This window comes from Aplidium turbinatum, chromosome 4 (assembly GCF_918807975.1).
Source record: "Aplidium turbinatum chromosome 4, kaAplTurb1.1, whole genome shotgun sequence".
Classification (NCBI taxonomy): domain Eukaryota; kingdom Metazoa; phylum Chordata; class Ascidiacea; order Aplousobranchia; family Polyclinidae; genus Aplidium; species Aplidium turbinatum.
Genome location: NC_137475.1, coordinates 40,367,803 through 40,439,891, shown reverse-complemented (window position 1 = coordinate 40,439,891; position 72,089 = coordinate 40,367,803). Strand labels below are relative to the sequence as shown.

Here is a 72,089-nt window from a genome sequence, read left to right as displayed (position 1 = left end):
TTACAAAGTCTACCAATCCTTTGTAAAAACATGAAAAGAACACAATAGTCAAATATAGAAAAAGAAATGAGGTCCACTTTTGAATGAAAAGTAGGAGGCGTCATTAATGATGATTGTGGCGCTTTTAGAAGAATGTCGTTCTCAGGTATTCTGCAAATACTCTGTTCAAAACCAAATATTGGAAGCGATGTGTATCAAAATGTTGATAGTTCAAATTAAAAAATTTTATGTCACAGATAGAAACATGTAACTCGTAGTATTTCTAGCAACACATAAAGCTCGACTAAAATAAATCTGTTTCAATCTGATTATGTCTTATGCAGTGTGCGTGAAGAATTCAATGAGTCATGTCATGACCTTCTTCTTTTTGCCATTAGTAAAACTAATATATTTTTGCGCATCGATTACCGTTGAGAGTAGTTTTTTTTTTCGATTCTTTCAAATTTGCGAGAGATCTTGTGTTTCAGAGTTTGTGATCGCTGATCGTCATTTGCAAATGAAAAATTGTTTGCAACATCATTCTTCAAGTCGTGCATGTCCCATGAGGAAATCGTTATAATAAATGTATATTATTTTCTTTGTAAAAACTTTCTTCCCTAGCCTAAGGGTCGGGGTCTGATTCTTTTCATCTTTGTAGCTTGGATTGAATGTCAAAGTAGGCTAAGTGTCGAACAGCTATTATGTTGTTCTGTCATAAAAATCACGGACTCTGTTTGGGGCAAAACAGATTACTGACAGCATCAACATTTGTGAGATTTGAGCTGATGTGTGTCAGGAGAACATAGTTTTCCGTAGGGATGGTGAGCAATAGGCTTTGGCAATCAATATTTGTTTTGGTCTTGATTCTGTAATTCCAAAGTTAGTCATTCGAGTATTTACATAAATTCACAATCCTTATATTGCCGCAAAACTATTTTTGACTGTCTTAATTCAACTAGTTTGTCGAAGTATATTGTTTTGGGTCACTGTGTTTACTGTTTCCGATGGTGAGCAGAACATGCAGCCATCATCGTCACAAACCTGATAAAATATGATCGTACCCTACACATGCAAAATAAGTTAGAATATTTTCCAATAGATTCATGGTTCAAATTCAATTGCTAGGAACGCTGCATTCAACTTCAATTAGCAAAAAAATACTTCAAATTATTCGTATTCCCAAGAAATCATATACTGTAATGCTGCAGTAAAATTTACTTTAAATAAAAAAAATAATAATTAAAAAAATGTGATGACGCAGCAAGTCAAATTTGATCGCAGATTCGAGCAAACTTAGGCCAAATTGATATCATACAATATAGTTATACTTTTGTAATAAAACTGCTATTGATGAACTTCAAGCTTAGGTTTAGGTGTGTTGTTCGAAATTTGTTTCGTTTTGATGTACCTGTTAACTAATTTGTCTTCATGTCATTTCAAAGCAGATTTCACATAAGAGAATTTTGTTTCACTAGCAAAGTTTGTTTGGAACACTCCTCATTTCTAAAACTATTAAGCTTCCCAGTTTCTACAATTGTTTACAAACGTACAGTAAATTTGAGTACTGCTTGAAACAAACTGATTTTTATGACATTCCAGTAAAAAAAAATTTTTTCATACAATAAAATTTGTTTCAAACATTTCTCGTAAATTTGTTATAGTTGAACTCGTTTGTTTGCTCCGACAATACTTTGGAAATAGTTTAGCAAACCCAAATTTCTCGAAATGAAAGAGCAGTGATTCAGCAGCTGTCGGAATACGTATTTGTGCATTGCGCGACATGAACAGCTGTCTCGTTAGCGGCCCCAAGCGGATGAAATAATTTACAGACAACAACACAATAAAAAGTGGCAAATTCATCCTTTTAACCCTGGTGACCAGTCCTGTCTTTGTGGTTGAAAATATTTGCAACTGTGAAATACTGCTAGGAAGGAATTTTCAACAACTTTTCTCACTCAGATAATAAGATTTTCAATAACATTATTGCTGTGTTTGTTTTTGCCAACAATTTGATTGGATATGATTATATTGCATGTCCACTAATTTTTCATTTTGATTTCTTTTAGAAAGTTCTTTCTCATTGAATCGTATTTCCAAAACGGTAATTTCAATAAACATACTTGGTTTTTTAAATATCAGTTCAATCCCAACTGCAAAGCAGTAAACAAGAACTAGTATTTTGTTCAAGCAGTGCAAAAAGCATTTGGTGTGGTATATGCCATTATTCATAGTGCTTTACCACTTAGCTATTGTTAACGCAATATTTTATGGGGTGACGTTCTGATTAGGACGTCGGAATGAAAAATACGTTAATATTGTTTGTACATCGTTTTCAACCTTTTGGAAAAAAATCCTTCTTTTTAAACCCATGTTCTAGCCCTCAAATCTTTTTTCATTGAATCAATGTAAATAGAACCAGTTTTGCTGGGTAGGCCTACTTTTGTTATTTGTATTAGCTTGAATTGTTAGTGGAACACAGTTAAACATAGAAAGTACGTCGCTAAATGAATGAATAGCCTATAAGGTCTCTCATACTCAAACTATGTTTCAAGGTAATTTTTTAATTTTTTTTCCTTTATTGTTTGGTATTAGCCTAATGTTTAGTGATATATTTCAATTCAAACTGCAGATTATGAAATTAAGCTTCTTTTCATTCAAAGAAATTCATTTCGAATACGCTTTAAGCTTATACGCTATAGCCTACACCAGCAATCTAAGCATTTCTAACAACACACATGTTGTGCCATAGACGCTACAAGTAGCCTATATAATCTTTAACCCACAGTTACCATATCTGTATTTATTCTTGGGTTAATGAGCTGGTTTAGTTTATTGCAGAAACATTGCACTGAATTAGGCTACAAAGCCAATTGAAAAAGCTTTTGCAACTATTTCAAATTAAACAGTGTAGAAATCTTCTCTTCCTATACCGCAAAGCTAGTATATGATGCTATAACGTTAATTATCTCTATTTTGAGATGTGAACAAATTTTAGATGGGTGGAACAACCCACCCTTTCATTCTTTCCACCCTTGCCGCGAGAAATAACCACCCTCAATAATTTCCAACTCAACCTTTCCACCCTCTTTGTTTACAGCGTGTGTATTTCCACAGTTTAGGGTGAATTGAATTCTAAACGGTGGAAATATCCACCATTCTTTTCGCTTTCCACCCTTGCCGCGAGAGATTTCCACCCATGGAAATTTCCACCCCAAGGTTTCCACCCTTTTGATTAACAGTGTACGGTATGCCTATTCTATTGATATAATGCTAAAATTCTCCTTTCCTAATACACTTTGCAGCATATCTTTCAGAAATTAGGATGATTGGTTGCAGATGGCTGGTTCTAAAGCACAACCAACTTACAGTTACAAAATGGTTTGTAGCCTATATTTCTGAAGTTTGAAAATATTTTAGGAGATTTGTTAATAACTGATGAGTGCAAGAGTTAATTGTTTCAAGATCTGCATAAATTAAAAGTAAAATGAATACTGTGGATAAACTTTTTGATAGGTCATTTTTGACACAATTTGACAGATTTTTATATTTGATTTGTTTTGGAAATGTTCTCAAAGCACACCAAATTGGAAGCGTTTTTCAAAATTTTCTGGGGGAGGCCCTCCAGACCCCCCGCTGGAAGTGTTGCCTTCGGTAACACGCCTTCGGGCTTCGCCCAACGGTTACGCCCTTCGTGCCTACTACTTTGCTGCAGCATATTTCCAAGTTGCTTTCCCAACGGTTTAAACCACCGAACGTCACTGTTCATAATAAACAACTAGTTGAATAATTGCACAAGGGTGAAAGGTATAATCACTTGACAGTAATGCCATTACACCAGAAAAACAATAGTCTAGCCGGAGAATTCTCCGCAATAGTCGATAAAAAGGTAAAGCAATAGACACAAAAAGGAAATTGAACAAAAGTATATTGTGCTGCGTCATGGGGGTTCCCCAATATCCTAGCAAGCAATATTGCGTTGAAAAATACTGCGAGTGATCAAATTAAATACGCACAGTTAAGGAGAGTTTCGAAAAATTAATTTCGCACTTAAGGGGTTAAGCTTATGTGAAACTTGTTTATGACTCATTCTTATTTGAATTTTCATGTATTCAGATTTTTTCATATTAGCAAGTTGTTAATTCTGTGTGTGGTTTGAATAAGTAGCAGAATGACATCTTCAAAAAAGTGTGAAACTGACCCTGATGTTCTTTGTTACATATGTGGCAGTTATAGGCTACTGTTCCTAACCAAAGGCAAACCATAACAAGTTTTGTGAAACAAGCGTATCTTACATACTTTAAAATTCTCCTGGGTGATCAGGACAAATCTTGGGCTCCACACATGCTGTATGTAAACCTTGTGTGGAAAACCCAAGACGATAGATCAATGGAAATCCTAAATCCACTCACAACATTCACAAAAATCATGCAAGCGAAAGTTTGTCCAGAGTAACGTTTCCCAAATGTGCATGTGAATTTCCTTTTTTCTGTAGAATTGAACCAATTTTAAGTGTCTATTCTATTCAATTTCTTCAATTTTATTTTTCTTAGCTGGCGCAAACATAATAGCGAATGACATTACAAACACACAACTGTATAGCACCAACAAAAGGAAAAGATGGCAAAACCAAAAGGTTTAAAATATGTATTGGGGATTTGCAAAGCCACCAAAACTACTTCTTAACACGAAAAAAATAACAATGTAGCCTACTCTTGTAAAAAAGTGACGTTGAACGTTTAGTGTTAGCAGATAAACTTTGAAGAATTAGGTTCAAGTTACCACACATCAATAAAATTAAAAATTAAAAAAAAAATGAAACAGGTCTTGAAATACCTCAATGTTTTCATTAATATTATGTTTGTATCTCTTCTATAGACTTTAGACTTTATCGTGATGAGTTTAGACTTTATCACAGACCTTGTTGACAAAAAAGAGTTCAAATTCCATGAAACGCTATGGTCTACCAATATAGATCAGGAGTCGATTTTACCCATTTTTACCAAAACAGCATTCAGATATCATAAAATCCTGATGTGATACAAAAAATCTGATGTGATTTTTGAATTCAGCTCCCAAAATATACCCTAGAATGACATTTACTATGCTGACACAAAAAGTGTGTTGGCTTGTGTAATCAGACCAAACTTGTAAAGTTGAATCAAACTCACAAAATTCAGGAATAGTTTGAGGTACCCGATTTTTGTTTTCAGCTTTGCCAGGAGTTTTGATGACTGACATTAACTCTTTCAGTTGTTCTTCATGATCACGTTCTTGCTGCTGCATTTGTTGTACCACTGTAAGTTTCTTGTCCAGACGTTCAGAATCCCATCCTCGTCGCCAAATAACTCTGTTGTGTTCTTAACTCATTTTCTACCAGAGTGGCAGAGTCATACTGGAGTTCTCTTTTATTATAAAATTGTACAACCAAGATATAGTGTGAAACCTACCAAGTAAGCCCAAAACGAGAAGCGCTAATTAACAAAAGCATGCAGAATGCAGATGAATACCAAGCAAATAAGAAGACACGAGGAAAACGAAAACAAAGTACATCGTTTCAATGCAAATAAACCAAAATACATAAAAGGTAGCGATGAGTGATGGTAGCGCCGCTCTTTTGGCATATTGTAGCTCTAACGATGCCGCTTTGATGGCATCATTGTTTGAAACCTGCAAGGCAGTTTGCTTAATGGTTCAATTAATTCACAAACAAAGGAAACAATTTTTGCATTGTATGTTTCCTTCGATTGTTTCATCTCGTAGCGGATTATATCGCCACAAACAAGTCATAATATACAAATTGATTGTCGAGGTGCAGGCTAGCCTGGGATTGAATAAATTGCTATAGTTTAAAAAGCTAAATTACACATGTCTTCTGCTTCGAAAAAAAGAAAAATCACAGACGAAAGGAGAGTTTTTCAAGATAACAAGTTTTTAAGGAGTTATATTTTGTCACCGCGGTCAGAGATATTAGATATTGCCTTATTTGCCAGCAAAAGATAGCTGTTATGAAGGAGTATAACATGCGTCGACACTTCGAAACAATGCACCGTGATAAATATGATGCTTACCAGGGCAAAGTAAGAAAAGAAAAAATTAAACAACTAAAATCAGCATTTTGCAAACAAAGAAGTTTCTTTGCCAATATTAATCAGTCCAACGAAGATTCTGTAAAAGCGAGTTTTGTTATCAGTGAAATGATAACAAAGTCATCACGGCCCTTTACCGAGGGTTTGTTCATAAAAGAATGCCTTGCAAAAGCAAGTGACATTTTATGTTCAGGTAAAACAAACCTGTTTGAAGGCATAAGCTTATCCCCAAATACAGTTGCAAGTAGGGTCACAGATTTAGCTGCAAATATGGAGAAACAATTAGTTGCGACGGTAAAGGACTTCGAAGCATTTTCGATTGCCCTTGATGAGAGCACAGATGTGTCAGACACTGCACAATGTGTTGTGTTTATCAGGGGTGTAGACTGCATTCTAAATCTGACGGAAGAGTTTCTGGAATTAATACCATTGAAGGGTACTACAACTGGACGTGATATATTTCAAGCCTTGGAAAAGTGCTTCGAGAAACATGGCTTGCCATGGGATAGGCTTGTATGTTTGGCCACAGACGGTGCACCGGCAATGCGTTCTAGCAATGTGGGTATAGTTGGATTTGTGAAAAACAAACTAAACAGTCTTGAAACAGAAAGAATCAACTTTGCTAGTGTACACTGCATTTTACACCAAGAAGCCCTTTGTAGTAAAAGTCTACAAATGAAGGAAGTGATGGATGTTGTAGTTAAAACAGTCAACTTTATACGATCTCGAGGGTTGAACCACAGGCAGTTTAAATCATTTCTTGCAGATATGGACTCTGAGTACGGTGAACTACTTTATCATACTGAAGTAAGATGGCTGAGTCGTGGAAATGTTTTGAAGCGTTTCTTTGCACTCAGAAATGAAATCGCTTCATTCATGGAAATGAAAAACAGGGCAGTTCCTTTGTTAGCTGATGCTACTTTCCAATGCAATCTTGCTTTCCTAACGTATATTACACATCATTTGAATGAATTGAACTTGAAGCTTCAAGGTAAAAAACAAATTATTACACAGATGTATGACGATGTGAAATCGTTCAAAGTCAAACTACGTTTATGGATGAAGCAGTTGGGTGAGGGGAATTCGGCTCATTTCTCAACTCTGAAGTCTTTCGGAAAAGTTAAAGCCGAATGCATGAAAGAATATACAAATTTGTTGTCTAATTTACTTCAGCAATTTGACGTGCGCTTTGCAGAATTTGAAGTATTAGAGCCGCAATTTCGACTTTTTTTAACACCATTTGCTGTAGAAATTGACAATGTAGCTGAGGAATTGCAGATGGAGCTAGTGGAACTTCAATGTGATACTATATCCTGAAGCAAAAGTATGCAGAGGTAGGGCTTCCAGAATTCTACACATTTCTTTCACGAGAAAGGTTTCCGAAGTTAGCCTACTCTCTGCTGCTGCAAGAATTATTGCAATGTTGGGAAGCACATTATGTATGTGACCAATTTTTTTCATCGATGAAGATTAACAAGACTGTGCTAAGGTCACGTATCACTGATGAACATCTGCAAGCAACTCTGAGATTGGTTTCTGCTGACAAGTTGAAGCCCAATATCGAGGTCCTTGTCCATGAAAAACGCTGCCAGTTAAGTAGCCATAACAAAAAATAACCGATGAGGACGCAAGTACGTGTCGAAAACGTTTGAGCTTATTTAATTTAATTATCGTCAGACTAATAAAATAATGGCGTAACTCACTTTTTGACGAAATTGAGATATTAGTGTTTTGTAGGTCCCTAAAATGTAGCGCATCTGCCACATAATTTTCTAAGACCTACGTTAACGGGAAAGTGGTATTTTCGTAAAAATGTCAAATGGCCTAAGTCAAACGCATGACTTAGGCCATTTTACAAATCTTTTTAATCGTTTGCTGGAAGTAAAGCTTTCCTCCAACAGAGCAGATGGTCAGAAGACGACGATCTAAATTGTACAGAAATAGAGCTTCCACTTTATCACAAGTCAAGACGATTAATTTAGCACAAAATAATTATGTTTTTTCTATTCTATGTATCGTAATCTTGGCCATTTTCAAGTAACCACCCTACTTAAATCTATCTGTTTTCTCTCTGTTCCTTTGAGAAGCTTCATTTTCCTAGCACTCTGGTAGTGCGACTTATCACCTCACACTGTGATACAGGTCAGATCTTCTCAATGCGCCGTTTTCTCGCACCCATGGCAGGTTTTTGTAGCAAGTCATTGTTGGATACGCTACCTAATTAATTCACAGCTTAATATCACACTTAGCGACTTCATAAGCTCGTTGCTGAGTTCTTCTCCATCATTCTTGTTTCACAGATGGGAGAAGGAGAACATAGGAAAACATAGATTTTAAAACGTTTGGATTGACTTTTATGTGTAGGTAGCTTAAATGTGCCAAAGTGGGAAAAGAGGAAAGTCACTTTTTGGCGAAATTTCTCAATGACTTGCCTACTGTAGATTCCCATTACTGTAGAAAGGTCACAATGTACAGAAAGAAGAAATTTTTGTACCCTGGAACTACACCATAACCCAACTTCATCGGCAATACAAAGAGCTTGCTTCTTCTCTTGTTTGACTTGTAGTAGCTTAGATTGGCAATGCCTCATCGTGCAGCCATGATACGGTAGTTGGGTCCAGTTGTCAAATACCAGTGATTCCACTTGGAGGCCGTAAGATGGAACATTCGTAAAGTATGTGTTGCATTGTTTGTTCTACCGCTCCGCAGACACATATTGGCGTATTATGCAACGCCCACCTAAGCAGATTAGCTCCAGTGCAGCCAACGTCACATCTGATCCTGTTCAATGTGACCCATGCCTTTCTTGCGAGGTCTGCTCCAGGAGGGATGGATAGTGCTGGTATAACTGAACACTGGGGAGGGATATGTGGCAGCTCGTTCCATTCCTGGGCCCATATCTCCATGCAGCTGAAGTTCTTATCCACAAGCTAAAGAGCTTGCTGAATCATCAGGAATACTACCATTGAGCACAGCCTTTTTAGGGAAGTATTTCATAATGAGAACTTCTCCGTTTTCATCGTCGGCTCCAGCTCGTGTCCGAGCATTGGTTGATCTTCAAATTGAGTTTGGATGGTGATGTCGTATGTGGCTTTGGAGGCCCAGTCTGTGATGGAAAAGACGTGGGCAAAAGGCACTGGAAGACGATCATCATATATCCGCCTCCAATATGTGAAACCAGGCTGGAGGCTTCCAACTCTACCAAGCCTGTCCCCGTTACCCGTGATATCATCGCCATTGGGCTTTGTTTGGTCCAGGTCCAAATTGAAACAATTTAGGCCATTTGCTTGTATGTTTATTTACGGTGGTCGTAACTACGCGAGGGCCACGCACACACTCTTGGCCAGCTCCATGTCCACTGCGGCCCAATAACATCGAAACGTGCAGCTTCAGGGGAACTGGTTGCAACGGGCTGCCGGGTGCTCTGTTCATACCACGTAAGGGTCAGTGTGACGTGTGTGTTTCATTCAAATACAGTATTATTACCAAGGAACAATACGATAACCATACCAAGTTGAAGATTGAAGCTTGAGATGAGAAGACGAAGACAAAGAGTCCGCTAGCACAGTAAAATCCGTATGGACAATGGATTTACAGGCTGTACTTCTGTGTCCTAAAACTAAGGCAAGCAGTAGCCTATTTATGTAGCCTACTATAAAACCAAGCTGCAGGTACACAATTTTACACTATTCAATCTTGAATCAAAAGATGCTTATTGCTCTATTTGGAATGAAACAGAAACTGATTTTTGCTGTGAAGTATTCGCTTTCTTGCAGTTTAATCATTTCGGATGGGTAATTTGTGGAAGCCCCGGTCTGGAGGGGTTAGTTATTTGGAGTGATGGGTGTGGATATCAAAATAGAAACTCTAATGTCTCTAGTGCCTACTGTGCCCTTGCATGGAAGCACGACATCACTATTACTCAGAAGGACCTCGTGGCTGGTCTCACTCAAATGGAGTGCGATAGCATGCACAGTATTATCGAGCGAAAATTGGTAAACAACATTTTTACGACAAGAGATTACGAAATTATCATCCAGAATGCCAGGATCAGACCGCATCCCAACAATGTACAGAGGATGCAACACAGTGATTTTATGAAAATCGATGGATGATGCTTGTTGAGTATTACGCCTGGAAAGAAAGCTGGAGATCCCACGGTTCATGATCTTAGAAGCCGAAATCATGAAAGCAGTGAAAAGGCATTGTACAAGGTCTCATTATGTGAGGCTGCACAATGGGAGGATCTGCCACAGCGGTCACAAACAAACTTAGGTGACACTACATGGATTCCTATTTTTTCAAGCCATCTTCCAATCAAATTGAGGAAATACAATGATCTTCAATCTATGAAACATGTTATGCAAACATTGTGCCACTCCTTTTTTGATAATTTGCCTCATTACTGATAATTTATTCAGCTTGTCTTGCCAACTGTGAACTGTTTTAGGGCGAAATATGCAGTCTAGCATGAAATATAACTCCTATCGTTAGATTGTAGTTGCTATTAGGGATTTTCCTGTTAATTCTAGTCGTATTATCACTGTTATTATGTCACCGTTAAAAAACTCATGTTAACAAAGTCAAAATATCAAATGGCCTAAGTCATGTCAGTGCATTCAGAAAATGGCCTATCATGCCAGCCCATTATGGGATGCAAAATGAAACAAATCAAAGTGTACATGCTCATTGTACTTGCATCGACATGCTATTTTCGTTTAACTGTGCAATAAATATGATAAAAACAACCGTGTAGACAGTTTTTTTCGATTATCTCAAAACAAGAAAAAATGAGTTACGCCATTATTTTATTAGTCTGACGTTATGTTATATTTTGTGTGAAACAAAGTATGCTAAACCCGCTAAAGTTACTATGTTTTATTTCTCTATGGTTCAACAAAGCAAACTCTCTACCAAAGCTTTAACAAAAGATAACTAGCCTAAATCATCAGCCTACTTGTGTTTATCTTTTATTGTGTTCTTATTATGTGTTCTTGTTGGTTGACGTGAATTGCGGCCCTTGGGAATTTTACACGTCCTCATTTGGCCCTCAGAGCAATTTGAGTTTGAGACCCTTGGTTTAGGGATTGGCTATATTTCTGATGGGCAAACATAGTCATAGAACGTTTCAATGAAATGAAAAATCCATCTTATGAGAATTCCATGCCAGGATTGTACATTGCTGCGATTGCATCAACTCCACGACCTTTTCCATCTTGAGAAGAAGTTTATTGTAAAAATTAAAACTTGTAGAAAGTAAAACTCCTAGGAACGAGAACTGAATACTCTACGCAGTGTCGGTCTTTGGGGTGTGCGAACCGTGCGATTGCACAAGGCCCGCAAATTAGGGGGGCCGCAATTTAATCAGAAAATGCAGTAATTTTTGTCATTTCCAATGGAAAAATTCAACAAGTGAATTTAACGAAGGAATTAGCAACAAGAAAACATAGAAAAACAACTTATTTCGTCCCTTGAACATTTCGTACCCTGAAAAGATCGAGAAAAAAAACAACTTTTAGCCGAAGCCGCTGATCAGAGTTGCCGCAAACATTTCAAAATTTCTCTCGATCTTTTCAGGGGACGAAATAGGTCGAAAATCGATTTTGTTGATGGCAGAAAAACGTGTTCAGTCTGAGCAGCGATTTCAGCGGACAAATTAAGTCTCACGGCAGACACACCAGAATTAACTTCGATCGTCATGCTTAATCACTTTATGTTGATAATTCTTCACTCTGAAAGGCCTTCATTAGATCAGACCATTGAAGAGTCAAAGCGCCCTGTAGCTGCCCAATACATAACATAAAAGATTAACTTCCACTGAACTAGGTCGTGTGGCTTCTTGCGTCACAATGCTCTGGGCAGGAGTCAGGAAAACTTCTGCACTAACGTTACTGTTTTCACTAGGCTTTTACCAAGTTTATTTTTGCCTGTCATGTGAGCGAAAGTGATGGAGAGCAAGTACTGTAGGTCCATCGTATTCATTCTCACTTATAGAATTTTTCCTGGGCCTTTTCTTTCTTACTGTAATACCAAAACTTAGCCTACTCTATATTTAATTTTCTAACAAATCTTCCTTATCAATATTACTCAAAGATCAAAGCCAAACATTGTGATATAACACTTGAACTAAATTGTACTGATTAGTGTAGAAGTAGGTAGCCTACTCCCATCCATTCTTAGCGAAGAATTCACCGTTATTATACTGATTCAATGTCACCAAACGTTGAAGCAACCTAAAAATCCAAAGCTTTTCTTCTTAAATGGAAGCTAAGGGATACAGTATTAACATTTTCTAGATGCGCTCTAGAATGTGCTGGAAATTATATTCTCTCAACAATTGTTCGTGTTATGCAATCACGTCAGGGTTACATTAAGGATTCAACCTATTTCGTACCCCAATTTCAGGGTACGAAATCGGGGTACGAATTGTTCAGGCATTGTTCAGGGGACGAAATAGGTTGCATCCAGACTCAACATAGAGACATAGCTTTATTTCCGAAAAATGCCAAAGAAAACATGATCTTATCCTTTTGCTATGCCACCAGACAGCACCATTTTACAGTAGTATTCATACCCAAATTTTTGTTGAACATGCTCTCAGAATGCCCCTAATTCAAAGTAATCTTTCAAAATTTTCTCGGGGTGGCCCAGCAGACCCTCCGCCGCTGGGCGTCGCCTTCGGCGAACACACCACTAGGCTTCGGCCGCCGACCGTCAAACCACTCCCTCCCCTTTCCCCTTTCAAAATACCTAGCTACACTATTGAATTGGATCATTGTCATTGGGGCCCGCAAAGCATATTCTGCACAGGGCCCGAAATACCCTAAGACCGGCACTGCTCTGCGTACCACTGTAAGTTTCTCGTCCAGAAGTTCAGAATCCCATCCTCGTCGCCAAATAACTCTGTTGTGTTCTTAACTCATTCAACCATAGTGGCAGAGTCATACTGGAGTTCTCTTTTATGAATAATAATAATGTTATTGTTTTATTTATTGTCGCTCTACAACAGCCAAGGTCTTTTAGCGGCAGGACTCATTTTTTAATTTATATCAGGTTTACGATATTATCACATTATTACCCGACTCATTCTCACTGTGCTATGCAGGGTAGAACACAATCGGTACCGTTTTTAAAGTCTTCGGTTTGATCCGACCTGGAATCGATCTCAGATCTACCAGCACCAGACCCGAAGGCGAAACCAATCGGCCACTGAGCTGGTTTCTCTTTTATTATAAAATTGTACAACCAAGATATAGTGTGAAACCTACCAAGTAAGCCCAAAACGAGAAGCGCTAATTAACAAAAGCATGCAGAATGCAGATGAATACCAAGCAAATAAGAAGACATGAGGAAAACGAAAACAAAGTACATCGTTTCAACGTAAATAAACCAACATACATAACAGGTAGCGATGAGTAATGGTAGCGCCGCTCTTTTGGCATATTGTAGCTCTAACGATGCCGCTTTGATAGCATCATTGTTTGAAACCTGCAAGGCAGTTTGCTTAATGGTTCAATTAATTCACAAACAAAGGAAACAATATTTGCATTGTCTGTTTCCTTCGATTGTTTCATGTCGTAGCGGATTATATCGCCACAAACAACTAACTGGGAAATTCTACTGTTGAGAAGGAGCGATCTTCTTGCCGTCAGCACTACTTGACTACTCACTATAGAACAGCGAGCTTTGTGTTTCGCTAACCATACCGGTGTAGCCTCCTCAATAGCCATTGAGACTTTTCCAAAAACATGCCTTTCTCGGCAGTCGAGTGTACATGTACATGTTTCTAGTCGCGTAACATGTTTAGTGTTGTTTGAAATAAATTAGTAGTTTTAGCAAAGAAATGTTGGTATCTTTCAGTGTTGTTTGAAATGAATTGTTGGTTTTAAAAAAGAAATGTTGGTTGTTGCTGAAGGGCAGCGATCTTTTGAAAAGTAAACCTTAGAAGCATTTTTAATTGTTCGTTAACAAAATAGTCTATGCAACGCCAGTGGGTCATAAACTAATAGTCACCCTCTAAATAGGCGGAAGGGCATGATCTAGGATAGAGCACAAAAGAGTGGATAGAGCACAAAGCCTTTAGTTGAAAGGAAATTACAGGGGCATCAAGAGAAATTGGGCCTCGAAGCATATTTTGTGCAAAAATAAGTGAATTTTAAACAGAGGAAAAAAGAGTTGAAGAACACTTTGGTTTAGGGTTTAGCTTTGTTTCTGAAGGGCAAACATAGTCATAGAACGTTCCAATGAAATACCCGCAGCAGTTCTTTCATCAAATTAACTTGTGGTGTGGACAGCCTCTCCACCGATCTTATGAGGATTCTATGCCAGGACAGGACATTGCTATGGCAACTGAACAGTCGATTGCAGGTTTTAACTATTTATGACCTATGAACCTAACCACACAATGAATATTTGCTGGTTCTAAGCATAGCTTACTAATCAAAGTTATTTATCAGTTGTGTTGTGTTTTTTTTTTGTTTTTTTTTGTACGTAATAGAGATATCATGGAATCAAAAAATATCTGCAGAATGTGGATTGCAACCATTGTGTAGTAGGGTGGCTCGTTTTTGAATTTTTTTTAATTCTCTCGGAGTAGTGGGGAAATGGTGCCAATGAGTGAGAAATCGCTCATGACAAAATTTGAGATTCGTAACAAATTATCTTCAGCCTCCTCATGGGGCTCAAAAATCGAAAAATGGGGTCAAAAATGCAATTTTTTTCAAAAATATTTTTAGTTTGGGTAGATACAAAAGTGCTTAGATATATCTAATTAACCTAAGAAAAAAAATTGGAGTCATTTGAACTCTTCCTTCAGCTTCTGAAAATTTCCATTTTGCTGAAAATTTCGCATTTTTGTTTATGGTTACATAACTACAAATTTGGTCAGTGACGTAAATTCAAATAAAAGACATCACTTTTTCCTACCAAATTAACCCAATTTCATTAAAAAATGATGCAACAGCTCAGGGCAGGTCTATAAAGAGAAATAAAATGACGTTTTATTGTTGGCAAAATGTCTAACGCAATTATGTATTATGTAACCACAAACAAAAATGCAAAATTTTCAGCAAAATGGAAATTTTCAGAAGCTATGAGGAAGCTGAAGGTATAGTTTAAATGACTCTAATTTTTTTTCTTAGGTTAATTAGATATATTTAAACAATGTTGTATCTACCCAAACTAAACAAATTGCGTTTTTGACCCCATTTTTTGATTTTTGAGCCCCATGATTAGGCTGAAGATAATTTGTTACGAATCTCAAATTCAACTTTGTCATGAGCGTTTTCTCACTCATTGGCACCATTTCCCCACTACCCCGAGAGAATTAAAAAAAAAGTTCAAAAACGAGCCACCCTACTGTGTAGTGGAGAAAATTAATCATGGTCTCGCCGACATTGAACCTGGCCCTCCTTGTGCGTCCAGATGGAGCACTCTTATGGAGCAAAGTATTAAGGACATATTTTCCACTGCTCAATCAAATAACCAACTTTAGAGGATCGCTAACTTGTTGGTAAGTTCTCTGTACCAATGTGGTGTCAATCAAGAGACATTCGTACATGACAGATGGTTTACGCAACACGTTTGAGAGCTTGCAATTGCTGAGACATCTGATCAATACAGAAACAAACGTTGTAAAGGAGGTGATGCAAAAAATGTTTTTCTCATCCAGACGACCTTCTGCCTGTCATGTGTAGGCTACAGATACAGATGAAGCAGTCTGAAAAGAAATTGTTGATTAAATTAAGAAAGTTAAAAGATCAGTGGTTTACAATCCAAAAATTGACGATGGAGCTTATTTCAATGTTGAAGAGGATAGTGGGAGGCCCCAACACTGATAAAACTATTTTGTATCAACAGATGATGAAGCAAAATAAGATACAGAGGTGATAGGAAAGACATGTGACATGCCTTCCAAGAATATTAGGAAAGCAATTTTCACAAAGCTGAACTATCACGCAACGAATTACTATCATATGGTTGATTGAGAGATTGGAAACTGAACTGAAAACTGAGTCTTTACTTTTGACATTACTCACTGATGAAGAATTATTAAATATTCTTGAAAAACCCTTAAGCGTTCCGAAGTGCCAAACCACACTCAGTTAATGGAGAGGAGAATTAGATTATGACTAAAACTTGCACAGAAGTGGCAAATCACAAGAGGTGGTTTAATGAGGCGGCTCAGCAGACGACGGATTATGTCCACACTTGAAATAAAGAAACATTTCAACTTCAATTATAAATTGAAACAACAAAAAATCAAAGGCATCGCGATGTTTGAATAAAAAAGTATCTAATACTTAAACGTCAGTTAATCGTCGTCTTTGTGTGAGCCTCTGGGGCAGATGGTCTATCCTTTTTTAACCCCAGATGCACGATGCAGATCTTCCACTGTCCGCAGAGCGCTGTTGATGACATTGTCGATGTTGTGGCATTGAGAACTGCGCCACCAAACAACTGCACAGTACTCTGCCTGAGAGTAGACAACAGCAAGGGCTGCTACACGCAAAGTGTCAGCCCTTGCTCCTCAGCTGGAGCCTGCCAAACTCTTGAGCATCGCAGCACGCGATGTGAGTTTCTTGCACAGTGACACCATATTGTGGCGATTCATGAGCGATCTGTCTAATGTCACCTCAAGGTATTTTGGTTTGAGGCAGAAAGACAGAGGTTTTCCGTTGTTCAGTACATTCAGCTCACAATCAGCTTCCCAGTTAAATAGATGAAATGCTACTGCCACAGTGTTGGTTTCGCTGAGTTTTAGTCACCTTTTCTGGAGATATGCTGAAAGGGTTTTCATGTGCTTGTTCAAGGTGTCTTTTAGGTTTCTCCACGATTGTGGAGTGGGAAATTGCCAGATCGTCCGTGTTTGTGTATTTTGCTGAGAACGTGCTTGGCAGGTCGTGGGTGTAGATGTTAAAGAGAAGTGGAGCCAGAACCGATCCCTATGAGACGCATTTTTCCAGCGTCTCACTCTGCTTTGTCGTAAGTTGGTGGTGAGGGTGAAGCTTCGATTTCTAACATGCTCCATGATCATATGGAACATTTGTTGAACACTTAAAGCGCGGTGCCAAACGGTGTCGTAGGCTGCTGTAAGATCTAAAAAGACAGTGTGGCCTTCTTTTTTTCCTCAAAGCAATCCTCGATATCTTCCGTCTAGAGTGTGATCTGATCTACGGTGGATTTTCGGTACCTGAATCCAGCTTGCTCCTTCGGGAGGAGTGGGTAAATGTTTAGTTAATTTTTACAACTATATCAAAACTTTGTAAGTTATTTACTGATCCAATAGGCAAAATTAGACGAAAATTGACATGAAACCACTGTGAGGAAAATTAGTTCATTTCAACACAAATTTTGGCATAGCAACAATGCTAAGCGACCATAAACAATTAAAAAAAAATGTATTTTATCATTGCCCCCTAAGAGTCTCAAACACTCAAACAATTTGACTTACCTCAAATAACACAGCGCCCCAAGCTTATACCCCGAAATAAATCCAACATTTCAAAAATCAAACTTTTAGATTTGCCCGTTTTATTGTGTGAGTTTCATTCGATGTCTTTGCAGGTGTTGAAAAATATAATTTTATATATCAATCCCAATGAGATTTATACTGAAGACGACGTGGCGGCAATTGCCAGTGATTCTTCTTCATGTTTCATTCATGGTGATGTGTTCCTTCTATTTCCAAAAGCAAAGCACGACGTATCTACAACATAAAGTTGCAGCTATCCAGAGGTGGGCAGTAACGCCTTTCTAAATTATGATCAGTAGGCTAATATGCTGTAACGTTGCTAGCTGCTAGCGGTTCCTGTATTTGCAAAGATTTTTAGACTCCGGCTCTATTCCGACCGAAAACCGAGACTCCGGTTCCTTATAGTTCTAAAACACGATCCGACTAAAGTAGGTTACATCTCTGCCTCACAAGGTACTTAAATAGAGCTTTTCACTATAAGTTTAAGACAAAAGTAGCGCGTAGAAGTAGCGGTGGCGCGCATAACGTTTGGTCTGATTAGCGATAGCGCGCTACTTTCAAAGTAGCGGATGCCCACTTCTGCAGCTACTGCAAATGTTTATAATTATGAGCTTCACTACCTTGTTGTCAATCAGTTAAAGACCTGAGTTGAAGAACTACTTAAGTCAAAAATACGACTTTTGAGTTAAAGATTTTTCAACGTTGTTCAAGTTATTATTTCTATGCAAGCACCAGCAAAATATGTTATAGCGAAACTAATCGTTCAAATTTTGCGCGAGGACAGTCGTTGACCGCCGTCACCATCTATGATGGTGATAACTCTATTTCCACAAAATGTGATTTAACTAGACTTTGAACTCAGGTCTTCGATCGGCAAAAAGCGGTTCCATTGTTTTACATCAAACCTTTAAAAATAACTTTTAACCTGTGAATGGAATCTAAAGTAAAACTTTCAATGCAAAGTCCGACTACAAGAAAGCTGGACATAAAACAATGTTTTGGTCGCACTTATCAAGAGAACGACAGGTGCGATAAAAGGAGTGTGTTCTATACTGAGTGAACTACACACCAGCAATACAAGGTAGCATATGATATCTCTGTCTCATGGCGACCCATATACACAGACCTTGTCGACGTATGCTTACGCTTGAGAGCAGTCAAAGTCAATCGTAAAAGTTGCGAGTCTGCTTAGACAAATTAAGTTATTCTTTGCATGTTATGTGTTGTATGTTACATGTTGTTATTATGCTATTATTATGTATATGTTATGTGATTTCAAACTACTTTTGTTCCACTGCCAGTGTCACCTTTCAAATAATGTACCACATCTTGGAACATGTACTGAAAATTTAAACACTATCTGGCAACACTGTTGCACTGAGAAGTTTGGTCATTTTTTGTTTTTGGAGTGAATGGTTTGGTTGGTTTGGTTTTACATCTTTATCCACGGACTGACAAAGCCTTGATATGTTATTCCTGGTAGTTGCGCATACTTGTAGAGGGTTTTGACGCAGGGCCGATTGCGGAGATTGGCAGAATGAAATTTTCCGATTTTTGAAGTGTTGTTGCCGGGGAATTATTCCATTCACTAGGTGCCCTTGAATGCAGAGCAGTCCTGAAATGCGTTGCTCAAGCGCACACCCCGAGAGTCGAACCAGCGCAGCGTGATCTTGAGCCGGTCGCGTAACTACTGAGCTAACGGGGAGGACGTTAATTCAAAGTTCTGTAGTGATTTAACTCTATCTTATTACGAGGTGTTTTCGTAAGCTGAAAGCACGTCACGGGCTATATTAGCCCTGTGCTAATCAATCGGTAATGACGCGAGCTATGAAAATCCAGCAGCCTACTCCAAATTATGATTGACAATGAAATTATACAAAAAGTAAAATCTTTTTCCTATCTTGGACCTTTAATAATTGAAGATGGGAGATGTGACCATGAAATTCTAAGACGGATAGAAATTGCAAGAACTACATTTGGAAACATGAAAAATATTTTAACCAATCAATGTTTAAATTTATTAATTCGTCACAGGATCTTAAAATGCTATATCTTGTCAACCCTATTATACAACTGTGAAACTTGGACAATGTCACAAAAAAATGGAAAAACGGATCGATGCCTTCGAGCTCTGGACATACAGGCAAATGTTAAAAATTTCATAGAAACAAAAATTACTAACGATGAAGTACTATCCAAATTCAATTCAAGCAAAATTCTCTTACAAATAGTTAAAAGAAGAAAATTGAAGTATTTCCGACACACAATCAGGCAAAACTCTTTACAAAGATCATTAATAGAAGGGAAAATAAACGGTAAAAGAAACAAAGGCAGACCAAGAATGATTTGGACATCAAACATCACTAAATGGACAAACTTAAGTTATGAAAGTGCAGTACACACAAATAGGGTGGATCGATTTTGATCTGCAACCAGGCCATTAGCCTACTTATCGATTAAAAACACAAAAATACAAAAATACATGCAAATGTATTTGAATTTGACGTTAGCATAGAGATTTATTACAATGCAATGGAATTGGTAATATGTATCAAACTTACTCATTTTCGATGAAATAGTCACGTTTCGATTCGAACTTGGGCATTTCTTGTCATGATTCAATGCTTGAGCGTATAAATCCCTCTCGCGAATTAACCCCGCACACCGCCGCTGAAGCTTCCGTCACCAACTTGACGCACCTTTCTACCACCTGTGTGTGACATGAAAATCGAGGGAATAAAAGCTTTGGAGTGTCCTTAGCTGCAATCATGTCTCGCAATTCTTTGTCTCCCATGTTTCTTGTCACAGGAGGCTCGGTGAGATTGAGAGCCTGCCAGTCAACCATATCTTAGCATTCGTTGGCGTCAAACTTTAAGGGCGGAATACAGAATTGTCGCATTGTTCTATAGCCTATTCGTGATGGCTTGATCGAGCTTTTTGAATTCGCTTAAGTCCAAGCTCACGGATATCACTACCAATGGCAAATTTAAAGTGGTTAATAAGAAGCATGCCCATGCGGTGAAGCAGGAATGCAGGTGGCTCTGGAACGCCCCAAGCGTAGATAGTCATTTGTTAGCCCCCTTCAGCAACAGAGAACTTGCATTTGTTATTAAACAAGTTAAAAGTGGGAAAGCACAAGGGCCCGATAATACCCCACCAGAATTCTTAAGGCACTGTGATCTCAAATATTCGGCATGGATGAAAAGTTTCTATTCTGCTTGCCTGACCCTCCAGGCCATACCTAAAATCTGGCGAAAAGCAACTGTAGTAGCACTAGCCTACTTAAACCAAACAAGCCAGCTGATGATCCTAAGAGCTATCGTCCAATATCACTACTCTGCGTTCCATATAAGATCCTGGTACGGCTCCTGCTAACTAGACTCGAGCCAGTTGTTGATTCCCAGCTACCAAAAGAACATGCTGAATTTCGGCACGGACACTGTACGACTCATCAAGCAGTCAAGCTGAGCGAGGATATTGAGGAAAGTTTCGAGAAGGGCAACGAAGCAGGAGTTATCATGGTAGACCTCACTGCTGCCTATGATACTGTGTGGCATCAAGGGCTAAATCTAACGCTTCTCCGCATGATCCCAGACAAAAAGGTAGTGCGATTTCTCGCCAACATTCTGGCAAATCGGACCTTTTTGCTGAAGACGAGTGATGGAAAGTGCAGCCGGCCCAGCCGCTTAAGAAATGGTGTTCCGCAAGGATCATGCTTATCACTTCTACTATTTAACATCTACATCAGTGACATGCCAGAGACTGCGTCACGCCAGTACGGCTATGCTGATGATCTGGCACTACTCCATTTTGACAAGTATACTGGCATGTGGTAGAGGAAGCACTTACAGATGACATGGCCCAAATCGCAGACTACCTGAAACTTTGGATACTAAAACTAAGCCTGGCAAAGATCACTGTCACACCTTTTCACCTTTGCAACATAGAATCTACTCGCCAACTGTCAGTCTCTCTCAACGGAAACCCACTTCCACACAACCCATGCCACACCGACCAAGGAGTGAATCTCGACCGACAATTAATCTACAAACACCATGCTGAAGCCATCCACGCTAAGCTACCAGCACGCAACAACTTGCTGAGATGCTTAGCTGGAACATCTTGGGGTTCTAGTACATCTGCACTCGGTACAAGTGCTTTTGCACTTGCTTACAGCACCTCAGAATATGCTTCCCCCACTTGGTGCCGCAGCGCACACACTAGCAAAATTGACACTGCCCTCAACACCACTATGAGAATAATCACTGGTTGCCTGCTTCCAACTCCCACCGACTTTTTGCCGGTGCTATCCGGCATCGCCCCAGGTAGACTGAGTGGGGAAAATCACGTACACAGTCTAGTTTTACAAGCTATGTCAAGGGATGACCACCTCTTCAACCAGATTGTCATAAACTCACACTCCCAAAAGCCCCAGCGCTTGAAATCTCGACGCCCCTTTTCCCGACATGCTGCAGATATCTGCAAGTCTAACTTCCACTTTACCGAAGTTTGGAACAGTGAATGGAGAGAAGTTGCGAGACCAACCCAATTCACAGCCCCTCCCAATACTAACACACTACCTGGAGCAGAACTACCTCGGAAGGAATAGGTGAAGCTCAATCGCTTGCTGACTGGGGTGGGCCGTTTTAACAGCAACATGTTTCAATGGGGACTCACCGACTCACCATCTTGTGCATGTGCGTCAGAATCTCAGACTGCAAAACGCATTATCTAACAATGTCCTGTATATCGACCCCAGGACAGATAATATATTATATGGAATGTGGACCTCACAACGCCCGATGAACACACAATCCATTGGCTGCTGTGCCTGGATGTAACAATGTGATCTGCGGCGGTCTCAAACGCAAGGAGAAGAATATTCTCGAACTTTTTGGGAAGATGCTCCATACACGAAGCAAGAGATTTTCCAAGAGGACCGGAAAATTCACGCGGTCCGGTTGTTAGTCCATCCAGATGCGCAAATACATGTCTCATGAGAAAAGTGTTCTCCAGAGAAATGGATACTTCGTGCACTCAAAAAACATTACGTTGGCCATGATCACAGTGTTCCAGACAATTGTTCACCTAATCAAACGTCATATAAAAACCGTTCAAGTCTACTGAATCTTACGTCATGGATTTTTTCCTAAAAATGAGCCAAAATTGCACCATCGTTCGTAAGACTTGTGTCAAACCTGTTTAAACATGAAACATGGCATCACCACCTTTGAACACCTGTTTGAATTGCGTGACAATGTCTTTCATTATTGCGTCACAGTTACTGTTTACGTGAGTTTGAGATATCGCAAATTAATCTAGTCATTTTAAAATTGTTGCTTGAAGAGGTTGGTCGCATGTTTAACTGTTTTGCTTAGTGCTTGTCAGCTGGACGAAAATTTCCGTCTTTTATCCAAGTAATCTGTTCTGTAGTGACAAGTTTTTAGTGGTGTATCGCGTTGCACCCCATTTTCGACAGCTTTGAGGCTATTTTTTACAGAAATACAATTCTCGAATAGACGTTTCCTGAAGAGTGTTTCTTTTCGGTCATTACATACAGACGAACGGATCTGGGAATCTTATGTTACAATTTTCCCACGAAGAGATTATGGTTTACCGCTGTGACCACACAGATGAGAGGCAAATAATCCGTGAGCTTGGACTTAAGTGAATTCAGAAAACCCGATCAAGACATCGCGAACAGAAAGAAATGCGACAATTTTGCACTACGCCCTTAAAGTTTGACGCCAACGAATACTAAGATATGGTTAACTGGCAGCTTCTCAATCTCACCGAGCCTACTGTGACAAGAAATATGAGGGATCAAAAATTACAAGACATGATTGCAGCCAAGGACACTGCAGAACTCTTATTCCCTCGTTTTCCGTGTCACACACAGATGGTAGAAAGGTGCGTCAAGTTGGTGACGGAAGCTTCAGCGGCGGTGTGCGGGGTTCATTCGCGAGAGGGATTTATACGCTCACGCATTGAATCATGACAAGAAATGCCCAAGTTCGAATCGAAACGTGACTATTTCATCGAAAGTGAGTAAGTTTGATACATATTATCATTTCCATTGCATTGTAATAAATCTCTATGTTAACGTCAAATTCAAATACATTTGCATGTATTTTTGTATTTTTAGTCGATAAGTAATGGCCTGGTTGCAGATCAAAAATTTGTTCGATCGAAATATACTTTTAGCACAGTGTTCTATATACCCTATGGTAAGTTTTGGCTGCCCAAGCTAAGCAAAATGAGAAAAAAAGTTTTACACCTCCCTAAATTGATCCACCCTAATGTAGAAGGAAATAGTAAATTTTGAAGTGGCTGGTGGCAGATCAAGATGTCGTCAGATTACATTCTAATTTTGCACAACTGTTTTTAGTAGTAATTGGCAAGTTTTCCAACCCCAAGCTAAGCAAAATGAGGAAAAAAGTGTTTTCACTCCACCCTAAGTCGCACAGCTCATGGTCGAGAACAATGGCGCATTATATCCAGCCCCCAATACAAGGAAGGAACAAAATGATGATGATGAAAATCGCAGAGCCAAAATATTTTCCAAGATTATAGCCATGTGTATTGCGCGTATAGACTATAGCGCGTATAGACTATAGCGTATAGACTATACGTACTATATAGCGTGTAGACTATTGCGCGTATAGAAATTAAATTTTTACCCAACAAATTTATTGAAATAAAGTTTTTGAGACGAAAAAACATCAGAAAGTCGGTTTTTATTCTACTTTACCAAAAATAGCTTCAAAATTGAAATTTTTGAATTATAACATAGAGTAATGCTAAACTACAGAAAAATTACTTTTGCTCATAAATATAAGGCATTTTTGGGTGTTTTGCATTTCAAAGTAATTGCACTAACATTAAATTATATATAACTAGCATGGCACGAAAATGTCTAGCCACTTGAGACAAAATGCTTATTGTGAAGGGCTGGAAAGTAGAAAAATGCCCAGTGTAGGTTTAGAAAATTCACAAAAAATAGAAACTAAAAGTCCAGAAATTTCACATTTCTAGCATATTTCCTTCTGTGAAATGTTTCAGTACTAGAGTGGGGCGTCCCCATAAAACCCCATGTCGCTACAGATAGGGTTAAGATTCCATGATTATTTTAAAGAGAAAATCTGTAGGCTATATTTAGCCTAGGCCCTAGAGTTTGCAATCAAAATTACATTATCCTCCACTTGTTAGTCTTTCATGGGTTTGCACGTTGGCAAGTTCTGTATATTGTATAGGTGTATAAGTCGCAAATACTCTGCCTGTTATTTTAAACGGAGTTCATTGATCAACAGTACAACATATAGCTTTGAAAGTGTTTCATGATACTATAAAGCTGAAGGCAAATCATTTGTTTCAGTAAATTGGTTTCCTACTCTGACGTCAGCAATGAATCTCCAATTGCGCAATCACCAAGTACTCCAATCGCTTCAGGTATCGTACCGTCAAAACTCAAGTAGCTTGAACAGAAAAAGGTCAAGTAAAGTGTATTTGGAGGTAAAGGTATGACGTACAAGCAAACAAGAATGCAGTCAGGTGGCAATTGTTGTCTCCGACCTTCATTAAACTTGTAGCGGACGTCAAAGGAGCGATCTATAATTATTTGGTGATTTATTTTGGTCTCAAACTGTCAATTTGATTTCAGATTCTATTGACAACAACATGGCACGAGTTGGACAATTCGCTAAAAAGGTCGAGGGAAAGTCCCTGCAGGTGCAGGAATTGATTCAAGAGCTTGTTGAGGATGTAAATCGAACATCAATTGACCGAAAGAAGAACTCCAAAAATTTACTTTTTCTGCAACGGTAACTGAGGGAAACGTTTGCTCAGTGGATATTACAAATGAATATGACGTCATAAATTCAATTAGTGCAAAGTTGAATCAATCGTAATTGTAATCGAAAATGATCACTTGCACGTTTTCATGTAATTGTAAGTAGGCCTATAATTGTAATTGATACTTTTTGTTGTTGTGTAACTGTAGTTGTAGTATAATTGTACTATTTGTTGGAGAATTGATTTTTTTAACCATAGACAAATAAAATCTAACAACCAGACGGCATTTAAAATAATAACATGAAAATAAACTAAAAATTACAAACGTTTTCGGCCATACTCATTTTAACTTTTTTCAAGTAACCAACTGACTGATGTTTTTCATAAATTGAAATTATAGATCTAATCTACATACAAAAAAATCGAAAAAAGCGCATAAGAATGAAACGGCAAGGCAGAGGAGAGGATAAATCACATGACGCCTACTTGCCCAGGATAAAACACAAATCAATGACTCAAAATTACGTGAATACATTTAGCAGATAGGAGGCACCTGCGGCCAACAGCTGCCTATTGAGGCGAGGATTGCAATGTTTTATGAGAAAAGCCTCATGGATTTTAGTAGGCTATCAAATTCGGTGAAGCATTTACGTACAATTTTAAAAGACTCCATGGATGGTTTATTGTTTGAACAAGTTTGACAATCGAGTATCTATGATTTACTGGCACTTTTTCTGATGAAAGCAGATCTAAATGCTCCCTCACTCTTGTGGCCAAATATCGCGTGGACATACCAGTGTATGTATTGTACAGTCCGAATCGCGCGAACAAGTGAACTTGTACACAACATTTGAACACAGAAAGAAGGAAGTTTCAGATTTAAGATGAAAATAATAACCAACTTTAAATGTTTTATACACGGAAATAGCATCATAGTAATACTGTAGTTGAACTTCAATTTAATAAAATTAGACATATTCTTGACAAAACGTTTGGATTCTTTACCAATAAAAGAAACAATGAGAAAGTATTTTAATTCGCGTTCACACTCCTCCGTCTGAAAGTCAGTAGAACTTGAATCCAAAAACCCTCTCAGCACTTCATTAAAAATCCACGAGGGTTAGTTATTAGCATTAAAATAAGAACATAATCGATTGACTTCACTATTAAAACGATCAGAATTGGAGAAAATATCTCCTACTCGCTTTAGGAGGCACTTAATCAATCCAGACTTGTCGTTAGAGGCACAAAGCGTTGAAATTCAGAAGGAGGTTAGTACCCAAGTAGCAAAGATTGGCGTCTAGCCAGCTCCACGCTAGCGAAGTTATTGGCGACGCGCCAGCGATAATCGCCAGCCAGCCGCCACCGATCTGCTCATCGCATAGCCGGCGTAACGCTGGCGAAATTCGACAATAAAGTCGGCTGTGCGTAAGCGCCTCGATCGCGAAAGTCGCTCAAGTTAGTTAACGGCGCGCTGTCTGTACGCCAACGAATTTCGCTAAACTTACTGGCACGTTTTTGCGGCTGCGCGCGCTGTCGCTGGACTGACGAATGTCGCCCTGCTGAAGCCCTTTTTTTTTCGGCCACCAGCAGCAGCTGTTGTTTGCGAAATTATCAAAACAAAACACTAAAACTTTTTGAAGCATTTCGTGTATTAATTGTCTTTTTGTGGTTAAAGCGAGACGCAATTCAAGAATGTAAAACAACGAAAACAATGAAGATTTTTAATACACTGTCTTACCACAGCTCCATTTTCGTAACACAATGCTAAAAAATGTTTCAGTAATAATGAATGGCGGTTTTTCTGATCATTTGTAATACAAATAACAGAACAATTTACAAGTCCAAGCCATGTGAGAGCAAAGCTAAAGACTATAAACATGAGATTATTTGTAAAAGCCCAGCAGCTGTTAAGTGAATTTTGACAGTTTTCGCGAAACAATAATTTTTAAGCAAAAAATTCTATTAAAAAAAAACTTTCTTGGTTTTCCAAACTATAATGAGTTTGATTAAAATGTTCGCTTGCAAGATTTACCTTAGGCCTAGGGTAGGGGTGAGTAAAATTTACTCCCGGTTAGAAACCAATTGTGTACTACATACGACAGTATCATAATTATATAAGCATAATTATATGATAGGTATTGCAATACGTCAAAATCACAGTACTGGAAGAAAATACACAGCAACATCAAGAACACTACTATTGCTTCCACTGTACTCTATGATGTAATAAAGATTAATGTAATAAAGATTAATACACAATTATAGGAAAGAGCCACCTGAACGACGACCATAACGCATTTTCGTTTGCACATCTGTTATGGCTGTCATGCTGGCAACCTTCAAAGCCAGATAGCACAAAATTCAAACATCCACGTAGGATACATGCAGTAGCCTATACCAACAATCATGAGTGATTATTGCGTTCCGACATCCATTAGGTAAATATAAAAAAAAAATGGGAACAGGCAGGGCCGGATTTAGCTGATGGGGGGCCCGGGGCACTTTTAGATCGGGGGGCCCCCTGCAAAAAAATTTTTCGCGCCTACGACGCGGAAAACCACCTTTGCGTCTACAGTAACTTCAATCCAGCACTGCACAGCATTTTGCAGAAACTTCAAAGGCTGAAAAGAAGAAAAAATAACACAAAATCACATTTTTTCCACGTAGGGGGCCCTTCAAAAGTCGGGGGGCCCGGGGCACCTGCCCCCTCTGCCCCCCCCTAAATCCGGGCCTGGGAACAGGTCGTTTTGACGCCAAAGAGCTTTGGTTCGGGGTAATGTTAGGGATTAGGACTGGCGGCAAAACACCCCTCCGAAAACACGTTTGAATAACAACATTAAAGATATTAATTAAATGATTAATAACATTAAACTCGACTTCACCACAAGAATTAATATTAGTGCATAGACGGCAGTGGCACAACAGTGTTTGGCAATAGCTTGTCGGGATAAGATTTTCCCAAATACAACTACTGTACGAAGGAAGCAAACCGAATTAAGAGGCACGCAAAAATAATAATTCGCAGCAAGATGTTAAAAGAGAACACTAAAAGGTCAACAGACAATCAAAAAACAGATAGCGTTCATGTATCGTCCGAATTTTTATCTGCGCCGGAAGTTTTGTTTGCCCGGTTATTTTTTTTTTCATTTCTCTCACCAGCCGCCTTCAAATACCCCTTCACTGCAGATTTGAAAACTTTGTCCGTCGCCTTGGCTTGCCTTCGAATCACATCTGTAATAATACAATATGAGCTCTCTGTGAAAACAATTTCGCTCACAACAACAACTTAATTACACTACTAACTCATTATTAGGGATCGAACCGATGGCAAGTGTCCTTAACCTGCATGAAGACATAAGCGGGGTTCATTACAATTAAATGTACTGTATAAACCCCCCAATGACGTAGCAAGACGGGTAGTAATAAAACAAAATTGTAATTAGGGAACGTTCAAATATTACGTAACGCCTGCGACGGGGGGGGGGGGGGTATGTAAAGCGTTACGTTAGCGTCACATCGGTGGGGGAGAGGGTTTAATATAATTCATCAGTGATAATACTCAGCATTATTGAAATAGCTTTTGTGATAAGGTGCTGCTGAAACCAGTGTTTTATCCTGCAACAACAACCACGCATGTGATATTGGGAAGGCAGGGCTAAATAGTAGAAACTGATATATATTACAGGACGTTGTCACATTTTAACGTTTATATTACAGAAAAATATTCCATTCCTTGATAAATCTTCCAATTTGTCAATCCTCAGTTGATTTGATTTATATTTAACTTCCATTCATAAAAACAAAGAAGCCTGGCATTTTCCACCATCGTACTGTAGTATGCATGGTGTTAGCAATAGCATTGCAGCACTTATTACTGACGGTAGCTCGTAAAACTACTTAAATATACAATTATATAAATACAAACTTACCAAATAACACTTTTTTATTTTCAAATCAAGAAAGGCAGTTTTTTCGTTTTTTCCACTTCAATTAAACTGAGCGGCCAGATCGTCATTCATTAAAAGTCGCATAACTCTCCACACAGTTTCCGTACAATCATTTCCTCCAACCGTTGTTATTTTCCATCGCTGAATGAACATCCACACGTTACTCAATAGTCAGTTTAGAACTGAACAAGGTAACAAGCGAAGTCTAGATCGTGAACTCAAACCAAACAACCACACGTTCTGTATATTGGTTAATCGTTAGGTTATTCCTTAAAAATCATCATAAATTGGTTTAATAAACATGATTCTATTTTACAAACTAAAGTATTTCTGCACACAAAATGTATGTGGAAGCGTTTAGAGCAAAACAAACAAGTTTTAAAAATTGAAACTGAGCAGTTGAATAATTAAAAGCCCAGACAGCAAAATCTGTCATTTTTACATTGGTTCAATGTCCGCAGACGTCACATCAATGTAAAAATGACGGGTTTTGCTGTCTGGGAGGTTCTAATCTTTTTTGGGTAGCCTATGATTTACTGTAGTTATCACCTGCAAAGCGAAAACAAACATGTATCTAATATGACAACAGTTACTTTATAGGTGCAATAACAAATATTTTGTCAACACGTCATGTTAGAATTTAACTGATCGGTTGTTGCATGACATAAGGCTGGTGTAGCCATGTCGGAATATGATTGCATGTACCTATTCCGACATGGCCTACCACACATGTAGCTTGTGGCATAAAAGTGTATATCAAATGAGTACAGTGACTTACAATAGCTGCCAAAGCATCCGCATCTGCTTCTAACTTTTCTTCCAGATCAAAAAGAAAGCGTTTGTTAGCTTGCTTAAATCTTCATGTAATTAAGGTTAAAACACAATAAACTAGGACACAGTTCCCTCTTTCGACACTTTCTTACATGCTGTAGCAGAGTTGCCAGATTTTGAAAAAAAAAGTAGCCAAAAAAGTAGCAAATTTGCTCCCAAAGTAGCCCAATTTATAGCAGGGGGCGCGGGAACTATGTTTTCCAACTTCTGGGGGGCTTCGCCCCCCAGACCCCCGTGAGGCGTTCTAACACTGTCACACTTTTGGATGTCTCTGTTAGGCATGAACTGCTTAGCCTCAATTTTGTCATGTGTTGAGTTTTTTTCACTGAAGGACAAGGTGTACACTGTACAATCATCATTACACAAATTTAACAAACATACATTTTCATCAAGCCATTCATTCTTATTCCAATTATTACTACATTGATAAGTAAACTATGTAAAAACTGCATGCCAGTCAGTGGAAGAACCTGAAAAAAAATGTTAATTAATAACATACAAGCCGTCAAATGCTCTTGAATGTACAGCTAAAAAACACACATATGAAAAATCAGCTTAACAAACCCAGTGAAATTGCACAAATTACTCTGCTAAATAGCAACAGAGTTACCGGTACAGTAAGGCACGTTCACATCAGGCTCTATCGGGTACAGATTAGATTCTCACCACTTTTTCAGCACACTACTTTTCATCAATCAATCAATCAATCAATCATTTTATTTTTCGTCATTAACGCGTCCGGGAAGCAAGCATTTCAAGCACTTCTGCGTTCTGACTTCTACAGTAAGAGTAAACTGTAAAGACATAGAACGGAGATAACGTAACGCTAGAATGACTAGAAACTCACTCAACCATGTCCCTTGCTACGTCTTGGAAACATGAGAATGCGCTGTAAAATTTGTAAACTACAAATAAATTGTCAGTAGACTGCAAGCGAAACTTACTTTAGTAAGAAATTTCCGATGTAAAAAAGTCGCAATCTTGTTATATTGTCGCCAATCTAAATTTAAAAGTAGCCCAAAAAGTCGCAAGTCGCCAAGCTCAATTTTTTGTCGCAAATCACATATGGAAAGTAGCCCAATTTGCGATAAGTAGCCCAATCTGGCAACACAGTGCTGTAGGCGTAACCGGGTACAGCAAAATAAGTGCAAAGTAAGCTTTATTGTACAGCAGTCTACCCAATAACTGAGCAAGCGCAAAAGAGTGAAAAGACAATTAATCAGACAAACAGGCTCTTCAAATCAAATCAACCGCGTGTTTGAAATGGCACGTGACTTCAATCAAGCGCAACTAAACGGTATGATGACGAAATTTTTCTAATCAAGCGCGAAGCTCAACCAACACCATCTGACGAAACTCGACTGCGCGTTGCCAGCGGAAAGCGAGCGAAAATCGAAAGCGCGTCTCTCGCTCGAAAGTCGACGGCGCAGAGCTAGCAGAAAACGCTCACATTGGCGACATCGAAAATCGTTAGCTGTAGGACAGCGCCTGACTGGCGAATATCGTCATGACTTTAAAGAAAAAAAATCATGACGATATTCGCCAGTGAGGCGCTGTCCTACAGCTAACGATTTTCGATGTCGCCAATGTGAGCGCTCGCCGCCCTGATGACGCCAGCTGCACGCCGACTATTGCTACCTGGGTATTGGTTGGTTTTTGTAAAACACAAGTATTAAATTTGTAGCTATTAATTTTGATTTCGACATCGAGAAAGGAGATGATTTGATTGGCTTTTTCTCCTGTAACGATTAAATTTATGTTGTGATGTTGCAAGTTCACCCATTAAAAGTCAAGTTCCCGTTGCTTTTTTTTAGGTGATATTTCAACCACAAAGTTGCATTGTCATAACTTTTTAAGTATGCTAAAAACAATTTGGTGATTTTTTTCTTTTTTGATGCATTTTTTTTGTTTGCTTTTTAAAAGGACACCGGCCACATGGTCTAATGTAAATCTCGCGATACCTTAACAGAAGCAGGTGTTTGTTTAGGTAGAAATTTGTCAGATCTTTCTTGAAAGACGTTTCAAAATTATTGAATAAACATTAGATTCACGCTAGCCATCGGCGTAACTAGTGGGAGGGCGGTCTCCCCAGTGAGCAGTCCCTCCCTTCCCCTGTCGACAGCTTGTGGGCGGCGGAATTGTTACACGTAAACGAAAAAGAATAGAAAAAATATTTTTTGAAAACTTTGGCTCGAATTGTATATGCTGTCTCCAACTTCACGCGATCAGGGTGGAAAATCATGATCCTCCCCAGGAGGCACAAACCCTAGCTATACGCCACTGACAGTGACAACTCATCTTTTCAATCAGTTTGGTAATTAAATTTAAATTTCATTAAAATTAGCAAGCATCATGTAATGCAAATCAATACTGTTACTGTGTAATAACAATACTACGCTTGTGCTGGTAGCTCAGTAGGCCTATGCTTTTATTTGCTGTGATAAAGCACAAAGCAATTAATAAATATGTAAACCAATGTCACACCTTCTACACTTCCGCTGTACTTTCCCACTGCGGATTGCACAGCGCACTTGAGCCTTACAGGATATATTACCAGATGATTCCGCTCGTCATAACGGATTTCTGGTGAAACCTTTGATCTCACCGCAACAATTCTCTTCTTGAACCAATGGAAAGCTAGATAGTAATGATACATTCTGCGTGTAAAGTGCAGTGAATCCAGGTTTTCAAGCTCTTGCTCTTCGCTGATTCCACGGTACACTTGCCATGCGTTTTGCACTGACACATTGAATAACCACGAAAACAGTGGCCACCACCATTTTTTCATGCAGATACCGATTCGGAGTTTGGTGATGTTTTGATCAATGCGATCGACTCCGCCCATATACTTATTGTACATCTTTGCCTTTTAATAGATAAGGTTGGTAGATATCTTTCTCCTTTTTTCGCTTTGACTCCATCGCTGTGCCATACAAAGCGGAGCAACACCTATGCAGTTGGATGCAAGTGTCACTATACTGTTGTAGTGCCACCACACAAGCAAAATTCCTGATAAATTAGATGCATACGAATATGGACCACGTGGCATTTTCTTCAACTCACTTTGATCGGTCAGTGTTGTTTTGCCAATACGTTTACTCCGAATGATTCCTGTTCCACGAATATTTTTTCAGACAAGTAGTCAAGCAATGGCATCAGACCACTGACGTGAGCTTGCACGTTACGGCGTATTGAAGCGAAGGCGGCGCAGAGGTAGTCTAGAGTCTTAAACTTTTTCTTTATTGACAACAGAAAAGCTGAAACCAGCCAAAAAAATTGGCCATGTTGCCGGTGTCCTTTTAAAAGGCAACAATAAATATAAAGCAAAATAAACAAACAAAAGAAGAAAAACCTTAAACAAATTAGAGTGTAGTCGGAAGCACAACATTATAGAGTGTCAAACTATGAACAGACATAATTCATATCTATTACTAATAGGCAATAAAACTTGCATGTTCACTTCACCCGACTCTTCTCACTTTTCAACAATCTTCAAACTTTTACAAAATCCAGAAAAAGTACACTGTTCTCAAATATTCATCAGCACCTTCCAAAACAGACCCTAAACAACTACTAGATGTCCAAAATGATTCAATCAAAATAGGATGATGCAATACTGAGTCATTCAAAACGGCATTCTTTTAAAAGTACACCGCCGGTAAATAGTAACCCCCGTTAGCTCAATGGTTACGTGCCCGGCTGAAGATCACGCGGCGCAAGTTCGATTCTCGGGGTGTGCGTTTGCGCAACGCACTTTCAGGACTGCTCTCCATTCAGCGGCACCTAGTGAATGGAATAATTCCCTGACAACAACACTTCAACAAACGGCCGTAAATGGGCTAAGTATGTTAGGAAACTGCGTACAAGAATTCTCATTATCGAATATAGCAAAATGTTGTCAACGTAACGTACTGTAAGTACAATTTTGGATGACAATTCACATCAGTTTCAGGAAAGATTTTTTCTCTACTTGTGCCAAAAATAAATTGACTAGGGTTGACCCAGAGGCGAGACCATTGCCACACCATCAACTTGTATATATATTTTTCCTTTGTATCGAAACATATCTTCGGTGGCCATGTGCAACAGTTTTATAAAAAAATATTTTTTGATTGGTGGATGGTTGGGCTAGTCTTGCGAAAAAATACAATTGGTGACAATGTCAATTGTTTCATTTAAAGGAACATTGGTGAACAATGATTTTACATCGAAACTCATCATTGATTGATTCCTACCACATTGAAAATTATTGAGTTTTACTAAAAAATCGTTAGTAGAATTGAACATGTAATTATTTGGCATATATGGTTTGATAATAGAGTCCAAAAATTTTGCCAAACGGTATTCAGGGGTAAAAACCGTAGATACCACAGAACGAGCGGGATCATCGTTTCTGTGAACTTTGACCGTAAAGCCTATCCTGGCTGCTCACAGAAGGAATTAATTTCCGCGTTAGGTCTTCATCTAATTTTTTGACTTAGCCCACTTTCTCACCTAATATGCAACGGATTTTTCTTTAAAACTAATGGGAGGAACTTTGGTATTGACGTTGATTTCTTTATATTCTGTTTTATCATGTACAATAAGGTCCAATTCGGAGAAATCATCGGAAGAGTCGAGAATCGCTGTGTCCTTTTCCTATCAAGAACTTGCAGATTTTAATGTCCTTGTTCCAAGACAGAGATTTGAGTGCTTTGTGAATGGCCCGATTTCTTTTGGACGAGCATATATGTTTGCAGCTGCTCATGAAACGTTTCACGATAAATTTGATTTCGTCTTTAGTTTCAGAATGTATTGAAATATTCTCATTGCGTTAGTTTGTTTTGTATGTCCATAATTAATTGTGCAGTTAGGGATTTTGACTCTTTGCCTTGTCCACAAGTTGGTAAGCTTTCGCTGGTGCGTCTTGATGGTTTCAGTCGATAATCTTTTGAACTGTTGTGTGAGCAGACAAATTAAACATTTTTTTTTCACTGAAAGTGAGAATATTCAACATTTGTCTTTTGTGTTCCTCATACTTTCGCTCTGCGATGCTAAGCTCTCTTCGCGTTTCTTTCAACTTTCTTTTTAATAAAATTTGAAATATTTCTTGAGGATTCTTCCATATGCTAAGATTCGGTGTCTTGACTAGTAAAAAACTTTGCCTCGATAGGCAATAGGCAATCATCGCCTCAACAGGCAGTTGTTTGCCGCAGGCGCCTCCTATCTGCTAAATGTCTTCACGTAATTTTGAGTCATTGATTTGTGTTTTTCTTAGGCAATTAAGTGTCATGTGATTTATCCTCTCATCTGCCTTACCGATTTATTCTTATGCGTTTCTTTTTTTGATTTTTTGAATGTAGATTAGATCTGTAATTTCAATTTATGAAGAACATCAGTCAGTTGGTTATTTAAAAAGGGCTAACATGAGCATGGCCGAAAACGTTGGCAATTTTTAGTTTATTTTCATGATATTATTTTAAATGCCGTCTGGTTGTAAGATTTTATTTGTCTATGGTATGATTGTAATATAAAAAGTTCAGAATAATGTAATTGAAATTGTACCGTAACGTAATAGAACTGTAAACAATGTAACTTACCCAAATCTGGCATTGTGTGAGTCCTCCCAAGAGCCAATGACATGGAAAATGAAGCAAACTTACTGTTTCAGAGAACTCGTCGCCGAAGTTAAAGTGTTTAGAAAAGAACATGAGAGTGAACGAAAGAAAGAACTGAAAACTTTACAAGAAATTGTAGCAAAGAGAATTCATGATTTGCAGGTGACAATTGAAGTGACGTCATAATTGTGTTTCATAGGTTTTCAAACTTAAAAGCTGCCATTGTGTCGCTGTTTGTTTGTCTTAAACCAAATTTATTGTTCATCTGAAACGCAAGGTTCTTTATTGCAAGGGGTTTGGAAACCAACTGAAGCCGAACATCTATTGCTCGTTGAGAATCTTTTGAGCGACTTGAAACTCTTTTGATGGAATGTCGTGGCTCCCATTGTACTGACAGCTTTAACGCCAAACATCTATTGAATTCTGAATGGACCATACAAGCTCATCATTGTAGGCGGTGATGCTGAACAACCATAACCATTGTGGGCGGTGTTGCTGAACCACCATCATCATTGTGGCGATGATGCTGAACCATCATCATCATCATTGTAGCCGGTGATGCTGAACAACCATCATCATTGTGGGCGGTGATGTTGAACCACCATCATCATTGTTGGTGGTGCTGAACCACCATCATCATTGTGGGCTGTGATGCTTAACCACCATCATCATTGTTGACGGTTATGCTGAGCCATCATCATCATTGTGGGCGGTGATGCTGAACTACCATCATCATTGTGGGCGGTGATTCTGAACCATCATCATCATTGTGGGCGGTGATGCTGAACAACCATCATCATTGTGGGCAGTGAGGCTTAACCACCATCATCATTGTGAGCGGTGATGCTGAATCACCATCATCATTGTGAGCGATGATGCTGAACTACCATCATCATTGTGGGCAGTGATGCTGAATCACCATCATCATTGTGGGCAGTGATGCTGAAGCACCATCATCATTGTGGGCGGTGATGCTGAACCATCATCATCATTGTAGGCGGTGATGCTGAACAACCATCATCATTGTGGGCGGTGATGTTGAACCACCATCATCATTGTTGGTGGTGCTGAACCACCATCATCATTGTGGGCTGTGATGCTTAACCACCATCATCATTGTTGACGGTTATGCTGAGCCATCATCATCATTGTGGGCGGTGATGCTGAACTACCATCATCATTGTGGGCGGTGATTCTGAACCATCATCATCATTGTGGGCGGTGATGCTGAACAACCATCATCATTGTGGGCAGTGAGGCTTAACCACCATCATCATTGTGAGCGGTGATGCTGAATCACCATCATCATTGTGAGCGATGATGCTGAACTACAATCATCATTGTGGGCAGTGATGCTGAATCACCATCATCATTGTGGGCAGTGATGCTGAACCACCATCATCATTGTGGGTGGTGATGCTGAACCATCATCATCATTGTAGGCGGTGATGCTGAACAACCATCATCATTGTGGGCGGTGATGTTGAACCACCATCATCATTGTTGGTGGTGCTGAACCACCATCATCATTGTGGGCTGTGATGCTTAACCACCATCATCATTGTTGACGGTTATGCTGAGCCATCATCATTATTGTGGGCGGTGATGCTGAACTACCATCATCATTGTGGGCGGTGATTCTGAACCATCATCATCATTGTGGGCGGTGATGCTGAACAACCATCATCATTGTGGGCAGTGAGGCTTAACCACCATCATCATTGTGAGCGGTGATGCTGAATCACCATCATCATTGTGGGCGGTGATGCTGAAACACCATCATCATTGTGGGCAGTGATGCTGAATCACCATCATCATTGTGGGCAGTGATGCTGAACCACCATCATCATTGTGGGCGGTGATGCTGAACCATCATCATCATTGTGGGCGGTGATACTGAACCAACATCATCATCATTGTGGGTGGTGATGCTGAACCACCCTTATCATTGCGGGTGGTGATGTTGAACCACAGTCATCATTGTTGGCGGTGATGCTGAACCATCATCATTGTGGGCGGTGATGTTGAACCACCATCATCATTGTGGGCAGTGATGCTTAATCACCATCATCATTGTGGGCGGTGATGCTTAACCACCATCATCATTGTGGGCGATAGTTGATTCGAAGCATTTGCTTTTTATCACATTTTCAAATACAATGGCACGACTTCAATGGCGTTTTAGGTGGCAGCTTATATTTCCCTTGAAATAATTAACAAACATAAACATCCTTGCACTGTTATATAAGTAACATACTCACAACTTCAAAAAACAAATTGATGAAAGATTCAGATGAACCTCGTCTTTTTGGTGAATGCGAAAGAGCAGAAAATCTTGTAGGCTACTTCAAACCGTCAATCATGATTTAGAATCCAGCAGACTGCGAGTCAGCGCGAAGGTTGATCTGTGAGTTGGCGATCGGTCGTCCATTCGGATGTACTCTTCATTACTACGCGATTTGCTTCTTCATGGCGCTCGGAACTAATCGGACATTGACCCTTGATCTTGCTCATTCTAAGAAGAACTACGTCAAAATGGATGACGTGCTCAAACCAATGAGTCCGACGTGCCCTCAAGTGGACACTTCAAACGCACCTGAATGGAAAGGTGCAACAATGTAGTTAGTCACAACTATGAAATTCATAATTTGATTGCTAAATATTACAATCTTGCAGTAAAAGTTTCCAAAACTCGATTAAATTCGGGTTAGGGTTCATTGGGTTACTAAAACACAGTGACGTTCGGTGGCTTAAACCATTGGGAAAGCAACTTGGAAATGTGCTGCAGCAAGGTAGTAGGCACGAGGGGCGTAACCGTCGGGTGAAGCCCGAAGGCGTGTTGCCGAAGGCAACACTTCCAGCGGGGGGTCTGGGGGCCCTCCCCCAGAAAATTTTGAAAAACGCTTCCAATTTGGTGCGCTCTGAGAGCATTTCCAAAACAAAATCTTCGGACTTTCCCAGTCCGAGGATAAAGATTCAATCAATCAAACTGGGACTAGTCTAGAATGTTGGCTGCTTTTTTAGACTGAGCACAAAAACTTATTGTCAATGTCATCTGTAAGCATTTACGACATGCATTGGACTGGTGCACTAGTAAAGAGCAAATAATTAGCCTATAAATTAAGCTAGTCCATTCTTGAAGAACACAAGTATGTTTGCTCTGAACTTGTGATGTCAGTCTATTGACCCAAAGAATATAAAACACACTTGTGCTGTTTCAGTACTGGTCGGTTAATGTACCCTTTGGAATTGCATGTTTTATTGTAGAATCTATGTTTTTTTTCGGTAAGAGAACCAGCTTTATTTTCAGCGTACTCAGTAGCCTATAGTTACAAGCCCGAAAATCACTCATGCGTAGAGGCTGTATTCCTTTCGCCTGAAACCAAAAGCAGCCGCTATGAGATACGCATTGACGTCACTGGGAAAGCAACTTTAACCATAACACCAGATAACACATCTGATTGGCTAAGCAGCTGGTGTCGTTTTGCAAAACGATTGAGGATTGGATAAAACGAAGGCGTTTTTCAATGTAGGGTAAGCAATTTTGAAAGTTGATTTCCCTGGAGCTTCAGTGATGGTTTCTGACAAAAACGTTTGCGTTAATTGGCATTTATATGCAAGACATGCGGTTTGGTGAGGACTTAGACTACTCACAAGCGTTACGAGTAATTCTAGTCACGAACACTGTAATTTTCAAGTTAAAATAGACTTGATAAAAATAATAGGAAGTTAAACCTAGAATTCAGTCATTATATTTTGCATAGTTTTCGCTCAGGTAAGCACTGCTTTCCTTGCTTTCCCTCACCGATCGTCACTGCTAAAACACTGTGTTCATTTCCACACGCCATATTCCGTAACACAATTATTGCGTCAAAATGATTATTTACCAACTATTTACGCTCCAGGAGAAAAGACAAACAACCCCACTCCTGATGACGTCAGAGTTGTGAAGGTGATCATCAGAGGCGCTTTCAAACCCTCTACTTTGTTTGCCCCATTCACTGTTCCTTCAGGAATTCTTGGTAAAAGCAAATAGTTTGTGGGGATTTTAAGCTTGTGGCATTGAGTTGAACGCGTGACCTTGCGAACGAAGAAGTTGCAAGATCAAGCGGCGCTGGTTCGACTCTCGGTGTGTGCACTTGAACAACGCATTCTCATGACTGCTCTCCATTCAGCGGCACCTAGTGTATGGAATAACTTCCTGGCAACAACACTTCAACAAACAGAAAGTCCTCTCTGTCAATCTCGGTAACCGGCCTTGCGCCAAAAGCTACTGCAAGTATACGAAACTACCAGAAATAACCTATCAGGGATTTGTTAGTCCGAGGATAAAGATTGAAAACCAAACAACCAAAAGCCGCGCTTAACCCTATGCGACACGGGGCTTTATGAGTACGCCCCCCACTAATACTAAAATATTTCACAGAAGGAAATATGCTAGAAATGTGAAATTTCTTGACTTTTAGTTGTTGTTCTTTGCGAATTTTCTAAACCTATACTGGGCATTTTTCTACCTTCCTGCCCTTCACAATAAGCATTTTGTCTCAGGTGAGTAGACATTTTCCTGCAATGTTAGATACTGTATATATAATTTAATGTAAGTGCAATATAAATGTTAGTGCAATTACTTTGAAATGTAAAAATGCCTAAAATGCCTTATATTTATGAGCAAAAGTAATTTTTTTGTTTAGCTTAGCATCAGGCCTACTTTATTTTATAATTCAAAAATTTTCATTTTGAAACTATTTTTGGGAAAGTAGAATAAAAACCGACTTTCTGACGTCTTTTCATCTCAAACACTTTATTCCAATAAAGTTGTTGGGTAAAAATGTAATTTCTACACGCACAATACACATGGCTATTATCTTGCAAAATATTTTGGCTCTGTGATTTTCATACCTCCGGTTATTAGCGATTAATTAGTACGGGGCTAAGATAGCCCGTGACGTGCTTTCGCGTAGGAAAACAGCTCGTTTTAAGATAGGGTTAAGCAGCGCATTTAAGGACTGCTCTCCATTTAGCGGCACCTACTAGACAGATTAATTCCCCGGCAACAACATTTCGACAATCGGAAAACTTCACTCTGCCAATCTCGGTAACTGGCCCAGTGGTTGCAAGAGTAGGCGCTAATTGCTTTCCTACAATCCCTCTTCCTGCCTCAACCATACTTGCAATCGTTTCTTGTATTTTTTACTTATTGAGTCTGAAGTGATTTGATGAGTAGGGATAAAAAGCTGAATTTTTGTACACACTTGTAATTCTTAATAACGATTACACTTAAATCCGAGTTTCAAACATAGCGCAGAGTTGGCCTGGCATATCTCTAGCTTGCTTTACCGATACTGAAACCCAACACAAAAGGCAAATGATCTCCAGAAACAACGGCTCCCAGTACGTGGCAAAGCGACAATCAGAGATGAAATGTCTTGGTTGTCAGGCAAGCCACGTCACGTAGAACACAGAAACAACACAAATTCAACGTTTACAAAATTCATCACAATTTCACAATCAAGAGGGCAATTGACCCGCCGGAACAGCCAGACAACCACTTTATTTGGTTCAGATCTTTACCAGATCGTGTAGCCTACGGATCTAACCAGACCTCTACCAGATCTGCACCAGATAAAGTGGCAGGAAGACCTGCGCCTGTGGTCTAAACCCTCTACAAGTAAAACTTCACTTTGCCAATCTCAGTAACCGGTCCGTTGTCAAGATCCTCTACAATAGGGTGGAGTGAAAATAACTTTTTCGCGAAATTCAAAAACATAGCCCCCTAAAAAGTTGCTTTTGTTCATGAAAAACGCATTTGTGAAAAAAAATATAAACAAAATAATGTCTTGATGAAGCTCAACCCACAAATCAAAGATGGCCGCCAACTTTGCTTGAAACTACAGTAAATTCACAATAACTTTGCCAATACTTGCACAATTTTCATCATATTTCAACAAGCTTTCCTCGTTCATGTCAAAAAACACTAGAAATACAAATGATGACAGCGTGAGCAAATTATGACGTCACCATTCCAATATGGCCGCCAAAGTATGTTTTTTTGCATATTTGCCATTTTTACTATTTCTTCTTTCATTTTCTTGTAGTTATATAGGCTACGTTCTCTTCTTTAATAGGTATGATTGCGTATTGCAGACCTGTTCAAAAGTGTTCATCTTATACCAGAAATACTTGTGGCACAAGGCATCAATCCCCATTGTGACGTATCTTAGGATGGAACAAATGATGGAGTCAATCTACAAGGAATACAGGCTTATTCTGAAGAACTATAAGCGAGATAAAGACAAAGATAGTTACAAAGAAAGACTTTGCAAGTTCAAAAAGAAAGCTGACCATATATTTGACGTTTCGGCTTGCAAGTGTGCTAACTTGTATAACTGCAAGTATGAGAAAGACTGCAAATTGCCTAATGTCGAAAAGGAATTTCTGATAGATCAAAGAAATGCTAGGCAAATGATTATATTGGTAGTATTTGTCGTGGTCGTCGTCGTCTGAGCTTCTGGGGCCTAGGGTCTATCCTTTTACCACCCCAGATTCACGATGTCCCCGGACTACACGAAAAAAGAAACAAAAGGAGAACATTGCTAAAGCATTGTGAAATGACCCCAAGAAGTTGTGCAACGCAATCGTTTGCATCATCTCAGGTTTATCATAGTGACAGTAACAGTGACACAGAATGTCCTAACAATAGTGGTACAGATATAGATGCTTCCTGTCCAAAGAAGCGAAAGTTCTTCCCCAAATCTTTGCAAACAATCGCAACCATTTGTGACAGATATGGAATCTCAGATAGGGCAGCAGCAGCCATAGCGAGTTCTGTTATTGCTGATGTTCAAGGCGCCAACTCCTTGGTGATCGACAGAAGCAAAGTTCGCAGGGAAAGGATGAAGAAACGCACAGCTTTGTCAGGTGAAGCCAGTACAAAGATTACAGGTTTATATTTTGATGGCCGAAAAGATAAGACAATGTTTAATTCAAAAGAGATTGATGGCAAATTTCACCGTAAAATAATATCAGAGAAACACATAACAATTGTAGCAGAACCAGAATCATCTTACTTCGGGCATGTTTGTGCAAGTATCGGGACAGCGGCTGAGATACCTTCAAAGTTGTTAGATTATTTAGAAAAAAAGGGGGTAGATACAAATGAACTCAATGTAATTAGTACCGATGGAACAGTCGTCACTACTTGTGTAAAGAAGGAATTCATTCGATTAATTGAAGAGTCACTAGGTAGACCATTACAATGGTGTATCTGCCTGTTGCATGCAAATGAGATTCCTCTAAGGTATCTTTTTCAGAAGATAGATGGTCCGACTACTGACCACCATCGATTTGCAGGACCAATCGGCAAAGCCGTTCATACCTGTGACCGTCAACCACTAGTAAATTTTGACAAAATACCTTGTGATTTAGAGCACATACTGCAACCCAAAGACGTAAGCACCGATCAGAATATCAGTTTGAAATCTGACTGGCTATTAGCAAAGGTTGTTGCTCCTTGGACCTTTCACTCAAATGCCCTGGTACAATTAATCAAGCAAGATGGCTGACTTTAGCAAATCGCATGTTGCGGTTGTACATTTCAACTGAAGCACCGTCCATAGAATTGAAGACTGTTGTCACCTTTGTTTTGGAAGTGTATGCACCGATGTGGTTCTCCATTAAAAAGGCATCTTTTTGTACAGATAGAGCAAAACATGTCTACAACATGGTAGACAAGGCCAGATATCTTGAGGATGAGCTTAAGGAAGTTGTTATGAATGCTATCCAGAGAAATGCCATTCTTGCGCACCCTGAAAACGTTCTGCAGGCAATGTTGGCAGACGACAACATCAGTATCAGAGAACTGGCTCTCAGGCGAATACTAAAGTCCAGAGAACGCAAGAGCAGTAGTACAGTGCGAGTTTTTAGAGTGCCAACCTTGAACCTTCACGCTAGGAATTGTATAAAAATAATTGACTGGCAGACCGAAGATATCACTGAACCTTCCCACACCAAGAACATTAGCAATGAAGATTTGATTAATATGATCAAAACAAATCCATTCACGATGAATCCTCTCACAGTTGAAAGTTTCCCCGGTCATAACCAGGCTGTGGAACGCCATGTTAAGCTTGTGACAGAGGCTTCAGGCTCCGTTTGTGGAGAAGATAACAGAGATAATTTCATCAGGGCTCGATTAGAGAGCAGGCGCAAAATGCCAAAGTTTGACAGCAAGACTGATTTCAAAGTTTAGAATTTCAGTAAAGGTTACACTGAACAGGTCATTCTGGGGTGAAATTGATATCCCTTTGACTTCCCAGAATGCCCTTGGGCAACAAACGTATTCCATCCCCGGTTTGTCCCCTAAAAGGTTCACATGTAGGACTGCCTCCACATGGCGTGAACTGGAAACGTTAATTCAACGGGCTTAACGGCTAAACGACCTATCCTACGCTGTTGCAATTATTGAAGGTACTTTTAATTTCCAAATGAATACTATACTAAATAAAGCTTCCATCTGTATTTACTATTATCAAGAGGAACAATCGTACCCACGACAGAAGAAAGCGTAGGCTAACCATATAACTGTCAAATGTTGGAGCAAATCGAAAAAAAAGTGTGTAACATGGATAGGAAATGTGAAAAACTGAATTTGGCGGACATATTGGATTTGGTGACGTCATAATTTGCTCACGCTGTCATCATATGTATTTCTAGTGTTTTATGACATGAACGAGGAAAGCTTTTTGAAATATGATGAAAATTGGACAAGTATTGGCAAAGTTATGGTGAATTTACTGTAGTTTCAAGCAAAGATGGCGGCCATCTTTGATTTGTGGACTGAGCTTCACCAAGACATTACTTTTTTTATTTTATTTTTAACAAATGTGTTTTTCATGAACAAAAGCAACTTTTTAGGGGGCTATGTTTTTGAATTTCGCGAAAAAGTTATTTTCACTCCACCCTACTCTACAAGTATGTGAAACTACCAGGAATAACCTATCAGGGCTTTGTCAGTCCGAGGATAAAGTTTCAAAAACAAAAAACATTTACGTTGGAAGCCTGGTTGACACCTCTTAAAATGAACACACCTTTCTTAAAGTACCAAGCCTAATATGTGTTGACTAAACACATGTTTAGTCAACACGTTTCGGATGTTATTCCGTTACCCATGTCAGTGTTACAGACGGACTGATCATACTAAAGTGAAGTTTGTGCAGTTCAGTCTTTCATTTATCCGAAAACACCTCACAAAGATTTTGTCAAAAATAGCGGGCAACTTTATTTCGCTTCATTTCCTTTTAACAATAAGTTGCATTTTCAGAACGATTGAGCGGTTGCCATGACGACCCAAATGTTTGGTGGATCGGCCAGATCATGAAACATTTGATGCGATTCAAACCCGGAGTGTTAAAAATGGTCGGCGAAACAAAACGGACGATTGAGTTCCTGCACCCTATTGTGGGGTGCGTACATTGTGTGACCTCCTGCTACGTCATAATCATGTGATAACTACGTCATTGATAATGAATCTCCTACAAGTCAGCAGATTTCAACTGAGCAAATGACAGTTGAGCAAGTGACAACTGAGCAGCAGGCCGAAACTTGGCATGTCAGAAGTCAGCAAATTCAGTTTAGCAAGAGATTACCAAATAAGTAGGATGCTCGATGAAAAGCTTATTTGCTGACTTGGACAGTAGGTGGCTGAAATGTACATGCTGCGTTATCGCATGCCTCGTGGTCTGACGTCCGTTGAAAACACAGTTTGTGACGTTGCAGAGTGCACGTACGTCGGACGGAAAAAGTACGACTCAAAGAAGCGAAGTACCACGGCGTGGATGAATACATGCGCCACGTCGGTGAATGGTTCGACCGACACGACATGATGACGAATACCATGGCAACCAGACGGGTTTTCGTAGCAACCGATGAGCCTCACGTGATCGACGAGTTTAAAAAGTAAGAATACTAAAGGAAACACAATTTCCTCTTCTGCGAGTCCCTCGAGACCGCGAGGCGGAACCGCCGTTACCTCGGTTTGAGTGAAAGTTTGATTCCTTTCAGATACAAGAACTACACGATAATTCACGATCCTCGCGCCGCTAATCGGACAATGCGGTTCCGCTTTACCAACAGCGGGTTGATCGACATCATCAGTGACGTCATCCTCTTGTCCCAATGCGACTTCTTTGTCGGAACGTATTCATCGAATGTAAGAGCGCTGTATGATGTGGCACGTCTTTTTTTGTGTAGAATGTTCAGGCAAACATCTGGCAATCTCTTCTTTTATAGCAGAAGTAGGCTACATGACAAATAGGCTAAGTGTGGTAACAATGAAAAATTCTTAGATTCCTGCTACAGAAAAGAAATATAATTTGAAAGTGTAAAATGCAAAAGTGTGTGCTCAGAGTAAAGTGGTGCCAGATGTGCTTCAATTTTCCAGAAGAAATACTATGCTTGTTCAATCAATCACCTATGTTGTTTGCTAAATCTGTTCAAAATATTCCCTCAAACATAATTTAGGCTACTTTGTGTCAGTTTATTTCGTTAGACGCAAAATATGTTAGATTTGTCTTTTAATAAAAATCATGGTTTTATGGCCTAATTCTGCTGCTTTTATCATGTTTGCTTTATTGCATTCAAAAACCTAATTTATGCAGACCGTGATGGTGAGTAGATGTTCACCCCTGCTCTAGCTCATCAAACAAGTAAACACAGGACAGCGACAATAAGTACTCTGCTTCTATATATGCGCCAACCTGACAGGTCTATAACCAGCGGTCGATGATTAACTTGGCATTCCTCGCAGGTGGGAAGGATTGTGTATGCGCTGATGCAAGCCGACGCAGACCGAACCTACGATGCTGCTTCTGTTGACAGTATGTATCACTTCATCGGAGGACACAGCCAAGTGTTCGAAGCTATACAAGAACATGATCCGCTAGATGGAGAAATAGCAATGAGTGTAGGTGATAGAATTACATCACCCGGCTACCATAATTTTTCCTGGGCTTCTAGAATTGGTCGAAATGAAAGAACGGGGAAGAAAGGAAGTTTCCCCGCACATAAGGTCAAAAAGATTCTAATCCCTGCTGAGTACCCTGGAATACCGTAACCCTCCGATGTGGAGCAGAGCCCCAGGTCAGGAATTTTCACTGTGTATAAAGACGCTCAACACCACACTCATCCATGGCTCGGCTACTGGTCAGAAAAAATAACTGCAGGTTTTTTGTGACCTCACAATCACGTTACTCCTTCAGGGTTCCAACAAGAAAGTCAAATCAATTTATTTATGTTGTTTATTTTGTTTTATTTTATTATTTTGTTTCAATAGCGCCACATATAAACAGACAAGCAGAGTATATGAAAAGTAAAAACAATGCATTGTAAGTTACAGCTGCAGGTGTATCTATAACTACTAAGTAGTTATAGATATCCCTGCACAGCTTTTTGTCAAAACATGATCTTGGTCCAGGTTCTATCCTTGTTTGCGAGGGCGTTCCCGGAAAACAGCTTTCTTAGGGGGTTTCTCTGTCTGGCGGTTCCAATGAATTCTCCCGTTTAACCTTGCTCTGTTTAAGTTGGGTATCTATGCCAGCGGCCCCATGAGTGTCTTGGGATCTCCCAGGCGGATTGACAATGACAGCGTCCCACCTCTGGACCTTTTCTATTTCGGTAGGGATGTGATCGGTGACTCCGAGACAACTGGCCGTAGGGCGTCGTGGCTCATGCTGAGACCCTTGGTCCGATCCACATTGTGAAAACAGCTCAAGTTTACTTTGCCTTGCTCTCAGTTCGGCTGCCTTGATCTGCATTTCATTTTCGGCTTCTTCAGTTTTGGCTTTATTTACCTGCTTCTGTCTTTCCCACTACAATTTCTCCATTTCGAGCCTGATATCAATTACTTCTTCTTCTTTGGAACGGCGGCAACGACCCCTGGAGACACTGGGTGTTGTTTAGCTATTGACATGACCGTAACTGCTAGAGATTTGCTTTTGTTTGGCTAGAGATACGCTAGAGATTTGCTTTTGTTTCACTAGAGATACGGTAGAGATTGCTTTTGTTTCAAAGCCTGTTTTAACTCTTCAACTTCTGTTCTGACCTGTTCTCTAGCTTCAGATATCATAGTGCTATCCTTCAGTTTATTCGCCAGTTTTAACAGTTCTCCAAAGTCGCCCTCTACCTCCGCCATACCAACCAAGGCCCGCTCTAACAACACTTCATCCTGTACCATGGAGAGACCTCTCCTTAATTCTCCAACCCCCGCAACACCTCTCTTTTTTATGTCTGGCGTCCCTGAGCACAGCTTTTGCAGTGTAATCAGCATGGGCAAGGCTGCCATGAACCCCCTGAGGATACACCTGCCCAACGCCTGGGTGGTCCGAAGTACCATCCCCATACGCAGCGTCCCCTGTTCCACTGCCAGTGGGTAACGTACAAGACACCGGATGGCCACCATCACCTTCCATTTATCAAATTTAAGAATTTACACTTTAGCCTACACACAGTAATAGCGACACACGTAACGTAATGGACAGCGTAAACAACACTAATTAAGAACTTACCGCTCTCCGAGTTATAATCTTGACAAACAATACAGTACTTTACACAAGTTATTATACACAGTTAGGCTACAGTAGGGTTTCAGTTTACAACACAATTAAAGTTTATTGAAGTCCTTTCGTTGGAGGGATGTGCTGACCACCCCTTGATTGAAGTTTAACCGTATCTGTTACTGGCGTAGACCTTATGGTCTCGCCCTCTGCTAATTCAGCAATTTCACATAGAAGCAGTGACGCTAAAAACCTGAGATTTCTTGACTTTTACTTTTTTTTCTTGCCCCAAATTTTAATCCCGATTATGTTGGTATCGGATAATTGTGAAGTTCACAATAAACCTTTTGTCACAGCCAGTTATGAAATGCAAGAGATTTGCCGATATTCAATAGCTTGATTGACAGTTTACTATTAGCGTGCGGTTTCATTTTGTGTTTGTCATTCAAACTGGGACAGCGCTAAAATTCCATTCTTCATGGGGAGTCGGTCTCTGACCAACGACGCGATATTTTGGTCTTGCCTCCATGGCTTGGCACAAGAGAATGCGCATCATTTTCTCTTGTTACATTTCTTCAACGTGTGGTGATAGAAGTATAAAGTATTTTGAACTTTTATAAACGCCGTAGAGAATGACTCAACTCAACCCATAATACATTCACGCTGTTATTGTTACGACATCACATTTGTTCCAGTGTTACGTCAGTTTTACATTAGCCTACTATGGTAATATATAATTCTTACAACGATTAGAGATAAAACTTCGTCTTGTATCTGGCTGGAACAGTTTGTTTTTGTCCCGACAATCGAACATCTACCAACGTGGAATCAACATAAACGGAAGATTTAGTATAGATGATCTGACCATTACAGTTGGCCTATATATTTCTTTCAAAATTTTGTGCCACTTTAATTTCACTGTTAGAATCCAGTTAGAACATCAGGTTTACAGTGTTTTGTTTGAAAATTTATAATCTGTTATATTTGAGGATAGAATAATATGCATGCAGAGTAATGTACACCAGAAATTATGTAGATTGTTTGATAAAAAATTATTTACCATTATAATACATTTTGCTTTATTTGTTTGTTTCATGCATTTTAAATTTAAATATAAATGTGCTTTCAACTCTAACCAATAAATTTTTTTTACATAATTATGCTAGCTGAAGATGCTATTACTATGGCGAAATCGATTCTTTGAATACATTATGCTTAGAAATTTGATTGTTGTGGAAATGCCAGCATTTAGAACTACAATGAGATAAATGCATATTAGCAGCACTTAGTCATAGCAATATTGAATGTTCCAGGTGGACAAAACTAGATACCTTGTAATGGCTTCAAATTCGAATGAAACTTATAACGCTATTCAAGCTGCAAATATACTTGCAAACATAGAGGACGAAAATGAAGTAGACTTTTCCGACAGTGACGAGGATTTGCCGTTGTGTGATGGCGAAAACGATCCTATAACGTCGGGGGAAAGCAGTGATGAGGAGGTAATTATTGCAAGACCGAGGCAATCGCAGCAGCGGAGGCATCATGTCGTCAATTCGGTGGATAATGCGCTAGACGAAGACAATTTTCAACCATGTCCTGATCAAGAGGAAGAGCGAATTTCGGTTGTAATTGATAAGAGAACTAAAGAAAGTGTGGTGTGGACAACTAATCGTCCTACAAGAATAGGGAGACAAAGTTCAGCTAATGTTATTCATAACACTCCTGGAGTCAATCTTCCGTATAGAAACGCTATGACATCATTCGCGGCCTGGCGCAATTTTTTCACTGTCGAAATAATTTACATTATAGTAGCAAGCACCATGGCCACCTAGAAATGCGGCCTGATTTGTCACATTTTGCAGATTTTGATTACAGCTACTGCTAGTGCTTGACTGACATTTTTTGAGATGTTTTTACTTTTTGCGGTTTCCTAATGACAAAAAACTTTTTTGTTGCCTTGGGGAAGCAGTAGCAAATGAGAAAAAGTAAGTTGAAATACGCAAAATCAGACTGTTATTGAAAATTAACAGTCTGACTAAAATCTTCGAAATCAAATTTTCTTTGTTTTGCAACATGTGAGAATGTTAAAACCTATTGTGTCATCTGGGGAAAAGAATAAAGAAAGCGTAAAAATCTAACTTTTAGAAAAATTTATTTAAACGTTCGCCCAAAGTTAGAAAAACCTGGAAATTTCTGCAAAATGTGACAAATCAGGCCGTATCTTTAGGTGGCCATGCAAGCACCAACGCAAGCATTCGAGAACGATTGGCAAAGATATCGGATGAGCAGCGAGTATCTTGGCGTGCTCCATATTTGATGGAAACTAATGCGACAGAGATTGAAGCATTTATTGGTCTATGGTACGTGAGAGGGTTACTGAAGCATACCTTTCACAGAATTCAGCATTCTTTTTCTCATGTGTATGGCCATCCAATATTTGCTGCAACAATGTCGTTGAATCGATTTAAATTCTTGTCGGCCAACCTCAGATTTGACGACAAGTCATCCAGAACCCGTCGTTGGAAGAGCGATCGATTTGCCGCAATGAGAGAAATTTTTGAAATTTTTATTACAAACTGTGCGGCAGTTGTTACTCCAGAAGATTTTTTGTCTTTAGACGAAACGTTGTATGCTACTCGTGTGGGAGTAGCATTTCGTCAGTACAATAGAAACAAGCCAGCGAAATACGGATTGCTATTTAGAAGCATCAACAGTGCGCGTGTACCCTACACATATACGTCCATTGCATATGCAGGAAAACCAACTGGAGATCCAGGACCACATTACCTGAGCAATGTTTTAGAATATGTTCGCACTCTTGTGCATAATTTAGAGCAAGCGACCTCGTTAGAAGGGCGTAATATTTCCCTTGACCGGTTCTATACATCGCTGGAGCTGGCAGAATGGCTGTGGATGAAACGAATCACGTTGGTGGGAACGTGGCAAACCGCCAGGAAAGGTGTTGGCGATATAAGCTCTCTTATCGATAGAGAACCGCTCAGTACAAAAGTTTATTGGGAAGAATCAAAACCTCATCTTACTGCTACATCTTACGTGGTCAAGCCGAAATCTTCCGCAAAGCGAAATGTCCTGGTACTTTCAACCATGACTCCTATTCTAGGAGTAACTAAAGATGACGGTAAGAGGAAGCCAGCTATCATAACATTTTACGATTTTACGAAAGGTGGTACAGATGTAGTCGACCAAAAGATGGGATTTTATTCTGTCAAACCAAAATCATCAAAATGGACGGTGTCAGCCTTTTCCTATCTATTAGATGTAGCTCGAGTAAACGCAATGACGGTTAGCTATATGAATAGAGGGATGCAATTGGCAGATGCACGAGCAGACGAAAGCTTCCTCGAAGGTTGGGAGCTCGCTCTATCGTTGATAAAGCCTCACATGTCGCATCGTCTAGATAACACGCCAACACTCAATGATCACTTACGGAAGACGATGGCGTCGTACCTAGGAAGAAGTATTAGGCCTAATCCTCCGCAGTTGGATCAGCAACCTCAACCCTCAAAGAAGCAATGCTCTACATGTTTAGACGGAATCAGAGGTACAGGATATACAGCAAAAAGAAAGAAAATTGGTAAAACAGTGTATTGTTGTGAAAAGTGCTCCAGCCCGCTTTGCATAAAACACGCATACAAATTGTGCCCCTCGTGCAAATAAGTTATTCAAGTCAGTCGTTCATCATTCTGGTCATCAAAACTATGTGAACTGAGTTGCAGTGATGCTGTAAATATTTGGCCAAGAAGTGTTTGATATTATTCAGAAAACTCTTGCTCCACTTGTAATATTTCATTACTGTATACTGCAAGTCTGCTTTATAGTCTGCCATTTATGCGACGTGAATTAGCTGAGCGCACTGTATTGCCAGTGTACAAAATGGCCTGATTTTGTGTTGATGGAACGTCATGAGACATTGTATCAACACACCTACGCGATTAATGTTACCAAGTGGAGTGTAATTTGAATGAACGGGTCAACCAGGCTGAAGAATACGAAACGTTGTTATAACATTAAACTTCTTTTACCCAACAGGAATCTATGAGCCAAAATATTGGTAAACATTTGATCTAAAACGGAGTCCATTTCTATTATTCTACAGACGATAAAAACCGCTTTGTTTGAAACGTTTAGATTCAAATGTTTATAAGTAGTTTGGCCCTTATATTCGTTTTACTTTATATCATATAATCCCATATTTTATGCTCCAAAAGTCCTTCTGTTCTAACTAATGTGTGTAATAGATTTCATTTCATTGAGGTTTTCTTTTGATTATAAATTTCCCTCCGACGTGTTTTCCCTGTTTTTGTTGGTTTATAAACAAGTTGCCGAATTCGAGCTAACTGCGATGATCAAAAAGCAAATTCACACAATCTGTAAAAAAGTTGAGTGAACGCTTGCTCAAACGTGCGCATCCAACCGCATCCGACATATTTTCGTAGATTTATCATCACTATAAGTTGAAACTACGCATTGTCTGTGGACAAAACAGTGGCGCAGCTTAGCCATAGTGCAGGCAATGTCTATCCAGCTAGCAAAATCAGCCGTTTTTACGTTGATTCAACGCCCGACGACGTTGAATCAATGTAACAACGACCGATTTTGCTGGCTAGATAGGTGCCTGCCCAGCTAGAAAAATCACCCATTTTTCCATTGAATCAACTTGGGGGATTTAAAATTGGGGGATTTTGCTAGCTGGGTAAGTAATAAAATTTCTATTACAAATTTTAGCAAGTTATCGAAGAAGAAAATGATTTTCACTGCAAAGTAATTGAATTGTTTTGACGCTTTGAAACATCGAATATACACGATTTTATTCAACTTTGGATTAAATTTATTGTATCAATGCAAATAGTGCAATGTAAAGAAACATGATATATTTTCCGTAATCACATGCTTGCTCTATTCTAGCATACAGAATATTAAAAACACGAAGTAAACGAAAAACAACGTACTTTTTACATTAGAGTGAATTATAATCTAGGTAAATACAAATATTCATTCGGATTGAAGTTTATGTGCGTTGCGTTATTTGAAGTAGCTAAATGTCTTGACCAAAGTACAACGTCCTTGACCAAGTCAATCAATCCATCAATTTTGAGTAGTTTTTCATAATGTATTGTTTATGAACAGAAGTTGAAACTACATGTATTGCAAAATGATTGAGCTTATTTCCTTAGCTTGCGGAAAACGCTTTCAGCCATGCAAGTCAATGAAGAGGTTGTGTTGATTTAACATCTACTAATGTCAAATTTATCTAAGATGAGATTTTTTGACTAAAGAATTTCGCTATCGCCTATCCAAGTCGAAAATAATTGCTACAGTGTTATGTACAATTATTCGACATTACTTGACGTGGAATCGACGTAAATATGGACACCAACCCATTAGTTACTTTCACATATGGCATTTTACAACAGTTCAGACATTCACGCTGACGATGAGTCATCCTTTGCTGGCAGACAATAATTAGGGAGGTAATTTGTTATTCGCGCAAATTGCTTTGTAGTGCAAAAAGTGCATGGAATACTGTTTGCACAGAAACGGAAAAACAAAATTGATGAAATTCTGTGTTCTATGCTAGAAGACTTTCAAAATAAAATGCGAACTGAGAAATTTGACCAAGAAATGGCGAAAATAGGTCAAAAACCGAGTCTTTATCACCTTTTCTACCTAAAATACACAATCACGAATATATTTTGCGAAATAAATTGATTGAAGTGATAGATAAGGCTTTTGACCAAGGGCATATTTTTTCCCGTTGTTATTTGATGTAAGCCGACGGAGTAATTAGCAATAAGAGAGACGTAGACCTGATGGTCTCGGCCAGTAACTCTTGACGCCAAAAGGAAGCAGTGACAGATACGGTTAAATTTGTTAGTCTTTAAGTTAGTTCTTGTTCGTTTAATTCTGTCAATTTTCGTTATTTAGATACTTTATAACTTCTTTACTTCAGTTGTCGGAAGGTAAATCAGGTTTTTATTTATGGTTACAAGAGTAGGTGCTCACTGCTTTCCTACAACCCCTTCTCTGTCTGCCTCAACCATACTTGCAATTGTTTCTGGTTGTTTTTTTGTTTATTGAGTTAGTGAGTTGGGATAAAAACCTGATTTTGTATAAACTTATAATGGCTTTAACAACAATAACTTAAATCCGTGGTCAGTGGCGTACGCAGGATTTTCTCAAGGGGGGGGCCATTAACGGTAGCGTAGTCAGGAAATTTGGAAGGGCGGGTTTGACGACCGGCGGGCGAAGCCCGACGGCGTTTTCGCCTAAGACGACACCCAGCGGCGGGGGGTCTGGGGGGCCTCCCCCAGAAAATTTTGAAAAATTACTTTGAATTTGGTGCATTCTGAGAGCATTTTCAACAAAAATGTGGGTATGAATATTCCTGTAAAATGGTGGTGTTAGGTGGCATAGCAAAAGGATAAGATCATGTTTTCTTCGGCATTTTTCGGAAGTGAAGCTAAGTCTCTACGTTTTCTTGTTGCTAATTCCTGGCTGAGATGTTTGAATGTTTGGTATTGGCAAAACTCGCTCTTTTAATTCAGTTTTGTTTAAAATTAGGCAAGGTTTTTTAGACTGAAAGCATCATTCCCAAGCATAAAGAGACTGAAAGCATCATTTTCAATGTCGTGACGTCACACAACATCTTAAGGGGGGGGGCCATGGCCCAATGGCCCCCCCCTGCGTACGCTAGTGTCCGTGGTACACATTGGCATTCCTCTAGCTTGCTATTTCAATAATGAAATGAAACCCAAAACAATGGCAAATAGTCTCCACAAACCACGGCTCCCGGCACGCGGCAAAGGCGACAATCAGAGAACCCATGAACCGCTGACGTTGCGTTGCTGCAACGCCTACTTTGAGCCCCTATAAACGCATTTCAAAAGCAACTTTCTATGTAAAAAATGAATATTCTTGTCATTTGAACTCTAAATCAGTGCTTTTCAACCGGGTATACTGTAATGTATACCCAAGTGTATACCAGATCAAAACTGGGTATACAGCTGCAGAAGGGTATACGAAGTCTAAATAAAGTGTTTAAAACCTTATTTTACAAAATTATATTTTTTTTATACTTAGAATCATCGCTCTTTTACGACACTTTTCACGCATTTTGAGCGCATTCTGTTAGTCTTATTTCAATATGCATTAATTCAATCAAATAATTTCAAAAATTGTCTTAAAGTATAGCGTAGTGATGCTAGAACATACCAGTGTAAGCACATGTTCTAAATGTGTGAAGAGCCGAAGATATCTAAGTGCAAACTTTGCTGTACCATTTCTGCAACGTCAGTGTAAAACCGATACTTTATTATGCAGTGTAGTAGACACGCACCGTTGTTTCGTAAAGAGATGCTGATTACGAAAACTTTCGTTTGTTTGCTAACAAAACATTTACGAAACAATGAAGTGACAATTGACCTGATAATTTTTCAAAATTTTCTGGGGGAGGCCCCCCAGACCCCCCGCCGCTGGGTGTCGTCTTAGGCGAAAACGCCGTCGGGCTTCGCCCGCCGGTCGTCAAACCCGCCCTTCCAAATTTCCTGACTACGCTACCGTTAATGGCCCCCCCTTGAGAAAATCCTGCGTACGCCACTGACCACGGATTTAAGTTATTGTTGTTAAAGCCATTATAAGTTTATACAAAATCAGGTTTTTATCCCAACTCACTAACTCAATAAACAAAAAAACAACCAGAAACAATTGCAAGTATGGTTGAGGCAGACAGAGAAGGGATTTCAACTTCTTGAAGGTAAATTTACATTAGGAAAAAGCAACTACATACAGTAGCGTATTTAGGGAGGAGGATAAAGGGCGATGGCTTCCCCTAATAATCAGGTAAAAAATACAAATTTTGCAAAAATATTAGTTGTAGCGCAAGACATAATTGCTTGGATGATTCATCCTAGCGCGCGGGGGGAAGGGGTGTACTTTTTGCTATGCACCTAGACACAACAACATCGACCTAACATTCCAGCTAAAATTCTGAAATTGCGGAGATCTATTTCAAACGAACAGTTTTTCTTCCTTTTCTTGACAATTGCATGGCACAAATTCACGAGAGATTCAATGAGCATTGAGCACTGCTCGCTAGCTTTTAAAGTCAGCACATTTCTGCCTTCATTGATTAATGAAGATGAGGACTGCCCGATCGACAAGAATTTCGATTTCTCCCATAAAAGGCTGGATGTTGAAGCAAGCAATTGCTTTGCAGCTACTATTGAATTGCGAAAATGGAGAGCGAATTGGCTTGCAGTTTCTGTGGATAAACGACCTGCGACTCTTGTGGATGCGTGTCAAGCTGCTGAACAACTCGGCACTTAACCGATGCAATTATAAATTACTTCAAATCTTTGCTACCCTTCCAGTTACAACTGCCTCATTGATTGGAACAGTAACTTACTTCTGCAGATTCGCATTGGCCTCCGGCCGCCGAGTCCGCTGACCGGCTGACCGGCACAATGTCTATTGGCCTCCTCCACCCTAACAAACTTTCTAAATACGTCACTGACTACATAAATAACTACACAACAATTTGCACCACAGAGAACGTGATACATCAAGTAAATGTTGAGGAGAATGGACGCGCCTCCTGCAAATAATTGTTTGTTTAAATTTGCGTTGTAGCGTTAACAGTGCTTCCTGAATTTTGGTGTCAAATTGGGATTTGCCTTTGCGTAAAATTTTAAATGAGTCAGCAGAAAATGTTTGATCTGTGCAAAAAGAACACTGCATGATATGGTCTTTGATGGCACCTTTCTTTAACTTCCTAAAGTTCAGATGCTCCCGTAGCCCACTCTTGGGTCAAATGTCTGGTGGATATACCGATGTAGGCTACTATACGTCAATGCCGAATCACACGGACATGTAAAACTTTATACGATATTTGAGCAGAGAGACGAAGGCGTCTGGGACTTTAATAGAAAATACGAACACATTTTGAATTTTTTGTAAGTAGGAAAAATGTCCACATCAGACTGACTGATTACAAAATTAGTGTTTTGTGTCAAACTGTTTTCGTCCTAGCTGTTGTTTTTGCACTTATTTGTGTTGGCAAACGGAAAGCTAATTCTATATTGTTATATATTACGAATATGTCGAGATCTATAGAAGATTGCGAGAGTGCTGATGGTTCTAATTGCATGGCGTTCACTAGGTCAACTTCTAATCTGATTGAGACAACGAATCCTGATGTATCGGCACCTGTGGGTTGTGGGCGATCGCTTCCTTCGGGGAGATGGAAGTGTACATTAGGGTGGCTCGTTTTTGAACTTTTTTTTTTAATTCTCTCGGGGTAGTGGAGAAATGGTGCCAATGAGTGAGAAAACGCTCATGACAAAATTTGAGATTCGTAAAAAATTGTCTTCAGCCTCCTCATGGGGTCCAAAAATCGAAAAATGCGGTCAAAAACGCATTTTTTTTCAAAAATACTTTTAGTTTGGGTAGATACAATATTGTTTAGATATATCCAATTAGCCTAAGAAAAAAATTGGAGTCATTTGAACTATTCCTTCAGCTTCCTCACAGCTTCTGAAAATTTTCATTTTGCTGAAAATTTTGCATTTTTGTGGGTGGTTACATGAAACATAATTGAGTTAGACATTTTTCCAGCTATAAAACGTCATTGTTTTTCTCTTCATAGACCTGCCCTGAGCTGTTGCGTTATTTTTTAATAAAATTGGGTTAATTTGGTAGGCAAAAGTGACGTCTTTTATTTGAATTTACGTCACTGACAAAGTTTGTAGTTATGTAGCCTAACCACAAACAAAAATGCGAAATTTTCAGCAAAATGAAAATTTGCTGAAAACCCTAGTGTACATTGCTGTCACGTCCAGGCTAAAGGGGAAATTGAATTTTATCATGGTATCTCGTGGCATGTCTCTGAGTTGGTTGAGTAGTTCTTGACTGTTTGTAAGGTGGGCCGGAACGTCTTTCAATAGGGGGTTGAGCAGGGTGCTACCAGAAAAAAGCAAAGGCAAAACTACTCCCACACTTCGACTCGGCCCTACCCACAAGCACTAAGAAGACCATACTCTTAACGAAATACAGAGAAGAAGGGATAGATGTTCTTCACCCAACAAAGCAGCACCACACCTGACTGAATTCGAAAGACAATCAGGGATAACGGATAGCCCAAAGACTTCCTTAAACAACTACCCAGACGACGACGACGACGACACCGACAAAGCAAACAACACCCCCCCCCCCCCCTTAGACACCATACAATCCAATACATTTCGAATTTCCTTATATGAGCGACGACGCGGACCGAAAAATAAAGAAAGTCTTCAAAGACCTGAACTTACCAGTCCGCCTCTTTCGGCGCTCCCGAACCCTCCGAAACGCACTTTAAAAACCAAAAAAACCCGAACCCTGCCGGCTGCAAAACTGCCAACTACGGAACGACGACATGTGCAACACCAAAAACTGTGTCTATAAGATCATATACAAAAAATCCAGGGAAAGCTACATAGGCAGCACGATCCGCCCACTCCACTCCCGCCTCAAAGAACATCTCAGCTCGGATAAAAGTTCGGTATTTGATCACCAACAAACAATGCCACGCAGTCTTTGAATTTAAAATTATTGCAAGAGAAAATGACGCGGTACAATTACGTTTCAAAGAGGCCATATTCATAAGCAGACAAAATCCTAAAATCAACAACCGCGCCGAAAGGGAAGAACTACGTCACCTAATCTACTAATCAACTGATCCAATAAAACTTCACAGCAATAAGGCCTAACAGCACAGAAACTCAACAGCCGGCAGCCTCAAGCTAAACCAAAGAGCCACTTTAAAGAAATACTCACTGACTTCAACACCATTCGTCATAGCACATGACTAGGGAACTGTGTTCCGAAAGCTAGTGTAATTTGATATTGCCAAACAGAAGCCGCAGCATCACCATCTATAACAGATCGTTTGAATCTACACTGTGAAGTAAGCAACGATCATGCTGCTAAAAGCGAAACTCATTCAAGTACATAAACAAATGGGGTTTGTTTAACACTGGAACGGCCGAGGTGTCAAAATCGACACTTTTAGAAATTTAGTGCACTATTTTGGGCCTTACTTATTATCGCAACGTTTTCAAACTTTCAGTAGCTTCCCAATTATGCTTGCACTTTATAGTTCAGTATTATTTTTCTAAAATAAAATTTTATGTGATCAATGTTATACAATGTGCGGATATAGGCCTACCTCTAACGGCCGAGATGTCGAAGCCTACCTCCAGCAGCTACAGACGACCGTGATACGGTGTGATTTTGCTCAATGTTAAACGTGGGCATTAGGGTGGAGTGAAAATAACTTTAAATTCAAAAACATAGCCCCTAAAAAGTTGCTTTTGTTCATGAAAAACGCATTTGTGAAAAAAAAAAATAATAATAATGTCTTGGTGGATCTCAATCCACAAATCAAAGATGGCTGCCAACTTTGCTTGAAAATACAGTAAATTCACAATAACTTTGCCAATACTTGCACAATTTTCATCATATTTCAACAAGGTCTCCTCGTTTATGTCATAAAACACTAGGAATACATATGATGACAGTGTGAGCAAATTATGACGTCACCAAATCCAATATGTCCGCCAAATTCAGTTTTTCACATTTCCTATCCAAGTTACACACTTCTTTTTCGATTTGCTCCAATTCCAGAATATATTATTATTGCAACATAATGTGATATTATGACGTCACGAAGGTTTTTTTTCCAGAATATGCTTTACTAATTCAAGTGCACGTTATTCTGTTTAAGATTGAGTTGCTTACGGTTTAGGGTTAGTCAGTTAATATGGCAGTATTAAGGAAAAATGCATTCTGTGTTATCCTTGGTGCATCAGCTGAGGTGCCAGAGAATATGCTTCCGACGTATCGAGATGTAATAAAATTCTGCAGTTTCACTCAGCAGAGAATGAAGAATGAATTGAGGACGAATCGCCCACATAAAGAAATATCAGGAGTAGTACTAAACAAGGTAGCAGACTTGTGGCACAAGGCATCAATCCCTATTGTGGTGTATCTTAGGATGGAACAAATGATGGACTCAATCTACAAGGAATACAGGCTTATTCTGAAGAACTATAAGCGAAATAAAGACAAAGATAGTTACAAGGAAAGACTTTGCAAGTTCAAGGAGAAAGCTGACCATCTATTTGACGTTTCGGCTTGCAAGTGTGCTAACTTGTATAACTGCAAGTGTGAGAAAGAGTGTAAATTGCCTAATGTCGAAAAAGAATTTCTGATAGATCAACGAAATGCTAGGCAAATGATTATTGGTAGTGTTGATAAAGCAGAAACACAAAAGCTAGAACGAAGAAACAAAAGGAGAAGAATAATGTTAAAGCATTGTGAAATGACCCCAAGAAGTTGTGCAACTCAGTTGTCTGCATCATCTCAGGTTTATCATAGTGACAGTAACAGTGACACAGAATGTCCTAACAATAGTGGTACATATATAGATGCTTCCTGTCCAAAGAAGAGAAAGGTCTTCCTCAAATCTTTGCAAACAATGGCAACCATTTGTGACAGATGTGGAGTCTCAGATAGGGCAGCAGCGGCAGCCATAGCGAGTTCTGTTCTTGCTGATGTTCAAGGCGCCAACTCCTTGGTGATCGACAGAAGCAAAGTTCGCAGGGAAAGAATGAAGAAACGCAAGGAAAGGATGAAGAAGCTTTGTCAGGTGAAGCCAGCACAAAGATTACAGGTTTATATTTTGATGGCCGAAAAGATAAGACAATGTTTAATGCAAAAGAGATTGATGGTAAATTTCACCGTAAAATAATATCAGAGGAACACATAACAATTATAGCAGAACCAGGATCATCTTACTTCGGGCATGTTTGTGCAAGTAACGGGAAAGGGGCTGAGATAGCTTCAAAGTTGTTAGATTATTTAGAAAAAAGGGGAGTAGATACAAATGAACTCAATGTACAGTAATTGGTACTGATGGAACAGTCGTCAATACTGGTGTAAAGAAGGGAGTCATTCGATTAATTGAAGAGTCACTAGGTAGACCATTACAATGGTGTATCTGCCTGTTGCATGCAAATGAGATTCCTCTCAGGTATCTTTTTCAGAAGATAGATGGTCCAACTACTGGCCCCCATGGATTTGCAGGACCAATCGGCAAAGTCGTTCATACCTGCATGTGACCGTCAACCACTGGTAAATTTTGACAAAATACCTTGTGATTTAGAGCACATACTGCAGCCCAAAGACTTAAGCACCGATCAGAAGTATCTGTTTGAAATCTGTCTGGCTATTAGCAAAGGTTGTTGCTCCTTGGACCTTTCACTCAAATGCCCTGGTACAATTAATCAAGCAAGATGGCTGACTTTAGCAAATCGCATATTGCGGTTGTATATTTCAACAGAAGCACCGTCCTTAGAATTGAAGACTGTTGTCACCTTTATTTTCGCTATTATTTTCACCTTCGCTCACATACCGCCACCATTTGGTATCACTGCGCAAGAAACTCACATCCCGCGTTGCGCTACTCAAGCGCCTGGCAGGCTCTAGCTGGGGGGCGAGGGCTGATACTTTGCGTATAGCAGCCATAGCCCTTGTCTACTCTTCGGCAGAGTACTGTGCACCTGTTTGGTGCCGCAGTGCTCACTGCCACAACATCGACACTGCCATAAACAGCGCCCTGCGCACAGTGACCGGATGCCTGCGTCCCACACCATTGGACAATCTCCCCATTCTCGCTGGCATCCAACCCGCTGAGCTTCGTCGCGAAGAAGCCACCCTGTCCCTCGGTCGACGGGCACTGGAACCTGACCACCTTCTCCATAACAAGATCTCTGCTCTCCCAAACGAGCACCCCCGTCGACTGAAATCAAGACACCCATTCGTGCCAGCCGCTCAACTTCTCATCAACGAAGCCGATGTACAAGACATCTCTGCGGCTACTTGGGCGGACCATAAATGGAGCTCTGAATGGAAGTCAAGCACCACCAGACTCCATTCGTTCATCCCCGACACCGACAAGCGCCCCATTGGCCTGATACTACCAAGACAGGCATGGGTGCGCCTCAACCGTTTTCGTACGGGCGTCAGGCTTTTCCGCTCAACTATGCACCTATGGGGAATGGCCTCTTCCTCCTCCTGTGAATGTGGTGCCGAGGAACAGACCGCAGACCACATCATCAATGAATGTTCCATTTTCAAGCCACCTAACGGAGTGGAAGGTCTGCGTGTCATGGATGATGAAACCAAAGACTGGCTGCTCTCTAGTAGCCTTCCAGTGTAGTCCGGGAACATCGTGAATCTGGGGTGGTAAAAGGATAGACCCTCGGCCCCAGAGGCTCACACGACGACGACGACCTTTATTTTGAAAGTGTATGCACCGATGTGATTCTCTATTAAAAAGGAGTCTTTGTGTACAGATGGAGCAAAACATGTCTACAACATGGTAGACAAGGCCAGGTATCTTGAGGATGAGCTTAAGGAAGTTGTTATGAATGCTATCCAGAGAAATCCCTTTTTTGCGCATCCTAAAAACGTTCTGCTGGCAATGTTGGCAGACGACAACATCAGTATCAGAGAACTGGCTCTCAGGCAAATACTGAAGTCCAGAGAACGCAAGAGCAGCAGTACAGTGCGAGTTTTTAGAGTGCCAACCTTGAACCTTCACGCTAGGAATTATATAGAAATAATTGACTGGCAGACCGAAGATATCACTGAACCTCCCCACACCAAGAACATGAGCAATGAAGATTTGATTAATATGATCAAAACAAATCCATTCACGATGAGTCCTCTCACAGTTGAAAGTTTCCCTTGTCATAACCAGGTTGTGGAACGTCATGTTAAGCTTGTGACAGAGGCTTCAGGCTCCGTTTGTGGAAAAGATAACAGAGATGGTTTCATCAGGGCTCGATTAGAGAGCAGGCGAAAAATGCCAAAGTTTGACAGCAAGGCTGATTTCAAAGTTTAGAATTTCAGTGAAGGTTACATTGAACAGGTCATTCTGGGGTGAAATTCATATCCCTTGGACTTCCCAGAATGCCCTTGGGCGACAAACGTATTCCATCCCCGGTTTGTCCCCTAAAAGGTTCACATGTAGGACTGCCTCCACGTGGCGTGAACTGGAAACGTTAATTCTACGGCTTAACAGCTAAACGTCCTATCCTACGCTGTTGCAATTGTTGAAGGTATTTTTAATTTCTAGATGAATACTATCTAAATAAAGCTTCCATCTGTATTTACTACTATCAAGAGGAACAATCGTACCCAAGACAGAAGACAGGATAACACCATATAACTATCAAACGTTGGAGCAAATCAAAAAAGAAGTGTGTAACTTGGATAGGAAATGTGAAAAACTGAATTTGGCGGCTATATTGGATTTGGTGACGTCATGATTTGCTCACCCTGTCATCATATGTATTTCCAGTGTTTGGGACATAAACGAGGAAACCTTGTTGAAATATGATAAAAATTGGGCAAGTATTGGCAAAGTTATGGTGAATTTACTGTATTTTCAAGCAAAGTTGGCAGCCATCTTTGATTTGTGGATTGAGATTCACCAAGACATTATTTTTTTTTTTTCACAAATGCGTTTTTCATAAACAAAAGCAACCTTTTAGGGGGCTATGTTTTTGAATTTCGCGAAAAAGTTATTTTCACTCCACCCTATTTGGGCAAGCTTTCATTGACTCATTTTCGTAGTCTTGACTTTTATCTTGCTGGAGCGTTAGGAACCCGGGTGCGGGGCCTTGCCACTATAGCTTTAGCCGTAAGCTGATCACGCGGTAAATTGCCCAGTTGCCCATTTCCTTCGTCATCTGAATCTTCATGAGTGATATTTCCATTATCCGGTGGAGCGATAAACACTGTAATTTCTATAGACGTTTGAACGACAGTGATGTTATCATAATTTTCTTCTTCAGAACTTTCTTTGTTATAGAATCTTTTAAGTTCTTCCAACACTTCATCCAATCTCTTTTTCCTAACAATGGAGACAAAAATAATTAACCACCTGTGTGGGAAATCTAGAATTAGAAAAGTAGAACAACAATGTAATTTGCTTTCGACAACAATCATTAAATTTGGCCAACAGTTCGCACAAAAGATTTCCTGTAACACTGAAAAATTGCTATGATATGGAAGATTAGTCGGGCTTGTGGGGTAGTACTTGAATACCTTCAGCAGATCCTTCAAGCAAATTGTAGAATTTTAATAATTAAAATATAATTCTTAATTTACAAATGAATTCTAACTTGAATAGCGGTTAAATATTTTTGCATGAGGTTTTCGTTATACTGTAATTATGTACGAAAGTAATGTAATCTGTTATAAAACATTCAAACATAGATAGCAGATGGATTGAGTTGGGTCAGATTACAGTTTGAAAAGAAAACTTTATTTACAGATTAGCATTTATTATTTCATTATCAACAGCAATCAATCTATAATAAAATGCAGAGCGGTCGCAAATCGAAGGCTCACGATATGACAAACGTTGCGAAAACGCATCGTTCAGCGCATCTGTGATGACAAACATTGCGAATAAGCAACAAAAATTGCCATGCAGTTTGAACACGAAAGCACTTCTACTTAGAATGCAGCTAGATTTTATATAAGTGAACCAAGCAATACCTAATACATTAAGATACACACTAAAAAAATTGCAAATTCGTCATATAAAAATGTAACTTATCCAATATTTCTTGCAGCCATCGTATTCCAAAGATTTGTCTAAAAATTTGGCTAATAAACGGATAAGCTAACTTGTTTCTGACTCGTACAGCAATAAACTAACTAATGAAATTGGACTGACCGCAAAATCTCAAGCAGTTCGACCTAGAAATAGCACAAAGCGTGACTTACTTGTCTGTTGCGAAAACGCAACGTTTATCTTATATGGGTTCGCATCTTCTAACATCGCATCTTAACAATGGAATTCATTATGTTTCTGTTTCCCTTCATTTGCTTTGCGTATTTTGCGTCCAAATTCGCGCACATATTTTGATAAGTTTCCACGCTTTGGCGAAAATGTTGCTTCCTTGTGGTAACCAGCATCTCGATACAGGGCCTCTGAGAGAAATTTCACTAGGGGTTCGAAGAGTCATTCCGGGCCCTCCCTCTCACTCCGGCCCCCTTTGTCTTTAGCGAAACGCGTGATGTTTACTTAGGCGTATTGCACACCATCCAACATTTTACTGCGGAATTGGACATCTGTGCGCAATAATAGTATCAGGCTGCAATAAAACTATTATTTAGTGTTTTGTGTTGTGCATATCATGTGATCGGTCCCTCGCCAATTTGTGTAGGCTATCCTGCATTGAATTCGTGTGTCAGTTGTTGATGGTGCTGTTGAGAGGTGTCGCTTGTGGGCTACAACGTTAATGTAAAATTTCCAAGTTCATTTATTTATTTCTCTTAGATGTAGCTGGTCACAGCGGTAAACCATAATCTCTTCGTGGGAAAATTGTAACATAAAGTTCCCGGATCCGTTCGTCTGCATGTAATGACCGAAAAAGAAACACTCCTCGAAACGTCTATTCAAAAAGTGTATTCCTGTAAAATTAGCCCGCGGCTATTGAAAATGGGACGCAACACCGTACGCCTCTAAAACTGTCACTACAGAACAGATTACTTGGATAAAAGACGAAAAATTTGTCCAGCTAGCAAGCACCAAGCAAACAGTTAAACTTGCGACTGACTTCCAACAAACAATTTTACGAATGACCAGAATAGATAGCAATATCTCAAATGCACGTACGCAGTACTGTGACGCAATAATGAAAGACATTGTCACGCAATTCAAACCGGTGTTCAAAGTTAGTGATGCAATATTTCATCAGGTCTTACGACCAATGGTGCAATATTTGGACATTTTCTAGCAATTTCCATGACGTAAGATGCCAGCTAGGTTAAGTAGACCATAACGGTTTTTATATGACGTTTGATTTGGTGAACAAAATTGTCGGGAACATAGCGGCCCCTAGTTATGACAGTCTGACATGGCATAACTAAAAAAGAATTGACGACAATTGTGAGCCAATGAATAAAAACACACGATACACAAATTGTTTGAATCACTCACGTTTAAGGTAATACGTAAATACAAAGGGCATGCAAAGAATGAACAACAATACGGAATAATACACGACGATACATGAAATTGGTACGATAGGTACATGCTAAAATGACGCTATATACAATGGTTGCGATAATAACCCACTGTTCTGGGCTCAGACAAGTGTCGGCCACCGCAGACAAAACCAGGCTCAAACCCTAACACTTAGGTGTTCTTTACGGGGGCGAGGCACAAAATATCTCTCAACACGTAGTCTACTTTCACTTTCCGCGTACTCTCATCATAGTTGCAGACGGCAACTTTAGCTCTACGAACCACAGGCTTCCCTTTCCTAATTTGTGGGACCACCTCATGCACCCTCCCAAGTTGATACTTCCCACGTTTACCAATGTCTTGGAGAGAACCCACCACTACAAGTTGACCAGGCTCCAAATTCTCGGCCATTTTTAGCCATTTTTTCCGGCCCTGAAGACCTGGCAAGTAAAAATCGGTCTATTTACTCCAAAACTGCTGAGAAAGTGACAAATTGAACCGATAATCCCTTCTTAATTGGTCACGATCATGTGGTTGCCCAACAGCACAGTATGGGTCTAAGTATGGGGTCAAAAGTGAGGCAGGGGTGATGACAGTAAATTCCCTAGGGTCGTCACTCAAAGGTACCAAAGGGCGTTCGTTCACGATCCGAACGGCACTGCTGGTGTACGTAAGCAGTTCAATAAAATTGGGCTTACGTATTGAAGAGTCCAAAATGTGAAAAAAGTACTTGGTCATATCGGCCACGAAACCAAATCTGCCAAGCCGCAATCTAGCCAAGAGATCTGCCAGAGGGTTTAACAAGTCAGGACACGAAAACATTACATCATTAACGCAAGTTCCTCGAAATTGAGACTTGCCATCGTAAACAATGCGCTTTTTTAATTGTGACGTCACAAAGTATGGTAAATACCATTCAAATCCCTTGACATTTCCTGCTTCACCAGCACGCTCAATATAGCCATTAGCTTTAAGATCTTTCATGGTGTCAGTAAGGAAATCACGAAGTTCAGGTTGTTTCAAAGCTTTCTTCCTTAAAGCAGCAGCTCTATCTGACGCCAACACAAAATTGTTAGGTAGATCAATAACTTCCTTCAACGGTACAGGTATCTCAAATCGACCATCTTTCAACTCAATATGCGATTCGACAAGTTCTCTAGCCAAAATATCATTGCGAGACAATTTACAGGTTTCATTTTGCAAAGTCAAATCCTGAATGACTTTATTCGGGTCTGCTATTTCCATATCACGAGACTCAATTTTACGCTGAAAGCCAGAGATGACATCCGACTCTGAAGACGTCTGCACTCTGCACACATTTGCAACGCTTTCATCTAAGGGTGAATTGCCACCACAAGCCAACCAACCAAGCGGAGTAAGTAAAGCATGCGGTTCACTAAGATTTTCACCAACACGTTCTTCTTTTGCCCACATCAAATAAGCGTTGTCGTTTCCAATCAGTACATCTACAGTACTACAATCATTCAAATGAAACATATTCACGTCATGAAAATGACGGAAACTACTTAAATCCTGCTTATGTGGTAAAGTTTTAACATCGTCAGCCCAAGCTGGGTTAACCACCGAAGTTATATCACAAAACAGTTCATTCGCCTCTAACGACTGAATGTTGAGTTTAACAAGGTCAGCACAAGTAGGTTTCTGACCAGCCAGAGTATCCATTTTAAACGACGCTTTGTCATACGGTTTAACGTCAAGTTCGCAGACCAAATCACTCGAAACAAAAGTCAACTGCGAACCAGGATCATGCTGACAATACACCAACTTCGATTTGCCAGTCATTGGATTCGAAACACGAGCAGCAGTAATGCGGTTAAAAGGTGCTTTAACATTTCCAATCTTAACATTACGCACAGGAACTCTGGCACCAGCATCATCTTTACCGACCGAATCCAGAGAATCACGTGACGTCACATAAAAATCATGCAGAAGAAAATAGTGTTTCCTATCGTTGTTAGGCCCACACTTACGACAGTTATTTGCATGATTACAGTCCCTAACCATATGCTGGCGCAAACAATTCAAGCATTTGCCAGCTTTCACAATGACATCTCTCCGATCTTTAGGTGTCAAGCGCAAAAATTCTTCACAATTAGACAAAAAATGATATTCAACTTGACCACGTGACGAACAATAAAAACATGCCGGTATGTCTCTACGTCTGGCCACACCACCGCGCGGTGCGCCAACAGGAGTCGAGTACTGCGAACTCCCTGAAATCACATTATCATGGGGTTTTACAGACGTCTGCCTAACCGGACATGAAGGCAATTTTCCTTTGCCAGACTTTTTAAAATGCTGCGACTCACCAGAATCGCCCATTAGCATAATGCTAAAATCAATCGACTTGCGCGTTTCCTCCCGTACTACAAAATCAAACAAACTCTGAAAAGTAGGCTCATCAGTACCACCATACTGATCACCTAAAAAGTCAAGATAACGCTGCTTAGCGTCCGTCCAACGGAGTCGCTTAGCCAAATCCAAAACAAAACGTCCTTCCAATTTGTCACGCTGACCATAAGCTTGCGCGTAGAGCAGACACTGCGACAATTCATCTTTAAACTCTTTCAAATCACTGGAAAAGATCGAAGTCAATTTGCTACCATAGCGATACTTTCTAATTTCCGTTTCGGCGAAAAGACCTCCACGAACTCCAAAACGTTGAGACAAGCGATCTAACGACATTTCTATCCTGTCTTTCTCTGACAAGCCAGGAGTGTCAGAAACCAAATTAGCAATCGTTTGAGCAGCTGTCCTAACACAAGCTGCTTGTAACAAAGTCAAACGAGTTCCTTTAAAGGGCGAAGCTGCCATCAAGGCCGTAACACGATTTTTAAAGAAGATAAATGGCATATTATTACCATCGTAACCAATCAAGGCCGCCTTATCGAAAAACGTCCTACTATTTTGGTATTCAAAAAAGCAATCCTGCTGTTGAGAACTCGATTTAGCGGGAGAAGACAAGCTATATCCCTTAAGGGGCTGAGGGGGCTCAGTCACATGCACAGCCCGATCACGATCCTCACACACGTTAAAATCAGGAGACGCGATTCGCCTCTCACAATCACCCAAATTACGTGTAGCTGGGCGATCAAAAACTAGCGGCGCAGAAAACTGTGAAAGGGGGCAAAGCATTACTGCTATCAGCGGCCCCGTGACCTGCACGCTCTGGGGGAGGAGTTCGGTTATAATTCACAGGCCTTGGCTCTACAGCCTTCGGAAGACCCTTAGCTGCGGCCCCGAGACCTCCTGAAACAACTTGAAAACGTGTGGATTGCACTGGTCCACTTACAGATTGAACAGGCGTCTGGAAAAGGTTATGTAAATTAAACTGTGATTGATGTTCACTTGTGGAATGCCTAGAAGATCCCTTCTTAGAGCTACGCCGGGAGCCCAACTCTGAACGATATTCAGCTAAAACTACCTCTTTACGTTGTTCAGCCCTCAACTGAGCGTCTTTGAGTGCGAACTCGGCAGCTCTAGCTTCGGCTCTCGCGGCGGCCTCAGCAGCTCTCGCGGCAGCCTCTGCTCGTGCGGCCTCAGCGCGTATAGCCTCAGCTCTCGCGATGGCCTCAGCAGCTGTTGCTTCGGCCTCAACTTGAATCTGGAGCTCCTCTCGTCTTAGCTGTAGGTTAATTTGTGCCACTATCCGAGACGAACTCCTAGACATCCTAGTGCTTATATTTGAGGCGCTATCCTCAGGATGTATGTCAGCATCCAACATATCTGAGAACTCACTTACTTTTTGTTCAAAGTTATTTTTCAACGAGTTAAATTCGGGATCTACCCTATCACGAAGTTCTGCCAAGATTGCAGAGTTGAAAATTTTAGTCAAAAGAGCATGGAAATGCCTTAATTCCTCTTCTAAAGTAGAGAACTTAGATCTAAAAATTAACAGTTCCTGCTTATCACTCAAAGAACCTAGGGCTACAGAAAGTTCCCCAATTTGAGTCAAAATATCTCGTCTAAGATGCCGGGCCTCTCGAACTGACTTAGCCTCATCGTTACTGGGTCCCTCCCCAGAATGGCCTGCCCGACCGCAAAGAACACCATCAGGCTTAAACTCAGTCGAGTCGACGACGGTCGAGTCCCTGTCGCCACCGAGTGTAGACATATTAAATGTTGGAGCTAAATTTAACAATTAAAAAATTGAGTTATACAAACACACAAAATTAAGTTATAAAAAACTTAACTGCAAAGACCGTAAAATAGAAAAAGAATTTAAATGCACGATACCGTACATGTAAGGGTATATGAATGAAGTCCAAAAGTTCCACAAAACTTGTTTGGATTCGTTCACTTGAATCTTCAAGCACAGATCAATCGTCTTTAATCTTTTTTCTTCAAATGAATGTCAATGTTATTTTTTCTTCAGAACCAACAAAGAAACGCCTTTAATTTTTAACTTGAAGTTCTTCAGTACCAACTGAGAAGAAATGTCTTTAATTTTCATTTGCTTCTGTAGACTACCAACCAACAAGATCTTCTTTTATTATTTTGCTTTAATTTCTTCTTGGCTTACCAGCTAACAAGCGACGTCTTTTATTTTTTATGGTCACAGCGGTAAACCATAATCTCTTCGTGGGAAAATTGTAACATAAAGTTCCCGGATCCGTTCGTCTGCATGTAATGACCGAAAAAGAAACACTCCTCGAAACGTCTATTCAAAAAGTGTATTCCTGTAAAATTAGCCCGCGGCTATTAAAAATGGGACGCAACACCGTACGCCTCTAAAACTGTCACTACAGAACAGATTACTTGGATAAAAGACGAAAAATTTGTCCAGCTAGCAAGCACCAAGCAAACAGTTAAACTTGCGACTGGCTTCCAACAAACAATTTTACGAATGACCAGAATAGATAGCAATATCTCAAATGCACGTACGCAGTACTGTGACGCAATAATGAAAGACATTGTCACGCAATTCAAACCGGTGTTCAAAAGTAGTGATGCAATATTTCATCAGGTCTTCCGACCGATGGTGCAATATTTGGACATTTTCTAGCAATTTCCATGACGTAAGATGCCAGCTAGGTTAAGTAGACCATAACGGTTTTTATATGACGTTTGATTTGGTGAACAAAATTGTCGGAAACAGTAGCCTATAATTATTTCTAATGAGGACACCATGTGGTGTCGAAAACGTTGGATTTAGTAGTTTTTTTGTTTTTTTTATGTGTTTAATAAGAAATGTTAAATGCACTGACGTTACTGAGTGTTATATGTATCTGGTACAACAGGTCAAGCTCTCTATACCAAGGCTCAAACATAACATCTTGTTAAAACATAATCAAATTAATCATCTGAACAATAACCTTTCTTCATTAACTTTTGCATTCACTACATGCCTAGCAGAGGTGAACGAAGTCACTTGTTTTAATCCGGCTCCGCTCCTGCTCCAAAAGTATTGACTCCGGGTCATGCTCCAACTCCAAAATTCATTTCGAAGTGAAATAAGCGTGAAACTACCTTTTTCAAACAATTAATAAAAAAAACCACAAAAAGCCTGGATTTTCTCAACCCTACTTTTGCTACCCTATGCCCCCCGAACAGGAGCATAATCAACTTTTATCATTTAAGTTAGGGTGCTTTCAACAGAACATTTTTGCACGGAAAGCATTAAATCACCACTTTGGGCCCCTAATTTACGCGTAATGCACTCAATTATTTTTCCGGGCCCTTTTGCTACATTACGGGCCCCCTC

At 39.8% G+C, this 72,089-nt stretch overlaps 1 protein-coding gene across 1 annotated transcript; it reads left to right on the top strand.

Annotated features, from left to right (window-relative positions):
* Positions 1-21,394: 21,394 nt before the first annotated feature.
* Positions 21,395-49,480, top strand: LOC145769163 (alpha-(1,6)-fucosyltransferase-like). The gene is made up of 10 exons (XM_082580755.1): positions 21,395-21,741; positions 24,914-24,987; positions 25,199-25,358; positions 35,761-35,869; positions 38,078-38,315; positions 39,613-39,729; positions 45,027-45,168; positions 45,482-45,661; positions 45,767-45,914; positions 46,512-49,480. The coding sequence occupies exons 1-10, from the start codon at positions 21,395-21,397 to the stop codon at positions 46,815-46,817; spliced, it is 1,821 nt and encodes a 606-aa protein (XP_082436881.1). The 3' UTR covers positions 46,818-49,480.
* The last annotated feature ends 22,609 nt before the right edge of the window (positions 49,481-72,089 follow it).

What these genes read in the sequence shown, in the direction of transcription:
- LOC145769163 (XM_082580755.1), top strand. Translation starts at nt 21,395, where the DNA reads ATGGCCCAAATCGCAGACTACCTGAAACTTTGGATACTAAAACTAAGC. An exon ending in TTCCTGCACCCTATTGTGGG is followed by an intron (nt 45,169 to 45,481) that starts GTGCGTACATTG and finishes GTGACGTTGCAG; the next exon opens with AGTGCACGTACGTCGGACGG. An exon ending in TCGGAACGTATTCATCGAAT is followed by an intron (nt 45,915 to 46,511) that starts GTAAGAGCGCTG and finishes CATTCCTCGCAG; the next exon opens with GTGGGAAGGATTGTGTATGC.